The sequence below is a fragment of the Phyllobates terribilis genome, unplaced genomic scaffold (assembly GCF_046119375.1).
Source record: "Phyllobates terribilis strain yellow unplaced genomic scaffold, ASM4611937v1 Scaffold_10__3_contigs__length_209671492, whole genome shotgun sequence".
Classification (NCBI taxonomy): Eukaryota; Metazoa; Chordata; class Amphibia; order Anura; family Dendrobatidae; genus Phyllobates; species Phyllobates terribilis.
The window spans coordinates 49173417-49245505 of NW_027362770.1; the positions used below are offsets into that span (position 1 = coordinate 49173417).

General features: G+C 39.5%; 1 protein-coding gene across 4 annotated transcripts; it reads left to right on the top strand.

The window, feature by feature from the left end:
• The first annotated feature begins 8697 nt into the window (after positions 1-8697).
• On the top strand, positions 8698-30437 carry PITX1 (paired like homeodomain 1). 4 transcript variants are annotated; one of them, XM_073649542.1, is made up of 6 exons: positions 8702-8972; positions 11146-11201; positions 16026-16097; positions 20068-20214; positions 22481-22686; positions 28602-30437. In XM_073649542.1, the coding sequence occupies exons 2-6, from the start codon at positions 11156-11158 to the stop codon at positions 29148-29150; spliced, it is 1020 nt and encodes a 339-aa protein (XP_073505643.1). In that variant the 5' UTR covers positions 8702-8972; positions 11146-11155; the 3' UTR covers positions 29151-30437. The 4 variants fall into 4 exon arrangements, with proteins under 4 accessions (XP_073505646.1, XP_073505643.1, XP_073505644.1 ...); XM_073649543.1 differs by lacking the exon at positions 16026-16097 and having other exon boundaries at positions 8714-8972; XM_073649545.1 differs by lacking the exons at positions 16026-16097; positions 20068-20214 and having other exon boundaries at positions 8698-8972.
• Positions 30438-72089: the final 41652 nt, after the last annotated feature.

Here is a 72089-nt window from a genome sequence, read left to right on the forward strand (position 1 = left end):
ATCTACATGTTGGAGAAGACTTTGAATAGGCTGGAGGAGGGGATCATGTTCAAGAAGAACAGGAGGATGCGGAAGGGTTAAGAATGTCTCAAAGTTCCAGACTGTTGTCACAAAGGCAGATGCCAAGTGAGGGTGGATTACCGCGATCCAGCGAGGTTGTAGATACCAGACAAACTGTTAGTGAAGGTGCAAGAGCCGAGGAACAAATGGAGGAGGAAGAGGTGATGGGCGAGCAACAGTCATAAGATGAAGAGGATAATCATCCCCTCTCTTTTGATTGTGAATGGCTGGAGAGCATGGAGGAAACAAGCATCAGTGTTACGCAGCCATCAATACAGCATGGCTTTGGACCTCTCAGAAGAGCACAGCATATCAGTGCCTTCTTGATGTACTATCTGCAACATGATCCCCGTATAGTTATGATTTGAAATAATGATGACTATTGAGTTGCCACTCTGTTAGATCCACGTTATTAGAGTAAATTTTGCCAGATGCTTCCCGCCCTGGAAAGGGACCCGCTAATGCTGGATTATCGAAACAAGCTTTTATGCAACCTTAAGAGAGGTGTAGACCACCTAACTTTCATCAAGATGAACAAGTCATGGATCTCCAAGGAATTTTGCACCCCAATCGCAGACTGTACAGACTAGGCATTGTTGTAGTTTTTAGTGTGCTGCATTGATCTCGCGGAATTTCAATCTGTGATATCTTTAGTGTGGCTTCTGCGCCTGCAGTTGCTGCTGCAGATGTTAACATTAATTTTTGGAAATATGATTGTGCTTCCATCTACTATTTCTACTGTAGTGAAATTAATGCCACTTCGCTGATGTCTGCCTCTAATTTTTGGAAATGTGAAGAATCCTGATTAGGTCTCCATCTGCTGTGTTGGCTGTGGTGGAGGTTTTGGTCTCCATTACACTACTTCTACTCTAGTGAAATTGATGCCACTTCGGTGGTGTTAGGCCCTAATTTAGGGAAATGTGAACACTCCTGGTTAGGTCTCCATCTCCTGGGTTGGCTGTAGTGGAAGAGGTTTTGGTCTCCGTTACAATAGTTATACTCTACTGAAATAATTCTTTTGGTGCAGATATTGTTCTCACAGGGGTACACATGATAAAATAGAAATTGTTTTTTTCTACCATGGTATATAAAGCAGGCTATATTTCATCTTTTAATTCTTTAGTGCAGATACTGTTCTCCACAAAGGAGTACACAGACATGATAAACTCAAAATTGGTATATAAAGCAGGCAACATCTCAGCTTAAACTTCTTTGGGGCAGATATTGTTCTCCACACAGGGGTACACAGACATGATAAACTGAAAATTGGTAAATAAATCAGGCGACATCTCAGCTTAAAATTATTTGTGGCAGATATTGTTCTCCACACAGGGGTACACAGATATGATAAACTTAAAATTTGTTTTCTTACTACCGTGGTATATAAATCAGGCTACATCTCAGCTTAAAATTCTATGGGGCAAATACTGTTCTCCATACAAGGGAAAAAAGAAAAGGTTGGGTTCGAGCAGCTTCCTGACCCTCGACTGTACTATGCTGTCAGGGCAAGAAGAGGAGGAGAGTGACTCTCAGGGTGAGGAATGGGATAACATATTGGATGATGATGAGGTTGTAGATCCCACTTTGTATGAACCCAAAGGCACGCAGCTGAGTTGCTCATCTGAGGGGGTGGAGGAGGAGGAAGATGCAGAGGTTAAATTGCGTCCTAAGGGGCAGACACGGAGTGATGCAACTGCGACAAGCACTGCATACTTAGCCACAACCATGGCATCGAGCACACCACATGTTTCTCAATCCACCGTAACATCTCTGTCTGCATCTCACTCACGGTCCAGCTGTTTGTCCGGTTCAGCGTACTCTGCCCTCTCTCAGCACTGCAGCCAGCCCTCAGTTCCGTAGCTGCGGTCATGAAAAATTTTGCTTCCTCCTACACATGACAAAGCTAAGAGATTGAATTCCACCATCTCCAATCTGTTGGCCACGGAAATGGTGGTATCAGGCCCTAATTTTTTGAAATTTGAACACTTGTGATTGGGTCTTCATCTGATGGGTTGGCAGTAGTGGAAGAGTTGTCGGTCCCCATTATACTAGTTCTACTCTAGTGAAATTAATTATTTGGTGCAGATATTGATGTCACAGGGGTACACATGATATAATAAAAATTGGTTTTCTTACTACCTTACTACCGTGGTATATAAAGGAGGCTACATTTCATCTTTTAATTCTTTGGTGCTGATATTGTTCTCTATACAGGGGTACCCATTAGTGATGAGCAAGCACTAAATGTGCTCAACTAAGTGGTTCAGCGGTTCCTCAAAATGTACCCAGATCTGCCAAAGATGTTTATGAAAGTACGCCTCGTGTGTGCCAATTTCAGAAAGTCAGCTACAGCTTCCACCACTCTGGCAGTGCTTAAGCAGTGCTTGCAGCTGGTGTACACTAACTGCTGTACAATGTGACCATACGTTGGATATCAACGTTGCAAATGTTGGGAAGGATATGTGAGCAGCAGAGGGCAGTTGTTGAATACCATTGTCAACACGCCCATTAGAATTCAGGTCAGCCTCTGCACTTAAGAGATGATGAGTGGGCATGAATGTCTGACATCTGCGCCGTCCTCCAAAATTTTGAGGACTCCACCAAGATTGTAAGCAGTGATGACGCCATAATTAGTATCACCGTCCCGCTTCTCTGTCTACTGAAATGCTCGCTACTCACAATTAAAGAGGGGGTTTTGCAGGTGGAGCAAGGAACTATACAGGGTGATGGTACACAGCCCAGCCTCATCTCAATGCGGACTGAGTGATAATGAGGAGAAGGAGGAGAACATGGACAATCATCCTCTTGGTGAGGACAGAGAAGTCTTGGCTGTCTTGGAAGTCTTGATACCCCTTTTTCAGTCTGTGGTAAAGCTAAATGAGTTTTGCTTAATGATGACCTTCAGTAGCCTAAACCGTGGCTTTGCTTATGCCTGTTATTTCTCAAAATGTATTGCAGATCAGGCCATTTCCCAACTCTGTAGTCCTGAAATTCAAGGAATATAGAAAGATCTTTGTGTGTGACTAAGCACCACCAAGAAGTGTGAGATGATGTTGGACGGGCTGCTATTGCTTATGGAATAAATTGCATTAGAGGACTTCCTGGGAGAAATGACAGCCGAAGTAGATACGGTTTCCCTCTATGCCAGTCCTTTCACCAAACTAAAGAATATGGCTGAGGTCAAATACAACTGTCACCGAGAAGCAGTGTCAGACTGTAGAACAATGGGCCCACCAGAGGATATGATTCTGAGGACCCACCTTTCTCCCCTGCTCAAGAACCCCATAGCAGCTGCAAGGTTTGCGCTATGAACTCTCCTGAAGGAGAAGCCAGGGTTCTCTGGTGGACCTGTCCAACCCTGCCGAGAAGCAGTCCTGGCTAAGAAAAGGCTGTATGACGGTTCCCAGACACTGTATGGCTGCTTTTTTACTGAGTAGAATATTGGAAAACACAGGGGAAACCACTGCAAACAGGGGGAGAACATACAAACTACTTGCAGATGTTGTCCTTGCTGGGATTTGAACCCAGGACCCCAGCACTGCAAGGCTGCAGTGCTAACCACTGAGCCACTATGCTGCCCTCTCTGTTCTCTCGGCTCTGATATCTAACATGCTGGAGAAACTTGCACCTACTGCCACTCAGTGTCTTCAGCTCCTTTGTGAGAAACTAATGTTTGGGCAGCCACTCAGTCTATCAAATAAAATTCCTGAGAAGTAAATTGTGGATGGCTTTGCTTCTGGTACTGGGTGCAGTGCCAATTCCATAGCGTGCCATAATTCACTGGAAATATTCCAGGCTGGTTGGATACAAGCTCATTCCCACAGAAAAGTACCAGCAGCAAGCTAAGGAGATGGTGACCTCTATCATCATAAGTGATAACTCATTATAGTTAGCTCATTGTCTAGGAGACCGACCACTGCTGCTGTCTACCTTGTGAACATTGTGTTGAAGCTTGTAAGGTGTCACATGTTTACTATGGCAGAGAGGAGCCAGAATACTGCAGCGTCTGATTCCTCCCACTCCTGCAGTCATTAGAAGCCTTTCGCCTTCATATTAATCAGAGCACGTTTCATTTAGCAGTGCAGGGGTTAATCTGCTCATTTGTGAGCTCCTGGAAGCTTACCTTCATTTAGGCAGATTTGTCCCGTGCATCCCTGAACCCAACACATCAGACTGTTGCCTACCGTGGAAATCTTGAAAAGGAAGCTGAAAATCCACTTCTGCTAACTAGCGTACAATCTGCAGCAACCCTCGCTCCAGCATAACGTTGCAATACCAGCTGTACCCTGACCTACTGTATCCTCACCCATCCCTTGTAGATTGTTTGTGCGTCCTCACAGGCAGGGTCCTCTCTCCTCTTGTACCAGTTGGTGACCCCTTTACACATGTAAAGCGCCACAGAATAAATATCGCTGTAATAATAATAATAATTATAGTACTTGTACTCTGGGTCAATTGATGGCACTTTCCTGGTGTCTACCCCTAATTTGATGTGTTTTGGCAGCTTTTGGGCCTGTTTGAAAGTGTTGTGTATGCGTTTATTTTTGCCCTCCATTGAATCCAATGGAGTTCGATAATGTTTGATGAATATTCAACAAATTAATTGGCGAATATTGCAAATTTGACGATTGTAATCCAAACCGAACATTGAAACATTCGCTCATCTCTACTTGTCATCTTTTAACATTTGCCCTCTTTGCCCAGGAGACCATCCACATCTGATAGTCTGCAGAAGTGGCTGGTAATCTTGGCAATAAGCAGAAAACAATTACATTAAAGGGAATCTGTCACCACATGTGACCTATCTAATCTATTAATATGGGCATACAGGTTATAGACTGCTGAGGAGAGTGATACCTGTCTGCCTCATATCAGATGCCTTGTTGCTGTTAAATCATCTTTTTATCACTTTATGTAAATTACCTCTTCCAGGCTCTGGGGAGGACGCTGCCTGGAAGATAACTCTTACCCATTTTTGTGAGGAGACAGGCCCTTTAAGGGATTTTACAATTTTCTTTAAAGCGTAACTAAGCTTTTTATTTTTTTTAGAATTATGGCCAGCATGAAAACTTATGAAAAAAACTAACATTTAATTATTTTTTAAGGTGCAACACCTGAAAATAGCATTAAATGTACATTCTGTATCCCCATCTATTTCTGATCAAGCACCACATTTCAGTGTGGGTTACAAAAGTTGGACACCTAACAATCACACATGGGATATATCTTTAATCACTATACCATATATTTCCTTAACGGAAGAACACTTTTTTAACAAAATTGTCTACAAGAAGTAAATAGAGCACTAAATAAATTTTACATAATTTGCAGAAGATCATTGATGATTAGAGGGATTCAGTCTGCAGCTTCAGTAATTCTTTAATGTATTTGAGTAATCCTTTAGCCATTGATATCTAGATTACATCTGGTGCATAAAACACATTCACCTGCCAGACTGAATGTAACCATTCCTATCTATCTATCTATCTATCTATCTATCTATCTATCTATCTATCTATCTAATATCTATCTATCACTCTATCTATTATCTATCTATCTACCTATCTACTGTATGTATCTGTATATCCATCTCTACTGTATCTATCTATCTATATATCTAAGCCTCCTGTTTTACATTATCATTTAAAGCAATGATAATGTAATTTCCATACTGGAATCCTATGAATTGAATTTATCAGTTTCTGCTGCTCCATCCAATCTTATTGTCCATTTGAACAATTTAAAGGGGTTGTCCCTGATTGTTGACGGTCCTACTGCTTGGACACCCAATGGTCATGAGAACCAGATTGCTCAGCTGCTGTTTCATTTAAATAAGGGACTTTGGACCTACATTTTAAAGATGTCATCTGAGTGCAGTCCAATGGTTTCCAGGGATTCATTGACTTGCATGGCAGAACACTATCCGAATATTGGATCCAACTCAGACATGCTGTGATATTTTTCCTTGGACATGTGACATGGTCCCAGGCTCCAAGTGCGATCTGATGTTTTGTCAGATTGCACTAAGACCGAAAATATGACAATGTGCATAAGCCGTATGAATAGCTGGTAAAAACCTGGTTTAAAACCTTTCCTATGTACACTGCTATCACAATTATACAAACAAATTTTAATTTTGTTTTCAGGGTATAAACAAAATGCACACTTCCCAAATGCTACAATTATTATTGTAGAATAAAACATTTATTCTCAGTAAAACCCTTTTCTATATAAAACAATCCATTATCTAGGTGAAGAAAGTTAAACCCAGCCCAAAAGCCAGTGGAGTAAATGCAGTAAAGATGAATGTATTTTCCTCTTCCGTCTGTCATTGTGTTATCTGCTTGATATTTTCCATATTTTATTTGAGTTATGATAGGGGAAACTGGTGGTTTAGTTAAGTGCATTAAACTGTTGGGAATAATCTTTTGCAGATCACCATTAAATCCTTTGCTTGAGGTCTTCCATCTCTTTAAGTGTCTTTTAGGAAGAGTTTAGGAGACAAGTAGTAGCTCATGGGTGCCAATAAACAGCCATGTACCCTGGCTGCTTTCATCACAATCATCCTGCGCAGAAGAGTGGGAAATCCACACTGCAGATGCTGAGTCCTTCTTTACAGGGACATGTGCTGCACGTTACTAAATCTAATGGACACTACAATATCATATATTAGATATTACTTTATTATTGTTTTTGTTTTTAGCTTTTAAATGTATTTGTTGTGGTTACAAAACATTTAGATTGGGGCAATCAAAATTCCAAAAGAACATCAAACTAAAGACCCAAACAAAAGAGAGAAATGTGTTAGGTGAGCTATCTAATGTGTATGGAGGCCTCCCACCTCTTCTCCAACATATAGTGTCAAAAGAACAAGGGATCAGGTATGTTGATTTTCAATTTCTAATCCTTTTATTTCCAAGGGAAAGAAGCTGTTGCCAGAGGTCTCAACATTGAAAACACATGCACGTTCAACTAAGCTGAGTGTGAATGTGTATGAGAGTTATAAAGAATAGTTTTAAGTTAAACATTAGTTATTGAAGGTGTATAGGCATCTTTAGACCAGTGATTTGGTGGAAGACAAAGATAGATAGATAGATAGATAGATAGATAGATAGATAGATAGATAGATAAAACTGAGAAAAAAGTAGGCAGTATCCAATTAAAGTGTACCAAAAAAGTGACAGTACTTTCCTGACCCATCTTAATGCGGCATTCTGGGCCCGTGGCTCCAGAAAAAGATAGAACTCCACTGTTCTTTTCTGGAGACAAAATGTTGTATTGAGATGGGTGAATAAAGTACCTCATTTTTTGTGCACTATAATTGTAGGGTAGCATTCTTTTTCTCTATTTTATTGAGTAGATCTTGTACCCAGGGGCTTGACTTAACATTCAATAGTGCAAATTAGATGTGTTGGCATCATAGCTGAAACAGAAATCGACATTTATAGATGAGTTAGATAATATACCTGATACATATGTATATATATATATTTATATATATATATATGTATATATATATATATGTATATATATATATATATATATATATATGTATATGTATAAATATATATATACACACACATACATATACACACTACAATATTTATTTATTCAAATATATATATATATGTATACATATATATATTTTTTTATTTTTATCTGTGTGGATTGAGAGATAGATAGATAATAGATAGATAGACAGATAGATAAATAGACAGATAGATAGATAGAGATATAGATAGATAGATAGACAGATAGATAAATAGATAGATAGAGATATAGATAGATAGATAGATAAATAGATAGATAGATAGAGATATAGATAGATAGATAGAGATATAGATAGATAGATAGAGATATAGATAGATAGATAGATAAGATAGATAGATAGATAGATAGATAGATAGAGATATAGATAGATAGATAGATAGATAGAGATATAGATAGATAGAGATATAGATAGATAGATAGATAGATAAATAGATAGATAGAGATATAGATAGATAGATAGATAGATAGATAGATAGAGATATAGATAGATAGATATATAGATAGAGATATAGATAGATAGATAGATAAATAGATAATAGATAGATAGATAGAGATATAGATAGATAGATAGATAAATAGATAGAGATATAGATAGATAGATAGATATATAGATAGAGATATAGATAGATAGATAGATAGATAGATAGATAGATAGATAGATAGATAGATAGATAGAGCACTTAGTGTAGATCCCAGGACCCCACACAGGACCTCACTTTTCTCACATTCCTATTGGGAGGGCTGGTGTTTTTTGTTCCTTCTAGATATATAGATTAGAGAGGAGACGTGCAATTTATGTCTAGACATGTATATTAAAATTTCCAAAGTGAAACAATCTACAGACATATAGGTTACACATTTTGTATATATTGTACTGTAGCTGGTAATATTTTCAGCTTTAGGTTGAATGGTATAGAATAATGCGACGTTGGATTTCTCTCGTTATTTATTAAACAGGAAATGTGTTTTCCTCCATTAGTCAGGCATTATGTTGTGGTGTAGGATGTGTCCGCTGTATACAGTGTATAGGTCTGAGCAGACATGATGGGGATGTGATCCATCCACTACCTGCTTACAGCTGCAGAGGAAACAATGACATTACCTACAAGTGTGGGGCAAGTTTCATCAGACTGCTGGGACTCCTCTCCTGTCTCTCAGTTTCCTCACACACTGCCTCATTCTCCTCAGTGCACAGACACAACCCCAGTGACGTCACCCAGATCTCTCCAGATCTCCTCCAGAGGACCCAAAAGAGCTGGAAGTGTCTCCCAGATCTGCTGCCTCCAGTCACAGCCAGGAATCACTGGGGATCTAGCCGGGCAGATTGCACTGCTGTGCTGGCAGCAGGGATCACTGGGCTGGTAAGTCACTCAGCTTCTATTTCTCTACATTCAGGAAGTTTCATCTCCTTCAAGAATTTACTCTGTGCTCAGATTAAACCCTTCCTCTTCAATGCTGATTAGAAATAACAATAATTAATATCATCTTATTATCTCCTTTCGGTTAAGATAATGCTGCATCGTGTTATCTCTATAATAAGCTGATTTTCTGGGAATTAGTATTTGGAAATCGGTACACTGAGATCTGCAAATTATTATTATTATATCAAGATAACATTTTCTATTATTATATATTATTATATATAAATAATATTTTCTATTATTATGATTATTATAATTATTATTGTTGTTGATAATAATAATATTATTATTATTGTTGTTGTTTTTATTGCTAACAGCAGTATTTTGTTTTATCACTGCTGGCTATCAGAAAACATTGCTTGAATAGTGTTTTTTTTTCCCCATAAATTAGTTTTATTAGATATTTTCCTACAAACATCTGTTTGCCCATTAATGTTTCCTGGTTGCTTCCCCCTTTCTTGCCTCTGATTAGCCCCCAATTTTCGGAGGCCCCTTGCTTCTAGCATTCTCTGTTGTGCACAGTTGACAGCTAAAATTGCTTGGGTTATCCTTAACCACTTAAAATGTGTGTCATTATTTAGATAGTCATCCGGATTAAATGTGACCTCCTAATACAGATGCCCATTTTAATAGGCTCAATGCCTATTCTATATTTATACCATCAGGCCTCTATTGATATCCTGATTTGTTCATTACAATTTCTAATTTAAAGTATCTTAGAATAAGGGGTTAGAATTTAGAAGAAGTTGTAATTTCCCCAAATAGTCAGGACTTTCTAAAGATAGATATTGTGAGTAGCTAGAGATAGATTGACAGATTCCCATTATCTGCATTGTAAATAGGGCAATGAGCCTCTCTAAATACACATTTTCTAGACAAGGTCTTCTATTTTTCCAGGGCTGATTTCTTAGCACAGCCTTGAAGTCAAGTCCTTGACATCTTTATACCTTGTATAAATTCTTTAGTGCCCCTGCACTTCGTCAAACCTGACAAATATGTTAGAAAATATAATTCCAATGGGGCTTTAGCTCACTTCACAAATTTAAGGATTTAAGCAAAAAAACAGTTTGTTCTTGGACTGGATCTCACCATATAGGTAGCCTTGCAGTATTTATGGATGTTATTATTATACAATATCAAGACTTCCTTACAAAATTCAATGCCATGCAAAACATGAGTGATCTGACAAGACACACATTTTATAATGCCTAATAAATGTAATACTTACAAGAGCCAAGGAAAAGATTTCTCCTTAAAAGGCGCCTTCTGTTTGGTTTAATAATGTTCATTATTATGGCAGTAAAAAGCTGAAGATTACATAAGAAAAAGTCTACTTTATGAATTAATATTGCTAAAAAGAGCACTGTTCGCTGTAATAGTACCTGGGAATATGGCTTGTTTAGAGGCAATATCAGGGCTTGACTTAACAGATCAGTATCTCTTAAAGAAGGAAACCACAAAGTGTTAATGGAATAATTACAAGAGCTCCTTCATTATTTTCTCCTGATAATAATGAATAGCGGTGAAGCAAAAGTTATAATCCGTCACTATTACGTATCCAAATGAGAGTATTAGCCATAAAGAATTATACAGGTCACCCTCCCCCATCTTCCTCCTTAACACTTCCCTGAAGAAAAAAAAAAAGGAAAATCTATTGAACAATGTTTTGTATGTAGAGGAACTTCATGCAAATGAATCCAGGCTACTGTACAATTAGTCCCTGATTAAAGCCTCATTTGTGTAACTCTGGACGTTATGTAGAATTATGGTTTTACAACGTGTTACTATTTTTCCCTGTTTTTATTGTTTTAATTAAAAAAAAAAAAAAATAAGGGTACTCTTATTCTGCACAATAATTACATGAATACCGAGAGGGAGACCACATGTTACTTTACACTTTATTAAATTAAATCTAAACGATTGACAAGTTGGTGGTTGATTTGGGAATGAAATCAAATGACATCTAAATTTCACAATTATTGCATGAACAGTAAGAAGAATTGGGTCTCTAATTCATACACAATGCTTTAAATCCACATTTGTTACATTGACATTTCAGGAGAATAAAACCAGAACGAAAAATAATAACATTTGTCATTTATTTTATTTACAGAGCTACTGCCATGGAGCTTAGCCTTTCTAAGAACGCCCCCTCCTATGTTGACTTAGGTAAGGTAAAGAGTTTGTTTGTTTTTTGTGTTAAGTTTCTCTATTGTTATTCACATACAAATAAAAACAAAATTCATCACAAAATAATAATAACAATGTTACTAATTATAATAATAAAAAATAATATAAATAATATTGCAAAATAAGAAAATAATAGTATTCCTGGTATTAATATTGGTAACATGCATAACAACAGTAACAACGATGGTAATAAATTAAACGTGAAAAATTAAATTACAAGTAAATTAGTTAAATTACAAGTAAACTAAATCATTTCAATTCAGTAAAATCAATAATAATAATAATAATAATATATTCAATCAATAAATAATATATTCAAGTTTTTTTTTACATAAACATATAGGTCCTCTGATAGATAAGTAGATAGATAGATAGATTATAGATAGAGAAATAAGTAGATAGATAGATAGATAGATATTGATAGCTAGATATAAGGATTGATAGATATATGGATAGATATATACAGATATATGGATAGATATAGATAGATAGATAGATGGATAGGTATAGATAGATAGATATATGGATAGATATATATATAGATATATGGATAGGTATAGATAGATATATGGATAGATATATATATATATATATATAGATATATGGATAGGTATAGATAGATATATGGATAGATATATATATATATATATAGATATATGGATAGGTATAGATAGATATAGATAGATAGAAGAATAGATAGAAGGATAGATAGATAGATTATAGAGATAGATAGATAGATAGATAGATAGATAGATGGATAGATAGATGGATAGATAGATAGATAGATAGATAGACCATAATATTAGACTGACTTTTTAGACTTTTTTGACTTATATAATTTTGTTTCCCATTTTTAACTGATGTATAAAAATATTCTATATATATATATTTCTTAATTTACAAATTGAAGCATAGTTTGTTTGGGTTTTTAAAAAAAGATGCTGGCTACTGATGCAAATGTATGTATTGTTGTGCCAGCAATGCATTTACAAAGCAAAATGTGGTTTTGGCTTTATGTTAAATTCTACATATATGCACAAAAATATAATAAAGTATTATTAGGAATACATTATTATTTTATTGTGCATTGTATTTAATGCCGTTAAATACGATGCCTAAATTTCCATAAGTACTTGAGGAACTCTGTGTAATTCCCAATCTGTAGGTCACAGTGGCCTCTCTGCTGTGATATAGGAGCTTTAGCCAGACACAAAGACCTTGTATAATGTGAGCTTTATGCTCAGCCTAAAATTACAGTTCATTTTGGTTATTAGGGATTGGTCATGTCATCAATTGGTTATTTTATGGGTTTGGTAGGTCATGGAAATGTCCTTATTGTATAACTTGCATATCTTGTGTATGTTTGGCAGCAAAACTAGTTGATGATATCATTAACCCAGTACATGAAATTAACACAGAAGAGGGTGTCTACTGGCCAAGTAGCAGCAAAATGTCAACAGCTTGTTAGACATAGGCACAGACAGACAGATAGATAGAAAACAGGAGAAAATCATATTTAATATACTTAATCATGATAATATAATCAATATAATTATTGGCATCTACTGCCCTTAGAATATATCGTTTAATGTACAGTAAAAGTAATATTATACTTAACATCTGTAAGAAAGCAACATAAGCTTTAGTTCTTTTAACAAGATTTGTTACGTCTAGAGGTTTCCTTCATTGAATATTGTAGAGTAGGAGATACAGGTAGAACGAAATGCAAAACTCTCATGGGTTCTACTAAAATGTGAGACACCCCTTTATTTCTCTCCCTATTTATTTTTCTATATAGCAGATAAACACCCAGTCTGCTAGACAGATAGATGATAGATAGGTAAATAGGTAAGAGATAGATGATAGGTAGATAGATAGATAGATGATACATTGATAGATAAATAGGTAAAAGAGAATAGATAGATGATAGGTACATAGATAGATATAAAGATAGATAGATCGATAGAATATAGGTACATAGATAGATGATACATTGATAGATAAATAGGTAATAGATAATAGATAGATGATAGGTAGATAGATGATAAATAGGTAATAGATAATGGATAGATAGATAGATAGATAGATAGATAGATAGATAGAAGATAGGTACATAGATGGATAGATGATAGATATAGATAATACATTTGTAACTAGGTATCAATATACTTTGTATGGAAGCAAACGTGTGTGTGTGTGCTTTGTTGTGTACTTATGCTATTGTAATGTATCTATTGCTTAGATTCTGCTGGTTACATTGCCTTACACTGACTGTGCTCCAAAGCCTTCTCTCCGTGTATACACACTTTGTGTTGTGGCTCTTGGTATTAATTTCAATATCATTGTCTGAGAATAGCACAGCCTCTACCACAACCTAATTAGAAATATACTATAGCCAACTTCTAGATTTAACAACAATGGTGTATTTCTTTTTAGATGTGCAATATATATACATATAATATAATATTATATATATATATATATATATATATATATATATATATATATATATATATACAGCACACCTCAAATAAATACAGATGTTATATATACACATGTATATATATATATATATATATATATATATATATATATGCACACACACATACTTGCATTTGTGTGTGTTTTGTATTGCACATATGGATGTCTTCTTGGTTTATTCCATATGTATTTCCATATATTGATTAATGAAAAGTCAAAAGTACTATAGGAATAATACTTCTATTGGCTAACTAGAAAATGTACAAATAAATAAAAAAGGTTCAATATATCAAACAAAAATCTTCATTAAATATCATCTATTTACAATTTGATAGATTTTTAACCTACTATTAAGAACCAGTCTCTCCTCAAGGCTAATTATTTCTAATTACAAGAAATACAAGCCACCCTATAAGTTATTAATCTGCCTTGTTCGGATGTTCAGAATGATTGTGTATTTTTGTAAGAGATTATTCCTTTAATTTACAAAAAATACCTTGTTACATGTTACAAATTGTTAAATAAAAAGTATCTGAAAATAATAACAATCTATACAATTTATGCCCTCTGGAAACAGTGCTACCAACTTTTAGTTGTAATAAATATTGTAAAATCATCCTAATATTGGGAATATTTTTGATTTTAACCTACATATATCATAGAAAAAGTGTAATTGTATATACAAAGTGTAATTGTTAAAGTGTATATTGTATTCTAGACTTTAATATGATCAAATCTGATATTGAGTTTTAGAATAAAAAAAAAACTACTGTTAATATGTCACCTAAATCTAATTATTTTCTTAAACGTACAGGCAAGTCTATAGGTTATAAACCAGCCATGCATATCTATTTAATTATTGCTATTTTATATTTTTAAGGCATAGGTGAGTCAATGCAATTATTGAAAATGCACATTTCAATAATTTCCCATAATTTTTCTGTATTAATTGTCACTTCTGATGGCTTATATATTTATAAATTAATATATATTTTTTATCAACTACTATTCATTATTAAATTAGCAGCATTTGCTTGTGTATACATTATTCTTCTCATATAAGTTGCTTATGTTATATATTTATATTTACACCTGGGATTTCAGTAACAATGTAGTGAACTAAGCAGTTATAGAAAAATCACAAAATTAAATATATAAATATTTTAAAAAAAATAATAATACATGTGTGTATATTATTTAATACAGTAACCATTAGACGCTAAATTTATCAATGTTTTTAAATTAATGTATGAATTTAAAGAATGAGTATTATTTTTGGAAATAACAAAACAAAATGTTTATTAAAAATAAGGAAAAATTTTAACCTGTTTTATTTTTATTTATTCTTTGTATAGCAAACGAATGTCTTAGAAATGTGTAATAAACATGAGTGCTTATAATTATATACATGAAATAAATAGTAAAATATTTATATATATATGCATCAATAAATTGTTTGAAATGATAGAAATATGGGTTTATTACTAATTGTCTTTATTTTCATTAAAAAATGTATGCAGTTTCAGGTTTTTTTTGTAAATTGTATAAGGGGGAGACAATATATGATATAGTCATGATGAATGAACATTAGGAATTGGTGGGATTTTTAATTTTTTAAGAGGAACATTTAAAACTATAAATTAAATGCAATGTTATTCGTTTTATAAGAAATCCTACATGTGGTAATATACATCTTTTTATTTGCATTTTGTTTTGAAATCCTGATAATATGATTAAAATAATTTAATTAATAAGTTTAAATGTTGCAAAACGTTGTGAAAAACTATTTTGGCATTTTTCTATATGCCCATCAACAAAAGCATATATTAATAGAATAATATTGTCTTTAATAGCTACTATTTATATATAATCAGGGAGTGGGTTAGATTAACAATTCTAAAAATGAGCAAATCTGATCAAATGAATTCCATTTATGTATAGATAAATACATGGATAGATATAGATACATAGATATCAATGAATAATGGTTTGATTGTATCTAGAGCTCTGGTTCTCCCTCTAGTGGTCTTCCACTTCATGTCAATTCCTAAATTTAACATCCCAAATATTAGTATTAACGATATGTCTGATTTAGTACTTTATATCTACCTAAAAAATGTCTTTAAAATACATAACTAAGTTGAGATGGCCACCTTACTTTATACAACTTTGCTCTCGCCTTTAGTTTTATTTGTGATCAATATCAGATGTTGTAAACATATAGTGAGGATTTATCCCACCCTGACGCACATATCTGATTGTCCCTATGGCATTAAGAGGATTTGCCTAATTGATTTGAGTCTATACACACATTTCATATAGCTCCAGGGAGCAGCCCACAGCAGACAAGAGCATTTAGGAAGATTACCTGCTGGCTGAACACTGCACTTCTAGGTGGGTTTTGCTACAGCAACCCTAGTTAAACAGGTCCCTCCAGGACTTTATTAGTTAATTGATTGTGATTGCTTTAACAATATAAATACATTTGGTATAGTAATACAGTTGTGGGTAATTATGGAGCATTAATGTAGTAAATTAAAATGGTAAAGAAGAAAAGATGATTTATAGAAAAATAGATCGAATAAATATTATATAGGTAACATTTGTATATATGTAACATGGCTTTAATATAGACAAAGTATGTAGAAAAATGAGTCAGCTCTCCAAGAGTTAACAAATCTTTGTTCACTCATGCTCAGAGTACAATGGTCCAATTCCTTCAGCCTTTTGAAGCCTATAGAGTTTATGTAGTTCTTATTACAATAAGATAGATAATAGAAATAGAAACTAGATATTACATAGATAGATAGATAGATAGATAATAGAAATATATATTAGATAGATAGAGATATTAGAAAGATAGATAAATAGGTAGAATGAAAGATATTGGAATAACACTATAAAAACAAAAGCGGGTGCAAGGTCTCCCAAACAACTATCCTGTTGTCACATGAATGAAATAAGAAAAGCAGGCAGCAGTCCCAAAATTATGGGTGAAAAAAAGAAGACTTTATTAGCCCATCTGGTGTGGCAACATTTCGGTGGTGAACAACCTTTCTCAAGCCATAGATAGATAGATAGATATCAGATTAATAGATATATGGATAGATAAATGATAGATAGATATCAGATAGATAATAGATATATAGATGATAGTTAGAAAGATCAGATATCAGATAGATAGATGATAGATTCTAGATAGATAGATGATAGATAAATAGATGATATATAGATAATAGATAGATAGCTACTACACAGATGATAGATAGATATATATATCAGATAGATAATAGATAGATGATAGATAAATAGATGATATATAGATAATAGATAGATAGCTACTACACAGATGATAGATAGATATATATATCAGATAGATAATAGATAGATGATAGATAAATAGATGATATATAGATAATAGATAGATAGCTACTTCACAGATGATAGATATATATATCAGATTGATAATAGATAGATAGATGATAGATAGATAATAGATAGATATTAGATTGATAAATATATTGATAGATGTTAGATAGATGTATTGATAGATAGATAGATATATTGATAGATAATATATATAGATAGATGTTAGATAGATAGATATATAGATAGATCGATAGATAAATAGATAGATAGATAGATAGATAGATAGATAGATAGATAGATAGATAAATAGAGGCAAGAAAAGGCAGGCAGCAGTCCAAAAAAAAGTTTGTGAAAAAGATGTGGACTTTATTAGCCCATATGGTGTGGCAACATTTCGGCTTTGGCTTGACAAAGGTTGGTCAAAACCAAAACGCTGCCACACCATATGGGCTAATAAAGCCCACATCTTTTTCACAAACTTTTTTTTTGGAGGGCTGCCTGCCTTTTTTTTGCCTATATTACTACTACAAACGGATATTTGTATGGGGGGGGCCTTGCACCCGGATTTAAAATATATAGTGCTGTTCCAATTTTGCTACTAGATACATAGATAGATATATTGATAGATAGATAATAGATAGTTTTCATTCATGTACAGTTTTATTATCTATTATCTCCTCTGATTCTTCTATCTTATTCTTATAGATGACATGCAGATGGTTGTTTGCGGCTTTAGTAATACAGATTCTTGCTCTGTTTTAATATTATATATCCGTCTTTTAGCTATGGTTGTTTATTGCTATAATATCATACATATATCTGCTTTTGTTCTTTCCAATTGTAATATAGACAGGTATATTTGCTGCTCTTTAGAGTTATATAACTAGATGCAGTTGCTAATTGCCTTAGCGGTAAAGAATTTTTCTTATTTTTCCTAAAGTTGCACAGTTGATCATTGCTTTAGTAATACAGATGGATGGAACGGTTCATTTAAAGTAGATGTTTTTAGACATGTTATTTTGTCTATGTAAAGAAAATGAGAAGAACAACTTTTTTTGTGTGTCTCAAGGTCTCTACAGAATAGAAAACCTAGACAGTGTCTAGGCAAACACGTGTAATCTTATCACATTCTCTTATCAAGCCTGGTCCACAGACTGCAGGTCCTTACCACTCACTCTACATGTGTTTATCTTACCATTCAATAGCCCTAACCTGCTGTGCTTTGTGTTGTATGAAGTGGCAAGCTACACAATATGACTGTGAGTGTGTGTGCTCTGTGCGGCCAACAATATGTAGGTGTAAACTACACAGCCTTGAAGTAGCACAAGCAATGGACATGTTTCTGTGCTCTGGCTTTATGTTATATTTATATGAAAATATTTGTGAAACATACAAAAATGTAAGTTTTTAGAGAATATAAACCTGGAAAATGGCTTTTCTTATAGATCCAATGACATAAGTGAATGTTCTTTTGTGTAGAGATATGCTACAGAATGTGTGGCTCCTAAATATGCTGCACCCAGTTTCGATGTTCTTTGAACAGAATTAGATAGATCGATAGAGAGATGCTGTACACTGTGTCAATTACTTAACTTCTACAGATACATTTTCAAGGTCAGTGGAACCGCAAATGACAGCAAGACTCACTGAGACTTTCTATCCTTCTTAATCTTGTTGGATAGTGTAGGTTTATCCCCTAAACATGCCTATATACTGTATATATATATATATATATATATATATATATAATATATATATATAATGCAGATGTCTGGCCTTAATAATACCAAAGTATAAATAGTATAAACATAACACATATAAGATAATTTATGGGAGAGAGACAAAACAGAAAAAGACTAGTGGTAATATAGTAGAATTCCACAGAATATATAGCAGAATAGTCATAAAGACATAAAAACATCTTTGTAAAAAAATAATATAACAATATGATCATATCAGTCAGTATATATATATATATATATATATGTGTATAAATATAAACATATATATATGCATGTGTATATATATATATATATATATATATATATATATATATATATGCGCACACACTAACATAATTGCTCCATACACATAAATGTGTCCACAAAATATATTTCTTTTTTATTTTTTTTGTCCTTTTCCTCTGTTTTGTAAGACTCTGACTAATGAAGTACTATATGCCGTCTCACCCCAATCTGCAGTCCAGTTAAGGAGCAGCTTTCAAACTCCCCAAAGGTCCTTGGAGCTGCTCTTTAAGGTATCCAGCTTTTACTGGCAAAGCCTACAATGAATAGTTGAATGGTATGCTGAATGGTATGAAAGTATATATTTGCTTTAGAGTCTATCAATATTTGAAGTAAGGCAAGGTATTCAGGGCTATACAAAACCATATAAATCACCTAAGTTGTAAAGTTCAAGGGATATCGTAGCCATAAAAAGGTGCAGGTCTGAACTAATGAAAAACAAAAGCTAATTATTCTTTGCACATTTATTCTCAACGTTATCCCCTGATAGTGGGAAGTAAGGTTATTTAGAGGGATTGGTGTCTCTTTAAGAAGGGCCTTGCCAGTAAAGCTTAGATACCTTAGAGAGAAGCTCTAGAGATCTATGGGGAGTTTGCAGGCTGCTTCTCAGCTAGACTGTAGGTTGGGCTGAAGACTGCACATAGTAATTTATTAGTAAGACAGGGAGGTATTAAGCTCAGTTGGGCGGTGCTCCAGTATACTGCAGCCACTTCTACTAGGGCAGGTCCTTTAATCTCTTTAGCTAAAAACTATCAAGCCAGCAGCTTGTACTTCCTAACACTCTAATGTATTTTTGCTTGGGAAACTACATACATTATACTGCCTAAAAAGAAGGAGAAGGAACTTTATCCAAGTCAGTTTTTATGGGTCTCCAACCTTTACAAGGACAGAACCTGGATGTGACTTGGTTTGTATAGGATCTTGTGGAATACCAGTTTTCATGAGCAGTATTGTTATGGATTCTTTTAAAGGGGGTATGAATCTGGAGAGGTTGCCTGAAAGTTTGAGACCCCAGCCGTCTCATGACATGGCCTCCAACTTCCATTTGCAAAGATCAGCTGAAACTAGAGATCCAATTGAGAATTCAGCCAGTGAATCATCTGATACTGAACTCGCAGGTAATGATATTAATTAATAAGGTACTTTATGAAATCCTATCCATACGACTTACGCCTTACTATTGCCAAAGACGTGCCATATCATATGTAGTTCACTATAATTATTGTGCATTAGGATGTAATTAATAATAATCATCACAATATATTGCTTTACCGCCATATTAGCCTACAGAAAGACAATGTTTACGGTAGTGAATTAATGTATAATAATATAATTAGACAGAAGATAAATGCAGATAGATAGATGACAGATAGATAGATATGGAGATAGATAGATATATGGATAGATAGATAATAGATAGATAGATAATTGATATATTATGGATGGATAGATAGATAGATAGATAGATAGATAGATAGATAGATAGATAGATAGATAGATAATAGATATATGATGGATGGATAGATAGATAGATAGATAGATAGATAGACAGATAGATAATGCTTCGCTTGCTTCTTTACAAGGTCATTATTATAACTTACTATCTTTTTTTGGCTGTGTAACTTAAGATCTAAATTCCCGGAGCAGTTTTTGTTTGGACAGATTATTTTCAGTATTGTCATGTTTATGAGCTTTTATAGCTAAAGAAAATAAATATTTTGTAGTCTCCTTGCAATAACTCTCGATTGGGAGGAATCTCTGGACATCTGTTGGTTTAGATTATTTAAGGACAGGCCTTATACTGCTACCCAGAGGAAGAAAGATGACACATAATCTTCTGAAAATAATTATTACTGAGAATTATTAATCTATAACGAAGTAGGTATGCTTGTACGCTTTCAGTCAATTTAGATTGATTCATCTTATTTAATAGAATGAATAGAATTTAATTTAGAAAGAGAATAGATAGTAGATAGACAAATATATGATAGATAGAAAGATAGATAGATAGATAGATAGATAGATAGATAGATAGATAAAAAAGACCACTTGACAATACCGTGTTGTGAGGTCGAAACATTGCACCATTTGGTGCTAGATTAAAGTCCACAATTTTTCCTTGAACTGGAGTGCTGCCTGATTTTTTCCATTTAGATAGATAGATAGATAGATAGATAGATAGATAGACAGATATCCCCATACTCTTTGGTGGAACTGGTTACGTAGTTATTGCACGTATACAGACAATATATATGTGTAGTTGCCGCCTGTTTCGATTCCGCATTATAATGCCGGGTCAGTCCTGTGCAATAATAATAACTTGTGTGCTTTGTGTTCCTCCTGACAGGCCTTTTCCCCTCTTCAGACACGTAAAAATTAGACAGGTCAGTTTAGGTAACCTCACAGAAATATCACAAATTCCCAGAGGGTTTTTCGCTCTGTGGCCTATTGAAAGCAGCTACTGAAGGGCCCTTGTAATCCAGGGAACATCAATATCTGTTCCTTTATTACAACTGAGGTAAAGGTATTGTTACAAAAGATTAACTGAATACAGAGGCAAAATTATTAGTAGACTATTCTTAATATTGACGGATGCCTCGTTCAAATATTTTTCTTCTATTTTTACACAGTGATAAAATAATAAACAACAAAATAAAAGGCAAAGAAAAATAACAATGTTCTAGCATATTTTATTTTATTTACACAGGGTGTTTTTTTATTAATAAGATTACTGATTATTATTATAATCAGTTATTATTGTTTTGTAGAAATGGCTACATTTTATTCAAGTACGGCAATCAGGATTTTTATTATTAATAAGAGTCGCACCAATAATTGTTATCGGCTGCAGTAGTATAAAAGCGTTTTTACAACATTATGATTTATTAATATCAACACTATGAATATTGTATTTATAGTAGGAGCAAAAGAATTACAGTGTAACATTTTTTTTCAATCCTTTCAAATTAGCATTTTACAGAAAAGAACACACGTACGTTACACTGAAAGGAAAGTCTTTTAAAATAACATGTTTGATTGTATATTTGAAATGCCGCATTCTTCAGTCAGCACAACACTGGTTTTATTCCTCTTGTATTGTGTGTCAGCTTTTGCTCATTCTATGCTAAAAAATATATAAATACAATATTATTATATCAGATAGTTTAAGCTAGCCTTCAATTTTTTTTTGTGGTCACTAAATATTCTAAGATTTAAATTTTTTATTATTATATTTAAATTCTTTTAATATGATTCAATATGGTTTTATTGCATATAACTGTCAAAATCAAAAATAATAATTGTTGTCTATGCATTTATTTAATTTTACACAACCAAACCCCATTATTGTAGTGTTATCAATCTGCGTCTCTGAACTCTTCACAGAAAAAGACAGAAGTGGAGAGCCAAAAAGTGAGGATGGCAATGTGGATGACCCGTCTAAGAAGAAAAAGCAGAGGAGACAGAGAACTCATTTCACCAGCCAACAACTACAGGAGCTGGAGGCCACCTTCCAGAGAAACCGCTACCCTGATATGAGTATGAGAGAGGAGATAGCAGTGTGGACAAACCTGACAGAAGCCAGAGTCAGGGTAAGGGCAATCAGGAGTGTGTGTGTATGTGTGCGTGTGTGTGTGTTAGTGTGTATGTGTGCGTGTGTGTGTATGTATGTGTGCGTGTGTGTGTGTATGTATGTGTGTGTGTGTGTGTGTATGTGTGTTCGTGTGTGTGTATGTGTGCGTGTGTGTATGTGTATGTGTGTATGTGTGCGTGTGTGTGTGTGTATGCAGCAATGCACAACCCCACTATGCTTTATTAAGATTGATACATAAATATTAGAAAGATAGATTAATAGATAGAATGATTGATAGATAAATAATATATAGATATTACATATTATATTATATAGATGATAGATAGATAGATAGATAGATAGATAGATAGATAGAGAGATAGATAGATAGATAGATAGAGAGATAGATATTGGATAGATAAATAGAGATATAGATATTAGATAGATAATAGAGAGAGATAGATAGATAGATAGATAGAGATAGATAGAGAGATAGATAGAGAGATAGATAGAGAGATAGATATTGGATAGATAATAGAGATATAGATATTAGATAGATAATAGAGATAGATAGATAGATAGATAGATAGATAATGGAGATAGATAGATAGATATTGGATAGATAATAAAGATATAGATATTAGATAGATATAGATAGAGAGAGAGATAGATAGAGAGATAGATAGATAGATAGATAGATAGATAGATAGATAGATAGATAGATAGATAATGGAGATAGATAGATATTGGGTAGATAATAGAGATATAGATATTAGATAGATATAGATAGATAGATAGATAGATAGATAGAGAGAGAGATAGAGAGATAGATAGATAGATAGATAGAGAGATAGATATTGGATAGATAATAGAGATATAGATATTAGATAGATAATAGAGAGAGATAGATAGATAGATAGATAGATAGATAGAGAGATAGATAGATAGATAATGGAGATAGATAGATATTGGGTAGATAATAGAGATATAGATATTAGATAGATATAGATAGAGAGATAGAGAGATAGATAGAGAGATAGAGAGATAGATAGAGAGATAGATATTGGATAGATAATAGAGATATAGATATTAGATAGATAATAGAGAGAGATAGATAGATAGATAGATAGATAGATAATGGAGATAGATAGATATTGGATAGATAATAGAGATATAGATATTAGATAGATATAGATAGATAGATAGAGATATAGATAGATATAGATAGATAGATTTACTACCGGTCAAGATACAGTGAGGAGCAGAGAGGGAAGTGGGGACCCGCAGTGGAAAATTCATAACTGTGAAATCTGATCTGTTTCCTTTCCTCACTGTTTTCTGCAGACTTTCACAGCTCAGTTAGTTACATTGTAGAAATGCTCCATTTTTTTCTGCTTTTATTGAGCATTTTGACAAGACAGAGTAGTCATCTATGATAGTGAAGATAACCATAGGGCTAGTATTTATGCTGAATCTAAACCAGCAATAACTGGTTAAATGTGAAATAATGACTCACCAAGTATGACGCTCATGATTTTAGCTTTTAGGGTAAATTAATTAAGCCGCATAATGTACGGATTCATACATCCACCTCCAATGATGTAAAGTGGAATCTAATCTTACAGTTCCATGAACTCAGGGATGCAAATAAAGGATTACTGCAGTGCTCATTATTAGCAACCATTTTTTTTTTTATTTTAAACGTATATTATTTTGTATTATTATTAATATTTTAATTTCAGGAAAAAAAAAAAAAAACATATATAGATGTCTATGCAAACACTATTAAATACTTCTGGTCCTTATTTCATGTTTTAAACCACAACTTTATGCTTTCACTAAGTTTAAATGAGTAAGTAAAAATGTAGAAAGGGGAAATATTTAATATTGGTACCAGCTTGGTCACCTAATTAATAGAATTACTACTTCTCTATTACTTTTACATATACATGTATATATATATGTAAACTAAATAAAACACAGGAAGTAAAAAGTATATTTGTTAAGAATGTTTGATATGGAATATATATATGTGTGTGTGTATATATATATATATATATATGTATATATATACATATATATATATTCATATACATATAGATCTCTATGTATATTTATGTATAAACATATATATATATATATATATATATATATATATATATATATATTCCATATCAAACATACTTAGCAAATATACTTTTTGCTTCCTGTGTTTTATTTAGTTTACATAAATATTACATTTGTGTTTTGGGGTATTGTTATTATGTACTCTTGTACTTGAAACTAATAATAACAGTAATGGTAATATAATAATTGATCACCCAATGAGTAACTACCCCGATGCTTTTGTGCCTATAATATCCCCATTAATGCAGCTATCTCACACTCATACATTCTCATTTTCTTAAATCCAATATAATTTTGCACAGAGACACATTAAAAAAAGCACTGGCCCCTAACAAAGACGAGATGGAAAACTAAAACCTCAAGGCAAAGTTAGATTGAAAGGTTCATTTCATATGGCCCCTAATAAAAGAATGAAGAAACGGAAATGATTTTCATGTAAAAACTAACCGTTAAATGGTGCTGCATGAGGTCAATCAGTTGTTTTTCTGCACAGCTCAGGAGGCTATTTTACATAAGGCACAGGATACATGTATGTGAAGTCTCAGGAAATGTGATAGTTCTCGATGTTATGTGTTTCTGGATTTACCAGGGGCTCTTTGTGATTCCCTGTGAACACGCAACGCTGCAGGTTATGCAGTGGAAACTTCAATAAGCTGCTGCCATGTTAGGACACTTGAGTCCTATTTATTTTTGCTGACTACAGAGATGATGCATTAGCAAACTAGTATGAGAGATTAACAGCAGATACTAGAGGTTGATCTCTGTATAATGAGGCTCTCAATCCTGTTTTTCTGTATACATGTACATATACACACACACATACATATATATATATATATATATATATATATATATATATGCACAAATATATATATATATCTGTATTGTTTTGAATCACAGCTGCATAAGTTGATTTCAGTTTACTTTTTTTTTTCAGTCTCTTTTTTTTCAGTTCCTGCTTCTTTTTTTTATCCTTTTCTATGGGAACTAAGGCACTCTAAACGAATATATCTTCAAATCCGTATGCTTTCCAAGCAAGTTACCCAGATCAGAAAAAAAAAAAATTGGAAAATTCTAAAAAGAAATACAGAAAATAGCAGAAACCTCGAGTAACATTAAACCCCAATATAGTCAAACACATTGCCCCTTATTTGCAAAAATAAATACTAAAAACTTATGGAAATGAATTTAACTAGTCATTATTCTTTTGATTTTGCTTGCATATTTTTTGATATTTAGAAATGTATTAACTTTTTGTGTTGCTTCCTTCCACAACTCTATATTTGTGTATACATAAAAACCTTCCGCTAGTATGTAAATTACTATTGATGCTGCAAGCAAAGGGCGTTTGTACTTTACATATAAAAAGGTTTCTTTGTACAAAAAAAAAAATTAAACTAAACAATTTGTTTTGGAGAAAAATGCAACAGAGAAAAAAACACATTACTGAAGGATTTAGAATTCTAGTAATTTATTAGATTATTTTTGTACAATTTTTGATTTACTTTGCTGTGTAGGTTTATTGCTTTTTAAAAGAGCAATTAATAAAAAGAAACATTCTAAAGAGATTATGTCCTTGTGTGTCCACCTAAATGTATACTTCATATAACACAGGGCTGGAAAAAGAAAATATAACTAAATGAAAATTTAGATTTTTTTTTATATAAACCAAGCAGAAAAATCTTAAAATCTCTTTAACATGACACAGTTCTGCATATACACTGATTAGAAAAAAATAAAGATAGCTAGATAGATAGATTTTAGATAAATAGATAGAATTAAATTGTATTTCCAGAGAGAATTTATAACAGGGGCTGTTTATGTATGGATGACTTTAGATTATAATTACTGGAATAAAATGATATATTAATAATATTCAACAAAATCCTAAATACTCCTCAAATTATTGAATAATTCAGATTTGCCTTCTGAATGAATTATTTTTAGAAAACGAAAATGATGTCATATGATCTAATACAATTCTAAGTATACACCAAATAGATGCCTTTCTAAATGAAATATTTATTCTAATATTATAATATATTAAAATATACATCCGATTAGATTAAAATATATGTAATATTATAAAAAATTAAATAACATAAATAAAAGAAATAATGCATACATCCAGTAATAAGTTTTCATGCTAAATATATTTTCATTTAGCCTATATTTGTGTCGATCTACTCCATTACTTTGTTGTAAAGTGTTATATACTTCACAGACAGCTTAGTTTATATATATATATATATATATATATATATATATATATATATATATATATGATAGCTATAATAATGATATGATTTTATACAGCCCAGTATGTAATGGCAAAGAATGAAATGAATTAGGTTTATCCTCCTAATGATTTTCTTTCCCTTTAAAGGGTCTTTTGCTTTTAGTTACGGAAACTACATATGATGAATGGCTCTGTCTGCTGTGTTTCTGCTGCAAATACCCTTTTAATTAGGAATGCTTTTTGTAAAGTCGTTATTTGTTCCTTGAGTGTTTTCTGTAAAAGTAAAGCAAAGCCAAGGCTATGGGGGCAGATGCAACTGCGACTGGTCAGGGTAGTAAATCCTAATGAGTTCTACCTGTATACACAGCATATCCAAAGGGCAGTGGGAAGATTGTGCTTCAGCATTACTAATCCAATCCTTGCTTTTATGATCTGTAAGCAGGGATTTTTATTATGCACACTATATTATTAGAGGGAAGCCATTGATAAAACATTTACCATGGCCAATTAATATAATATGGAAACCAGGGGCTGCTAGAATTAGAGGGGCAAATTAAATGCAGGGACAATGCGGAACAGAGGCATATAAAGAATCTAATTATTAAAATGTGAAATCACCAGAATCTGATTTGTTGTATCAACATAATATATTGAAGGTGACAAGTAATAAGTTATCTACGTACCATAAAAATCCTTGCATACCTAAGTATCTTATCTGACGGGACATAAAAAATAATCTAATGATGGGTATGAAATGCTCAGTCTTGTAGATCTACAAGAACTGTAAAGGGCCAGTTGGTTTAAAGAGCAACAAAAGAACAATTCGTTCAGTTAATGCAAACATTATCCATTCAGCAAACTATCCATTCAAGCCTGATTGCTCTAGTCATATGGTAAATGGTATCACTGTAGACTTTATTGTCACAGAGAATGGTCTCTCAATTCCTTTGTCAGGATAAACAACATGTATGGTGTATTCTGACCTGAACTTGATACTATTATTTTGTAGGATATGAGTACATATTAGAATATTATATCGATTCCCACATAAAGTGATTAGTTGACAAACAGAAAGCAACAATTTCTTGATAATTCCACTATAGGGAAGAACAAGAGAGTCTTTCAGTTGTTGCTATTAAAATGTTAGACATACTTTAATTAGATTGAATCCAGATTAAATAATAAAGGTAGATATACTAATTTCCTTTACCATGAATACCACGCTCTAGGTTCTTCGAGGAGCCTATTAATCTATTATAAGGACCACTATGATTGACTGATTAATATTCTCTTCTATTGATCTAAGAGGTCCAGGGCACCAGACATCTAGAAAGCCTACTTCATTATTGTCCCAACACAAACGGCTGTAAGGAAATTGCTAAATGCTTCCCATTTAGGTTTGAACTGTTTATCTTCTTTGGTCGCTTGACCCTCAGAGTTTGTTCTTGTATTATTATTGAGGTCAGCCAAGTGTAGGTGTTGTCAGAGGTCTACTCTAGATGATTGTGGGTGACCTTTCTATGGTTCAGCCACACTTATGGCTTAACCATTTTTTTCTTACTTTGCAGGTCTGGTTCAAAAACCGCAGAGCTAAGTGGAGGAAAAGGGAACGTAACCAGCAGATGGACCTATGTAAGAATGGCTATGTGCCTCAGTTCAGCGGCCTCATGCAGCCCTATGATGACATGTATGCAGGATACCCCTACAACAACTGGGCTACTAAAAGTCTGACTCCTGCTCCACTGTCTACCAAAAGCTTCACCTTTTTCAACTCAATGAGTCCTTTGTCTTCTCAGTCCATGTTCTCTGGGCCAAGTTCTATCTCTTCAATGAGTATGCCAGCCAGTATGGGGCACTCTGCTGTACCTGGTATGCCAAATTCAAGCCTGAATAATATCAATAATCTTAACAATATCAGTGGGTCCTCGCTCAACTCAGCTATGTCTTCAACAGCATGTCCATATGGACCTCCTGGTTCCCCATACACCGTTTACAGGGACACTTGTAATTCCAGTCTGGCTAGCCTTAGACTTAAATCCAAACAACACTCAACTTTTGGATATAGCAGCTTACAAAGTCCAGGATCTAGCTTGAATGCTTGTCAATACAACAGCTGATGGAGTGAGCATCAAACCATTATGCCCTGTGGACTTTTGACTTTAATAAAGGACCAGAAACGTTTTGCAAGAGACACAAAAAACTAACACACATGGATGAGTTGCAATCTTCTCTCTGGATTATGCGGGTTGTATGTACTTGAACTTGCACAGGATTTTCCAGTGTCCACTTTATAGAGAGATTTAGTGGAGGTAAAGTTTTCATATCTAAATTTTTGGTAGTCATCAAAGATGGGGGAGATGGATTGTGGGCTACACTGAGATTGGTGATCGTTTACCACTGCAAATTATTTATTTGCAGAGCAAGAGTCTAGGGGGAGAGGCGGGAGAGAGGGAATATTAAACTATTAGGTATTAAAATAATAAGGGTTAACCACTTAAAAAGGTTATATGTAAATATATAAATATATATCTGCAGCTACATTGTGTTAAATGATTGTGTGCCACAGTTTAATAAACTGGTTCAAGTGCATGGATCTCAATGGTTGTCCAGATAAAATAATCATTTATTGGTTTATTTGTTCCTCCTGTATAATGAAAATACCCAATATCCCCCATAATCGTCCCAGTGATCAAGTTAAATACACAGCATTGCCTCCACTACTTTTCCCACCCCAGCTGTATTTATCATATGCTTTGATCAGTTGATCAATCTTATTTATCTGCACTCTCTTTTAGCTTCCCATGTATCTTTTAAATATGCTATGTAGATTAAATGGAATAAACCAAGGTACCTAATAGTGTGACAATGTAACAAGTTAGCCTTCAAAGTCAGATGGCGCACCAGTCATAAAAAGTATTCTGTTAGTGTGAAACAAGGCAAAATATTCTGGTGTAACATTAATAGTGGTTTGTTGTTCTAAATCTGATTTTTTTTAATTGTATGCCAAAAAATAATCAACATTTTAGCCGGACATTTGTCAATGTTTTTTATCTAAGGAAACTCCGTATAAAATGCACAGTGTCCCTCATTCTCTCCCCTGCTCCCCTCCTGCTCCTCAGTGTATTGTACACCTGTGGTAATCGTAATGTGGATGTGTGGATGTTTAATAATGATGTCGTGCTGGATAAGAGAATGCAGTGTCATTTTTTTATAACTTATGTTTTTGATTTTTTTTTGTGAATACTTTTTTCTTTGTCTTTTTTTTTTTTCAAAATTAAGAGCATGGGAATAAAACAGATTTAAGCAAAAGCTTTTTGGTGTTTTTTGCGAGTTAAATTCTGTTATTTATTATAATGTAATTATGATACAACTTTTGCAAAATGAAATAAATGTATCATCAGCCATTTGTTTCTATTCTTTATGATATATATTATGTAGATTAATGCTTAATATAGTCTACACTATGGGATGGATTTAAAATAAATATATATATATACTCATACACACAATTATATACACATATATATTATATGTACGTGTGTGTATTTATATATAAATATATATGTATATATAAGTACATGTATATATATATATATATATATATATATATGTGTGTGTGTGTGTGTATATATATATATATATATATATATATATATATATATACATGCATGTATATGTTTATATGACTGCAGGAAAAGTTTAGTACATCAATCGTGCTAGGTCCTGTAGTTATCTAAAAAAAAGCTAATGATGGGTTTACTGTTTTACGCAGCCTTAAAAAAAACTTTGCAAGAATATTGTATTATGAACACCTTTCCTTTAAAAAAAGCATCAATATGTATAGTTATTTTTCATATATATATATATATTTTATAACTTTAGTCATATACATGTTATGTCAATAACTTGCCATGAGTGGTGTCTATATGATGTACCGAAGTATTATAATAATCCCAATTACTTTGGTTTAGAACAATCATAATCATATTATAGTTTATACCCCTTTTTGAGAATTAATGTTACTCTTATTATGTCACATTTCACTAAAAGCCAATAGATGACGCTATAAGCTCTCGGTAGCAAAATGTGAGCATGCTGCTAAAGTACGCAGTTATCGCGCTGATAGCTGACTGCAGCTCTATCACTACTTTTACACATTATGTTTATTGTCTTATTACTTCAAAGTTTCTTTTGTAGAGTTTACAATTTTTTGCTTTTATAATGTTATTTAATATGAGATGAGAGGTTAGGTGTTTTTAGTAGTTTTTAGTAGTAGTAGTAGAAGCATTTTGACTGTAGACTTTTTGAATTACTGATGATAGCAAAATAATGAATATTTTCTAACTAACAACTAAAGACGTTCATACTTTATACAATTCTTTAGTTGATGAAGTCTTCCTGATCAATGTATCTAAGTCTTCAGCTCTGTATTTGCCAGAAGCAGCAGCTGTAGTCCCCGCAGCCCTGACAAGGACTGCCGACAAAGCTGATCGGGGGGGGCAGCCACAAGACGCACGCTGGGACAAGTTTAACAGATATGGCTTTGTCAAGCCAGAGTAGAAAGCTCTTATATTTGCTAGTCAATATTATTTAGTTTTTTTTTCTGTGCTTAGGAAAGGTGCCAAAAAGATAATTTCTGTTCTTTTATGATAAAAAAGAAAGGATAGAAGAAAAGAAAGAGAGAGAGAAAAAGAAAGAAAAATACAATGAAAGAAGAAACACAAATATACAAGAAATAAAAAATTAATTTGGTACAATATATAAGATAGAGGAAATAATTATTATATAGATAATGGAAATAGATAGATATTATATAGATAATGTAAATAGATATTTTATAGATAATGGAAATAGATATTATATAGATAATGAAAATAGATATTATATAGATAATGGAAATAGATATTATATAGATAATGGAAATAGATAGATATTGGATAGATAATAGAAAAAAGAAATGATTACATGTGTGCTAAGTAAGTATTTCAGGGGCATTTGTTTGTATTTCCTCCATTAAATAGCTGTACAGTTTCATTAAATTATGAGGATAGACGTAGCCCCCTCCTCCCTTCTTCCTCGGCAATGCATGCCACACATGAGGAAGAAATACCAGTTATCCAGGTTTGCTCTGTGAGTTCACACACAATAAAAGGTTTGTCAAAATGAAATGGTTAAGTGATTTTAAAAGCAATTGTTTAGTCCTGTGTGTTTGACTTTGTCTGTATTCAATATGGTGTTTATAGAGAGGCCCGAAATCCCTGTGAATCCCTATAAAAACGTAGCTGAAATGCAGACTATACTTTGAAGAATTACCACTATGTTTCAGTGGCAAACACCCGAGAGTCAGGGCAAAAATACACCACCCCCACATTTAATAATTCTTATCAAAGCTTATGCCGTCAGCTTCTGACCTGCCTTAATATTAGTCCAAAATATTCCAAAATGCAGCTGAGCTGAAACCCCAGAGACAATAGATAGAATTGACAACAGTTTAAAAAAAAAATAAACAGTACAAAAAAACAATTATGGCTCAAATCTAAAATATAAATAATTAATATTCAATAATAAATTCTAAATGTGCTTGCTCAGCTTCCCAGGCCATTCAACTGACTTATATAGTTTCTCCTAATATTTATTTTAATTACTAAATATAAAGGTGATCTATAATATTCATAGTTGTCAGTAAACGAGGGGAAAAATAAAACATTGACAGCTAACAGTTCCCTAGGACAGTACTGTACTTAGCATTTAAAGGGCAGAGAAATACCAGTTCCAGTTCCTTGGACCCAATGTAAAATCTATAACAGGACCCCCATGTACCCTCTATACTAATGACATCAATTCATGTTGCCGAGGGTCCTCTACTGGGACAAGGGCTTGAGTGCAACTGAAATTAGAATTGCCATGTTAATAGCCCTACAGTTCAGAGTGAAGAAACTTAAAAAAACTTAAGAAAAATACCATTTTTTTTAAAGAAAGCTAAGCCCTTTTTTAAAAAAAAATGCATTGAAAAAGAAAGAAAGAAAAAATAAATTCAAGGACTTTATGGCTACGTTTACACAGATCAGATCAAATGTGGTTTTCAGCTTGGATTTTGCACCAAAATTCAACAACAATCCAGCTCCTATACATGTCTAGAAGGATTGCACAAATTTGTTAACAAAAATTGGGAAACTTCTGCCCAAAAAAAAAAAATTAGTGAAAATAATTAGTTTGTTACTTATTCCAGGGGATTCAATAGAGATTAAATGTTGGATTAGCCCAATGTGGATAGTTGCATTGAATGGGGCTGAGCCTTGTGCAAGTTCACAGCCGTTCAAAGTGAAAGTCTACAGCACCTTCCACTGCAGAAATGTGAAGGGTCAGCTTGAATTTCAGCTGCGGAAATTATGGGTCAGATTTATCTACTATGCGTGAAAATACCCTTTCAATTATCTTTCATGGTGACATACTTTGTACATGGACCAATAATAATTCATTGCATCCATACTCCATAAATGAGGTGGTAAACAAAGGAAATAAAACATTGTAAGATGAAATGCATTTTGGGTGGCTTTGTGCAATGATTTTACGATCTCCATAGCATATAAAGATGTTTACATACAATACAAAAAAAATGATTGTAAATTAAATGCATTGCAATTCCAAAAAAATAACATCAAACTTTGAAAGATCATAACATGTAAATGTAGGACTAATACTGTCTGCTAGGGCATCATTTTGGTAGATTCCGTTGCCGTTCCTGCATTTCATTAGTATTGTCAATCAGTAATGCTATACTTTAGTTGCACAACATCCTTTTCCTTTCCTGACATAAATGGGTTGAGTGGGCTTCTCATGAAATTCTGCAGTCTACTCTACGGTGCTGGTGGCGAGACCAAGCAGTCATTTGACCACAAGTATGCTATTTGCATACTTACAGCCACATTCCAACTAGACATGCATTCAATACCAGTACTAGTTGGGAGTGTGGCAGGGAGTATGCTTATAGCACACTTGCGGTCAAATGATTGCTCGGTCTCGCCACAAACACTGGAGAATCCTCACTGCGCACAGCGTGCGCGATGTGAGGATTCACAAGTCTGCAGTCACATAAAGTAATTGCAGACTTTCATGAAAAATCAGGACAACCTCTTTAAGCCTGCCATACACTTTAGATAGCTGTGGGCAGAATGAAGGCCTGGCCAATCATTCGGACATTTATATACAAGAGCGCTTGATGATCTGGGGTCCCCATACACTTTAGAGTGTTGTATGAACCTGTCGGTATTGTCAGGTGCGGCTGACATCGGTCTAATGTACAGGGAATGGGCTATATCCAACAATAGATAGAATGACTGATAGGGTTCTCATATGGAACTTCCTAGCTGATGACAATGAAGGAGGGAACAGCATGGAAACATGGTGGAGGTAAGTTTGCTCTGCTTTATTATGGGGTTGGTGAACTGGGCATAACAATGCTTCTGGCACTACTTTGTGGCTGACACTTTGCCACTTCTATGAGTAATGTTTACCAGGAGTGGTTTAGAAGGTTTGGCTTGAGAAAGTAAGGCTGTGGCTTCTATAAGAAACACTTGTCTTGACTCACTATTTTGGCAGGAGGGGTGCTATTTTACTTTCTGTCTCAGCAGAAAGACTAAAATCACTGTGCATGTAAACTGATTATAGACAGATCGACTATACAGAGTTACTGGCCGGAAGACCAAAAAATGTCACCCTACCCTCTTCCACTCATCATACCTGCAATGTGGAAAATGTATTTTAGAGGAATGATTTCCATAAGATTTCTACCCTATGTGTAGTGCACCTTTAAGCATTTCCATAGGTGCACACATCTACAGAATATAATAAACATAAATGCTTAGTCTAAGTATAAAAGAGATCGTCACACATACACACAATTCTACACACGTAACTCGATAAACTGGTGAGAGACAGATACAAGTGGTTTTATACATGTGTACCAATGTCAGTACGTTTGTATAGTAAGAAAGAAAACGGCCACTGTTCTGCACAGATTGGAAAAAAATACTCAGCAAAAATTACGTGTTAACAGGTTGTTTTTCAACTTACATCTTAAATTTTTCTTTTCTGTCAGCATATCAAGTCTTACTCACAGTCCTCAATGAAAGTGTTGACAGACTGAGAAGCGTCAGTGGGAATGGCGCTTGCATAATAGCACTTAATTATATCCTAAATAAAACACATTGGGATGCTTGCGATATTAAATAACTGTCAGAATACAGCTTTTGCTTGTGTTGTTTCATATAAATCATTCTTTATGTTGCCTGGTTTCTGAAACATTTATTAAAAATTCAGAGAAAAATCTACCTAAGAACTGAGCAAAAATACTAGTATGCCCAATTCAGTGTCCGTGTTTTCGATTCATAAAATGCATTCTTATGGTCTCCACTAACATTGCTTGTTTTCACATTGCTTTTGTTTTTCATCTTCGAGAACTTTTTTTTTACATCAATGCATGCATATAGGATTAAAAATATTTTTTCCAGTTGGATATCGATAAAACGTTTGCACCATTTGTCTCCTATAGCCTCTATGCTGCACTATCTACTGCTGGCTGCAGAATGATTTAACTGAGAATTCGGCAGCAAGCTCGTTCTGACAGACTTACAAGAAAATTTGGAATTCTTTGATCTGTCTTTTTCTGAGCTCCTTTCAGCATATTGATAGATCCAGACTACGTTAAAGTTGATTGCTCAACGAAACAAAGAGTCTGTAAAAGCCAAACGTTGCAAAATTTGTAATGAAACCCAATAGAAAAAATGTTTCTTGGCCCCAAATACGTGCATTGAAAAAAAAAAGATCCTCAAAAGTGAATAAACCCTTTAACACATTAATGACCACTGATTCGCTTTTTTGTGATAGTCATTAAGGGGTCTTAATCCTCAGTGATGCTTTTTAAGGGCGCTAAGGATTAAGTGATTGGTGCCCCCCAACAGACCAAAACGTAGTTGAGTAAAGCTGCATTTATTGCTGACACCCTGCTGCATTGCCATGATAAACACCCTGAATGCTGTTGTCAATCACAACTGTGGCATCTAGATGGTTAACAGAGGGAAAGTACTCCCTCTCTAACCCTATCAGAATCCTGTGATCACTGGCGGGTCCCTATAAGTGCCATAGCAACCTGAAGCAAAATAATGACATTGGAGTATGGTGGCCTGTTAGGCTCTGCCATAAGCAGGGTCTAACAGGCTGTCAGCGTGAAATTGACTTGTTTCATGCACTGCAATACAGGAGTACTATAGTGTATTAGACAAGTGATGAAACTGAAAAATATTCAAGTCCCATAGTAGTACCAAATAAAAATGTAAAAAAGTTCAATAATATGTATAAAAATAAAAAATAAAAAACACACAAAAGATGCAAGAAGAAAATCAAGAAAAACAGTAGCCACTAGTATTGAGCGAGTAAGTTTCATTAACCCTTTCGGCAAGCACGCTCGGGTGCTTGCCTAGTATTTTGGAGTGCTTGGCATTTCTTTTACTGTCGCCACGTTAGACAGCTGTGACACGTGCAGAGATTGCTACAAGCTCCGTCTAAACCCCCCAAAAATGTGATTCAGACGAAAGCCATGGCGGAATCATTCATCATAATAAGGAAGATGGAGTCACTTTAGCTTTGTCTAGCCTCTAATCTGGTGATGTATGTCCTTCAAGGTGTTCTTTTAGTGTACAAAAGTGTGGTCGACCACAGTTGTCAGGGCAATCAGGAAGAGCAAGGACGAAGTGCCAGAATTGGAGCATCTCATGTGATGTTCCAGTTCTGGAGTGGCTACGGGCTGGTATTTTTAGGCTGGGAAGGGACCAATAACCATGGACCTTCCCAGCCTGATATTACAGACCATGCGTGTGCCGTCTGATTTTTACGCACACATCTCAAAGGAAACCCGACATTTCATCAGCCAAGTACAGTACATTTACAGCCCGAACCAAGAGAATAGAATGGATAGATAGGATAGATAGAAATATGTCAGTGAGATATATAATCAGTGCTTTCGATGTGTAGTTGTCTGTACTTATATTTAGATAATAAATAAATAAATGAAAAAAATGGTGTGGGGTCCCCCTTATTTTTACTAACCAGCTCTGAGCTGGTGTTATTATTCTGGGAAGGGGCCAATATCTATGGAGCTTCCAATCCTATTAATAACACCTCATTGCTGTCTGCGTAGCCTTTACTAGTTATTAAAAAGGGGGGACCCAAAGAAAATGATGTGGGGTCCCACCTATTTTTAATAACCAGCAAAGACTAAGCAGACAGCTATATATAGGCTGATATTAATAGGCTGGGAAAGGGTCATGGATATTGGCTCTTTCCCAGACTAATAACACCAGCATTCAGCCGCCCCAGAAGTGGAACATCCATTATATGTGCCAGTTCTGGCGCTTAGCCTCACCTCTTCCTGATTGCCATGATGCGGTGCCAATCGGGAGAATAATTTTGGGGCTGATATCAGCTGTGTAATGTTTGCTGACATGAAGCCCAGGGGTTAGTAATAGAGAGGCCTTCGAACAAATCTGGCAAATGCCAGATGGGTCAGTCTGGCCCTAGAGGTTGGGAGGTACTGTACGCCCTTTAGTGACTGCGCTCTATGTGTCATGATAGGACTTGTGCTATGGGGCCCCGAGATTTATATGTATGCCCTTGCATTATTACAATAAAAAGGCACTGAGGGTCATTATTATATGGAGGCACACTGGAGGAACATTATAGTCCTCTTCCTCTCTGAAAAGACAAATTGCATTATAGGGAAAGCACAGAAGGCATTATTGTTATTATTAGAAATAAATTTGTATTATTATAAGGAAGTATAGCATCATTATTATCATAAAGGGTCAAGGGGAATTATTATTACAAGGTGGCTCAGGGGGACGCTATTAATATAGGATGCTATATAACTGTAAAGAGGCACAGGGGAGCATTCCTACAATGAAGAAGTACAGAGAGAACTGTGTAGGAGCACATAAGAGGGTACTGTTATTATATGGGGTGCAGAAACAGTGTACTATTACCGTGCAGGACACAGAAGGTGGTACCGCTACTACCTTGGATACTGGTTATAGCATTATATGGTTTGTGTGAAGGAGGGGGAATATAAGGAGGGTGCTGGGAAGCAGTAAGTCAAGGATGTGTCTGTGTTACATTTTGCAGGGATGAGTTATGGATGGAAGAATTTGTCATGTTAGTCTGGGCTGAATGAAAAAGAAAAGGTAAAATGAACGACTACAATCATAGAAAACCTCACTAGTGTACTCTATACACATATATGGTCTGCAGAGCACTGGTGTACAACTGATATTACCATTATAAGGTCACTGTATGGTGGTAATATCAGTCCTAGTGCAGTGGTTTTGGTTAATGATCAGTATGTCAGTATTATCACTTCTGTATATGTGTCATGCAAGGTGTGGGAAAGACAGAGTGCAACACGAAGGGAAGAGGGGAAAGGAGCCAGATGCTAGGGTAAGGGTGAGTGGAGACCTCCTAGGCTTATCTGATATCACCCTGACTTCCTTATCGTCCCTATATTGGATCCTCACCAATTGCCGCACAGGAACCTAAGCCCTGTATTTCCCTAGCGCTAGGCCCTTGACAGGGAAGGGGGGGGTGAGCACTAGTAAGTCCCCACTAGCAACTAAAGACAACAAGGGAGACACACACGGGGGAAAAGTAACTTAGCTTGAGCCGACGTCAGAGAGATTACACCAAACGTCCTCCTAGCACCAAAAAGGAAGTAAGCAGACTGCATAAGCTCCAAGCCTTCACAAGGAAATATGTCAATATCTCCGGCACCACCCTGCTGCAAACAGAAAGTATTTAAACACCCAGGCCTGGGTGTCAATTAGCAGGAGGGATGTAGCTGATGGGTCCTAGAGTGAGACAGATTCAAGAAGGTGTCTGTTATACCAAATGAAGAGATCTTTTGCAACCAACTGCAGGGAGACTGTCTGTCACATCTGACACCCACGTGATAATATGCTGGTAATATTTGGTTGTAGTCTGGTGGAACTTGTCTGTTAGACATTTCCAGGAGTATTTTTTTACGTTGCAGATTCTTTGCAGCATTTCTGCACCTATTAGGTAAATTAGATTGTTCAGTTTTTTTTCATGTTTTTGACGCTGCATATTTTTCTCTATTTTTGATATCCAATGTTTTGAATAAAGCTGCTTTGTTTTTTAAACTGCCTGGTATGTGGCTTTGTCAAAACTTTTTATTGATACAGTCATGTGCAGATTTCATGCATTTTTACTTATATATTTTTTGCATCTAATGCAATCCCATAGTGAAAATATGTACATAAAACGTGGCGTACAAGCAAGACGAATTATCATGTCGTGTATTTCAAACACGCACCATAGGTCAGTTTCCACTACATAAAAAATAAAATCAGAGTGAGCATGAGATTTCTATGAATCTAATCCACTTGTTGGAAGTGTAAGAAGCGGCGTTTTTTGTGCAGTTAAAATACGCAACATCAAAAAGTCACCAAAAACTCATTGTAGGTAAATAACCTAATATTGTAATATTAATATTAAATCCTTTTTGGTGGCATTATTGGAAATAGAGGTAATAGTACATCTTAACTTCCTCTAAGAAGTGTAATATTAATAATAGAGACCCCAGTCTAGGGAATGGGGGGTGGGGTGAAAGCATGGATCTGTGTGCTTTGAAATGGCAGGGCTGAATTTTAGTCCTGGTGAATCCTAGGTGCTGTCTATGGAAGATATTCATCAGTTACAAGCTGACTTGGGCAAACTGATTTTTTGGGCATCAACTTAGTAGATGAGGTTCATTGCGGATAAATGTAAAGTTAATTATCTGAGCACTAATAACCAGTGGGCACCATATGTTCTATGGGGAGTATTACTAGGCGAGTCTCTTGTAGAGAAGGATCTGAGTGTATTTGTAGATCACGAGTAAATAACAGGATACAACGTCAATCAGTGGCTTCTAAGGTCAGCAGGTCACCAGGATATTGTCATGTATTAAAAGAGATATGGACTCGCAGGACAGGAGCATAATATTTATTAAGATTTATAAAGTATTAGTGCAATCTCACCTGGAATATGTAGTTCAGTTCTGGGCATCTTTTCATAGATATGATTCTCTGAAGTTCAAAAAACCACATAGAAGAGCTATAAAGCTGATGCAGTTATGAAAGATAGGAAAGATTTAAATTATTTTATATTATTTAGTCTTGAGAAGAGATGTATAAGAGGTGACATGATTAGTTTGTACAAGTACATAAATAGCCCATAAATAGCCCATTATGGGATTGGTCAAGAGCTGTTTCATGTAAATCCCCCTCAAAAGACCAGAAACCACTCCCTCCACCTGTAGAAAAAAAGTTCAATCTCTATTGGAGCCAAGGCTTCTTTACCATAAGAACTATTTATCTGTGGAACATCCAACCTCAGGAGCTGGTCACAGTGTTTTTTTTAGGAGAAAATAACATACAGTAAATACTTACATATGGTCATCCTGGTAATTGACGCTTAGGACCAAGAGAGGAAAACTTGCTTTTTAGGGCAAACTGGACCATGTATTATGGATGTAAATATATCCTATCTACAGTACATATACATTTGTCTCCTTTTTTCAACGGTACTAACTATGTAACTATGTAAAACAATTTTTTAATTGGATGGGGTCAGCTCACCACACTGCAGGTCTTCTAAGTGGAGTCTGGGACACTGTGCAAGGAAATGGGCTGGGCAAGAGCCGCCAGGAAGCTTGTAAGGAAGGAAGGAAAAAAATCCAGCATAGTAAATCAATCCCAAAAATTGTCCATTTTTTTTTTTTTAAATAAAACTTAATATTTATTCCATTGTATAAAATCTCCATAGAGGTCCAAAAACAAAGAAGGTAGACATGGAGGGGATCACAGATAGAAAAAGACCGACATGTTTCAGCCAAATGCCTTACTCATGGTCTCAAGAGTTTTGCATTTTGTCGAAACATGTCGATCTTTTTCTATCTGTGATCCCTTCCATGTCTACCTTCTTTGCTTTTGGACCTCTATGGAGATTTTATACAGTGGAATAAATGTTAAGTTTTATTTAAAAAAAAAATTTTGGCCAATTTTTGGGATTGATTTACTACGCTGGATTTTTTTCCTTCCTTTCTATGTAAAACAATAAAACTGTTTTCATAAGTTATAAAAATAAGGTATTTTATGTCATAAGTAAGCTGTATGATAGATGGGATTCGACAGCTCTCAATGTGCCCGTGTTATACTATCATACTACTATCACAATATTTGACTGTTTACATAATTCAATGAAATTCCTTATTTGATGTATTTCAGTCAGTTTTGTAATCATTCAAAAGATTTTTTTTACAAATGTTAGATAAGCATTAATATAATTTTTGAATGATTTCCACCTAGCTACTCTTTGTTATATCATATAGTTGAGCATTCTCTCATAACACTCACCATAGCTAGGTCCAGAGAAGTCGGCATTTACTTGGATTTTCTCTTAGGATATTTTGTGATTTTCTAGATGAGCGGTTAATGCACCAGTGGATTGATTTTGGCAGGGAAGATACAACATTATTATGTATTCCAGTACTCTAATATATATATATATATATATATATATATATATATATATATATATATATATATATACATATATACAGTACAGACCAAAAGTTTGGACACACCTTCTCATTTAAAGATTTTTCTGTATTTTCATGACTATAAGAATTGTACTTTCACACTGAAGACATCAAAACTATGAATTAACACATGTGGAATTATATACTTAACAAAAAAAAGTGTGAAACAACTGAAAATATGTCTTATATTCTAGGTTCTTCAAAGTAGCCACCTTTTGCTTTGATGACTGCTTTGCACACTCTCTTGATGAGCTTCAAGAGGTAGTCACTGGAAATGGTCTTCCAACAATCCTGAAGGAGTTCCCAGAGATGCTTAGCACTTGTTGGCCCTTTTGCCTTCTCTCTGTGGTCCAGCTCACCCCAAACCATCTCGATTGGGTTCAGGTCTGGTGACTGTGGAGGCCAGGTCATCTGGCGTAGCATCCCATCACTCTCCTTCTTGGTCAAATAGCCCTTACACAGCCTGAAGGTGTGTTTGGGGTCATTGTCCTGTTGAAAAATAAATGATGGTCCAGCTAAACGCAAACCGAATGGAATAGCATAGCGCTGCAAGATGCTGTGGTAGCCATGCTGGTTCATTATGCCTTCAATTTTGAATAAATCTCCAACAGTGTCCCCAGCAAAGCACCCCCACACCATCACACCTCCTCCTCCATGCTTCATGGTGGGAACCAGGCATGTAGAGTCCATCCGTTCACCTTTTCTGCGTCGCACAAAGACACAGTGGTTGGAACTAAAGATCTCAAATTTGGACTCATCAGACCAAAGCACAGATTTCCACTGGTCTAATGTCCATTCTTTGTGTTCTTTAGCCCAAACAAGTCTCTTCTGCTTGTTGCCTGTCCTTAGCAGTAGTTTCCTAGCAGCTATTTTACCATGAAGGCCTGCTGCACAAAGTCTCCTCTTAACAGTTGTTGAAGAGATGAGTCTGCCGCTAGAACTCTGTGCGGCATTGACCTGGTCTCTAATCTGAGCTGCTGTTAACCTGCGATTTCTGAGGCTGGTGACTCGGATAAACTTATCCTCAGAAGCAGAGGTGACTCTTGGTCTTCTTTCCTGGGGCGGTCCTCATGTGAGCCAGTTTCTTTGTAGCGCTTGATGGTTTTTGCAACTGCACTTGGGGACACTTTCAAAGTTTGCCCAATTTTTCGGACTGACTGACCTTCATTTCTTAAAGTAATGATGGCCACTCGTTTTTCTTTACTTATCTGCTTTTTTCTTGCCATAATACAAATTCTAACAGTCTATTCAGTAGGACTATCAGCTGTGTATCCACCCGACTTCTGCACAACACAAATGATGGTCCCAACCCCATTAATAAGGCAAGAAATCCCACTTATTAAACCTGACAGGGCACACCAGTGAAGTAAAAACCATTTCCGATGACTACCTCTTGAAGCTCATCAAGAGAATGCCAAGAGTGTTCAAAGCAGTCATCAAAGAAAAAGGTGGCTACTTTGAAGAACCTAGAATATAAGACATATTTTCAGTTGTTTCACACTTTTTTGTTAAGTATATAATTCCACATGTGCTAATTCATAGTTTTGATGCCTTCAATGTGAATGTACAATTTTCATAGTCATGAAAATACAGAAAAATCTTTAAATGAGAAGGTGTGTCCAAACTTTTGGTCTGTACTGTATATATATATAAATTTATACATATATACATACATAAAAACCCTCATTATTTTAACCCCTCCAGGATCTTTTGATGTAACTTTACGTTATGGCTGGATAGAGGTTCATGACCTATGATGTAAACTTACATCATGGTGATCGTGCGTGCACAGGAGCAATGCCAGAGGGATTTCCACCGGGAGCTCAGCATAAGTAATAGCTGAGACCGGGCTGTCACTGCCAGGGGTGGTGCCCGCACCGCCCCTTGCCAATTAACCCCCTAAATGCAGCAATTGATATTATTTGCAACATTTGAAACGTTAGGAAAGGGAGGGGGCTCCCTCTCCACTCCGATCAGCACCTCCTGCAACGTCATTGCGAGAGCCCAATCATTGCCTTGGCAACTCAAGGTCATCGTGATGACCTTTGGGTCTGCCAGCTACAGCAAGCCTGTTAGACCATGCTGGGAGCATGGTCTAAGAGGTTTCTGTCAGCGCAGCACTGACAGGTATAATGCATTGCAATGCATTATGCAAGCGGTCAGAGTAATGAAAGCTAAAGTCCCATAGAGGGACTTTACATTTTAAAAATATTTTAAAAAAATCACAAACTAAAAAAAATGAAAAAAATATTATACCAATAAATACATACTGTATATTTCTGTAAAACAAAAATAAACAAAAAAGTACACTTATCTGGAATTGCCGCATCCAGAACGAACAGAACTATAAAACTGTCATACTAGTTAGCCCCTTCAGTGAACACCATAAAAAAATAAAAATAAAACACGAAGCAAAAAAAATGCTTTCTCATCATACTGCCAAACAAAAAGGAGAATAATACGCGAATAAAATGGTCCCGGTCCTCCCAAGACCTCCTTCTCTACTCCACACTTATTCGTTCCTCACGCAATTGCCTCCAAGATTTCTCCCGAATATCCCCTGTCCTATGAAATTCTGTGCCTCAACACGTCCGATTATCCACCACACCTGAATCCTTCAGACGGAACCTGAAAACCCATCTCTTCAAACAAGCTTACAGCCTGCCATGACCTTGCTTGCTGCCACCTCAACCAACAACACCGGAGCTACTGCAACCCCTCAACCTACTGTCTCCACCCCATTCCTGTAGAATGTAAACCCGCAAGGGCAGGGTCCTCTTCCCTCTGTACCAGTCTATCATTGTTAGTTTGTTTACTGTAAGTGACATCTGTATTTGGAATGTAACCCCTCCTTACGTACAGCGCCATGGAATCAATGGCTCTATATAAATTAATAATAATAATAATGATTAAAATGTCGAATGAAAATAAAATTGGTATAGCTGAAAACATCATCTTATCCCGCAAAAAACAAAACCGCCCTGTCAGCGGAGAAATAAAAAAGTTATAGCTCTCAGAATAAAGAGATGCAAAAATAATTATTTATCTAAAAAAATGTTTTTTTGTGTAAAAGTGGCAAACTTAAAAAAATGATATAAATGTGTTATCACTGTAATCGTACTGAACTGAAGAATAAAGCTGCCTTATTAATTTTACCACATGGAGAATGGCATAAAAAAAACTCCTAAGTTGCTGGCCTTTGTTCATTCTGTCTCCCAAAAATCATAATAGAAAGCGATCAAAAAAAGTTATGTGCCTGAAAATGGCACCAATGAAAATGTCAACTCGTTGCCGAAAAAACAAGCCCTTACATGACTCTGTCAGCAGAAATATAGAAAAATTATAGCTTTCAAAATATGGTGAAGGAAAAACTTTTTTTTTTTTTTTTTTTTAAAAGAGTCTCTTTAGTATGTGATAGCAGCCAAGCACAAAAAAATAGACAAATATGGTATTGCTGAAATCACACTGGCCCGAAGAATAAAGTCATCTAATCAATTATACTGCACAAGAAACGGCGTAAGAAATAAATAAAATCAATTTTTGACCTACTATTGATCGTGTCACATTTAGCCTGCGCTCTACGCTGAGCACTTACAATGGGCTTTCTGTGTAAATATATAAAATACGTGATTCAGTTGGAACCTTTGGCTGAAGATTCCCTGTAATGAGGCAGATGTAGACACTGTGGACACCGTCTGGCCTGTGATCCGATGATGTCAGCCTTTTTAGGAGTGCAGAAAAGCGTGGTCGGCCACAGTTTTGTATACTTCTGAAAAGAAGGGCACCACTGAACAGAAGCCAGATGGAGTCCAGAGTAAGACTGCTGCCTCACTTTAGTGAATAAATCCCTCGGGGGTTTCAACTCAATCATATAACTTGGAGATTAAAATGGAAACCTTAGTGCTCAGAGTAGAGCGCAGAATAAATGTGATCCAAAATGGTATGTAAAATGTTCCCAATAAAAGCTTCAACTCAATCCACAAAAAAGCCAGTCCCCACTCAGGACCATCATCTGTTAACCCCTGTACAGCCTGTGGCGTATTAGTACGCACTAGGCTGTCACCCCCTATTCAGCGCATGCTCCGACGGTGAGCCCACACTGAACCGGGCACATGTCTGTTGATTATTACAGCTGACATGTGCTCGCAACAGCCGCGGGTGGAATCGCGATCCACCCATGGATGTTAACATGTTAAATGCCGCTGTCAATCTCGAACAGCGGAATTTAACATTGCCGCGCTGGAAGCGCATCACTTACCCTGCTCATCGGTGACCCCATCACGTGATCAGGGCTCACTGATGGGTGGGCATGACAACCCTGGGTCTGCAGCAGACCCCAGTGGTTGTCATGTCCTGATCGCTATGAGCACCACCTAGTGGTCGGCGCTCATAGCACAGGACCATTTCTGCTACATAGAGGTGATGAGCAGATCAGAGGCGATCAGACAAGTGCTGCTTCTAGTCTCCTATGGAGACTATAGAAGCATGCAAAAAGTGAAAAAAAATGTTTTGAAAAATATAAAAAAAATTAAAAAATATAAAAGTTTAAATTACCCCCCTTTCACCCCATTCAAAATAAAATAATAAAAAAAAAAAACAGATACACATATTTGGTATCGCCAAGTTCAGAATCGCCCGATCTATCAATATGAAAAAAGAATTTATCTGATCGGTAAACGGCGTTGCGAAGGGGTTAAAGGAAATATAGGGGACTTCAATTTTACTGGTAGCACAAAGGCTCTGGAAAAAAGCTAGGGATCCTCACCCCCCAAAGAAATCCGACAAAATCTGCACTCCCAAATCCAAATGTCCCCCTCCTTTCTGAGCCCCACAGTGTGCCTAGACCACAGTTAACATTCACATTTGGCATTTCTTTAACGATGAGAGCCCAATTAATTTATGGGGTCCATGTATCCAGCAGCACAAGCTGGGCACTACAAAGTACTTAGCACTACAATGTACGGGCACTAGAATGGCAGATTTGCAAGTTTCACTCAGCAACATTCATTGCTGAATGTTTTTGGAAAACACCCATGGAGTAAAAATTTTCACTACACCTATAGATAAATTCCCAGAGTGATGGATTTGCAAAGCACTTAGGGGCTTTGTATATGGAGTCTGCAAATTATTCTACGAAATTTATTATCCAGGAATCAAATAGCGCACATATGGGGTATTGCCTCATCCAGTAGAAATTGTGGGACAAATTTTGGTGCCATTTTTCCCCATTTACCCATGTGAAAATATAAAATCTGTGGCTAAAACAAAATAGATGTTGTAAAATGTAATTATTTTTTCTTCACTGCCCCATGGTATAAAATTCTGTGACACACCCGTGGGGTCAATATGATCACTGCACCCCTAGATGAATTCATTGAGAGGTGACATTTGTAAAAGGGGGTCACTTATTCTGCTCTTCTGGCACCTCAGAGGCGCTGCCAATGTGACATGGCACCCGCAAACCATAACAACGATATCTGTACTATAATATGGCACTTCTTTTCTTCTGAGTTTTGCACTGTGCCTGAAAAGTAGTTCCTGATTACATGTAGGGTATTGGTGCACTCAGGGAAAATTGCACAACAAACTGAGAGGTTCATTTTTTCCTATTAGCCCTTACAAAAATTAAAAACTTGGGGCTAAAACAACATTGTAGTGGAAAAAATGTAATTACTTTCTTCACCGCCCAATGGTATAAATTTCTGTGAGGCACATGTGGTGTCAACACGCTCACTGCTCTGCTAAGAAAATTAATTGGGGGGGTATAGTTTGTAAAATGGGCACTTATGGAGGGATCCTGCTGTACTGGTAACTTTGTGGATCTGCAAATGTGACATTGCACCCTTAACTTTTGAGCTTTGCATTGTGTCTCAAAATTATTTTTTGATCACATATGAGGTATTGTTGTACTTAAGAGGAATTGCATAACAAATTGTACTGTTCATTTTGTCCTATTATCCCTTTTGAAAGCTGAAAACTTGACACCAAAGCAACATTTTAGTGGAAAAAAAATGATAATTTTCCATTGACTCAGTCCAATTTTATACAATTCTGTGAATCACCTGTGGGTTAAAAATGCTCATTACAATTTTATAAATTCCTCAAGAGGTGTAGTTTTCAAAATAGGGTCACTTTTTTTTTTTTTTTTCTGTTTTGACATGTCAGGGGCTTTTTAAATTTGACACTGCATCCGCAATCTATTCCAGTCAAAATTACACTACAGAATTCAATTGGCACTCCTTCCCTTCTGATCCATGCTATGTGCCCAAACAGTAGATTTCCACCACATATGGGTTATCGGTGTACTCGGAAGAAATCATGCAACAAATTGGTCCATTTCACACTTGAGAAAAATAAAAAATTGTGCTAAAACCTTTTGGCGGGAAAAATTTATTTTTTCATTTTCACAGGTCAACATTATAAAATTCTGTAAGGCACCTGTGGGTTCAAGGAGCTCACCACACCTCTAAATAGGGTGTAGTTTTCAAAATGGGGTCACTTGTGGAGGGGTTTTCACTTTTTAGGCACATCAGGGGCTCTCCAAACGCGACATGGCGTCCACTATCTATTCCAGCCAATTTTACGTTCCAAAAGTCAATGTCACTTCAAAGTCAAAGTCACTTCAAATGTGATGTGGTCTCTAAAAATATATATTTTTTTAAATTTTGTTGAAATTGCTGATAAACTTTTAACCCTTCTAACTTTCCAACAAAATAATATGTTTAAAAAATTATGCTGATGTAAAGTAGACATGTGGAAATGTTATTTATTAACTATTTTGTGTGGTATAACTATCTGGTTTAAGGGCATAAAAATTCAAAGTTTGAAAATTGCAAATACTTAATTTTTTTTCAAATTTTTGATATTTTCATAATTAAACACAAACGATGTTGAACTAAATTTACCACTAACATGAAGTATAATGTGTCACGAAAAACAGTTTCAAAATCCTTGGAATATGTTGAAGCGTTCCAGAGTTATTACCTCATAAAATAACACTGGTCAGTATTGAAAAAATTGGCCTGATCAGAAAGATGAAAACAGGCTGGTGAAGGGGTTAAAATATCCTTTGTGGCATAGCTTTCTATTTCTTATTTTGCTTATAATATTGTGCAAAATATATATTAAAGACTGATATTCAATTTATTTAAATAAGGCATTTGCAAACACGTATAGCTTCTCAAAAGGGTGCTAGTTATTACATGTAATAATCAGGGTGGGGCTCTACTTGTAAATATCGCTTTGGGTTGTAATACTGTGGAGTATGTGGAGAGACAAATATATTGCTGAAATAAATATTTATAAATGATTTTTTTATTAGCTAAACCTGTGTAAATGTATATGTATTGGGTGTGTTAATATACTCACAAATCTTCTCTGGTTCTCTTCTCACTCACGTGACTTCTATTCTGACCAGCCAGATCACACCAGTGTCTTTGTGTGAGCTGAAAGTCTTTTTCACAATAGAAGCTTAATGAGCCTAGTTCCGATGTTCCTCAGACTTACATTGTAAAAGCAACTTCAAGCTCTCAAATAACCAGCAGTGTGATCCAGCAAGTCGGAATTTCAGTCGTGTGACTCAAAAGTGGACTGGAGCAGCGCTGGAAATCAGGGAAGATGGCGATCAGTGAGTACATTAAAGAGATTGTGCACTACTTTTACATTGATGACCTTTCCTTAGAATAGGTCATCAATGTCTGATTGGCCATGGTCTGACACCCAGCACCTCCGCCAATCAGGTGCTATCACTGCTGGCCGGAAGTACTCACTTTCATCAGCTGCTCCATTTTCTGCTAGTGGCTGAGGCTTGGTATTGCACATCCGCCTCCTATTCAAAGCCAGCTTTGCATGAGAGCACTTCCAGCCAGCAGCTACCGCCGCCATTGATAGCAGCTGATCAGCAGGGGTGCCGGGGGTGTTGGATCTCGGCTAATCAGACAATGTTGAAGTAGTGAACAACCTCTTTGTCTTTAACACCCTTACACCACATTACACTGCTGGTGGACAAAGACTGAAAAGGGCTACGGTGCAAGAACTGTATATGGGTCAATTGCAATCCAATAGCTCAATATAATGCACAATCCCATCTGCTTAGGAGGTAGCAGTGGGCTTGTTTACCGCTTGTGTCCCTGTGAGGCCACACAGGTTGCACCAATGGTATGTCTGCCCCTGCATTACACATAAATTTACACAGATATAGCTAATAAAAAAAATATTTGGAGTGCTTCTTCAAAGAAAATGCTATTTTACTATCAATATTCATAATATCTGATGTACTGATCTAATCTGCCTTATGTCTATCATAGAGCACAATAGAAAAAATAAAGCGTAATATAAAAGTGTATCAGTGTCAATTTTAAAAATAGAGAATAGCTCAACATGTTCATGGTCATGTATCTATTATTCCGAAGTAAATGTGGTGCTCTGTTGTGCTTGTTTTATCATGATTACACTACCTTGTGGTAGGTAATTCATAAGTTGTATCACTCCTAATTTAAAGAACTATTTCCTATATCAGCAACAGAACCACCTTTCCTACATAAGTAGAAATGTCTGCAATGTGAACATTGTTTCCCGATCATGTGCAGTGTAAGCATATCAGAGGATCAGTCTACTAATAAGCAAAATGTTTGATCAATGGCTGATTGAATAGTTATAAAACTCATTGTTGACTCTGCGCCTCTTGAAAAGAAAGGATGTGCTGCAGACAAAGATGGGACAAGGGGCAGGGAGGGTAGGCACCCGCCTAGGGTGCTACCTCTCACCCCCTTGGGGGCAGTTAAAAAAAATCACTGGCAGTTCTGTGCCAGTGGCCTCCCAGTACCTTCCTCCCGCCACCGGCATTCAGCACATTGACGGCTAGGGTGCAGGCACATGTGAGCACTATCATTGAGGTATTAACACTGCTCACCACTCTCTGGCTGCACTCAGCCAGCGTTCCCTCACTGCAATTAATTGTGTTCACATCTTTAAGAACTTTCAGACGCAAATACAATTGATGCGAGTGTGGGGACAGGAACAGAAGAACACTAATTAGCTCCCTGCTCCGCTGGTAACCCCAGTATGACACAGGCTACTTTTGGCCTGCACCCTGTTGGAAGACGGTGGCGGTGCCAAACAGAGGATGCCAGGAGGTGCCATAACATCACAGCGTTGTGCCATCCATCGTTCACTGCTAATCATGATACAAGAGGAGACGGAGGCTGTGGTGGACAGGAAGCCTGGATTAGGTTATTTAAGTTTTTTATAATTATTATTTGGCCACTAAATGGGTGTCGGTGATGGTTATTATACTGGAGACTGTAGGGAGGTGATACTGAAGGCTGATCATATTATATGTAGGGCTGTGAAAGACATCATATTATATAAGATGTGGGGGAAAATATACTGGGGGCTGTAGTGATATTATATTGTATGGGAGGATGTGGGGGGCATAATACTGGGAGCTGTGGTGACTATACTGTATAGGATGATGTCTGGGCCATTATATTGCAATAGGGACTGTGGAGTTAATCATAGGGGGATGTGTAGGGCATTATATTATTTATTGGGACTGTGGTGGACATCATACTGAATGGGGGGCTGTGGGGGACATCATACTATAAGAGAGGCTGTGATGACCATACCGTATGTGAGGCAGTGTGGATATCATGCTGTGTGGGGGTCTGTGATGGCCAATATACTGCATATGGGGGACTGTGGTGACCATAGTATATAAGTGGCTGCAGTGACCATCATATTGTGAAAGGGGACAGCGTAAGAAGGAGGCAAAGTTTGGAGAGGGCAGCATGGTGGTTAGTATCAGGGCATAGTCTGAAGAGGGGACACAGTATGAATAAGAAGAAGGGAAAAGTGTGGAGATATAGAGAGCATAAGGGAAAACAGTGGCAGGGGACAGCCATGGTATAGGCCATGGTTCATAAGGGCGGATAGTGTGGTAATTATAGCTCATTAGGGCAGAATGTGTGACAGGAGTAGCTCATAAGAGCAGACATTGTGGAGGCCCTATACAATAAGAGGATCATTTAGGGCATAGTATGGACAGATATTCTTAGTCAAAAGCATTATAATAATAGTTTTATTTTCAGGGTCACTGTGTCGGGTTGTGCTGCAAAAAAATGGAGAAGAGAGAAGTCTGCAGAGACAAGCTGTGGATGTGAAAAGTCCTCATTGTGTTTGGCCAAGAAGGAGAACAACTCCAATCAGAAATGATGCACATATAAAGTACCTGGGTGAAAAAGTTTATTTCTGCTACAGCTTATGTCTTATAAATACTGTGGTTCCTGTATGGTCTACAGTCTTAAGATAACTGATAACAACAACTTCCAGTATCTCCTTATCAGAACCATCATTACTACTTGGATATGTCAACAGAGCCACAATCAGTACAGGAATACTGCACAAGAACCAAAATCAGCTTTGTTGCAAGATGTATTTGTCACATGATGGATGCAAACACCCTCAAACATATCCCTTTATCTATCATGGGGTCTGTTTGGTTTCCACTAGGGCAGTCGTCAAATGCTGTACACTTAATTGAAACCAAACCGATTATCATTATGGTCAGTACCTGGGCAGTCAGAGATCAGTGGTTCCCAGTGGAGAAAAGTTTGTATAGCAGAGTTGTTTTCCTTTTCCAGACTCACTGGATAAGTCTCTCTCTTCTGAAGAGTGTAAGCTCTTATGGTCAGTAAGGTTCTTTCTCTCATCTGTAAAATGGAAGCTCTTGTGGTCAGCAGGGTCCTTTCTCCTGTAAAGTGCAAGCTGTTATGGTCAACAAAGTACTCTCTCTTTCCTCTCTCCCACATGTATTTTCTGGGAAATTGCAAGCTTTCCATCATTGAGATTCACACAACTTTATTTGCCGCAAATCACATTTTTTGGAAAAATTTGTTGAAGTTGGCTCAAACAATCCGCTCATTTCTAGTAACATTAATGAATTCATGTCTTCACTAATTGCAGAGTGCTGTAGAATAGTGTTTATATATTCCCTTGGGGAAAATAAATATTTGATTTACTGATGATTTTGCAAGTTTTCCCACCTACAGAGAATGGAGAGGTCTGTAATTTTTATTGTACAGTAGGTACACAGGTAGAGACAGAATCTTAAAAAAATCCATCCAGAAAATCACATTGTATGTTTTTTACATAATTAATTAGCATTTTATTGCATGAAATAAATATTTGATACAATTCAAAAACAGAACTTAATATTTGGTGCAGAAACCTTTGTTTGCAATTACAGAGGTCAGACGTTTAATGTAGTTTTCGACCAAGTTTGCACACACTGCAGCAGAGATTTTGGCACACTCCTCCATACAAATCTTCTACAGATCTTTCAGGTTTCAGAACTGTCACTGGGCAACAGTGAGTTTCAGATCCCTCCAAAGATTTTCTATTAGGTTCAGGTCTTGAGACTGGCTAGTCCACTCCAGGACCTTCTTATGGAGCCACTCCTTAATTGCCATGGCTGTGTGTTTCAGGTCATTGTCATGCTGGAAGACCCAGCCACGACCCATCTTCAATGCTTTTACTGAGGGAAGGAGGTTGTTGTCCAAAATCTCACGATACATGACCTTATGCATCCACCCTTTAATACGGTGCAGTCGTCCTGTCCCCCTTGCAGAAAAGCACCCTCAAAGTATGATGTTTCCCCCCCATGCTTCATCATTGGGACGGTGTTCTTGGGGATGTACTCATTCTTCTTCTTCCTCCAAACACGGCGAGTGGAGTTGAAACCAAAAAGTTCTATTTTGGTCCATCTGACCACATGACTGTTATGATCTGCAATAAGTACTAAGGAAAGAAGGGGGAAGGCTATCCCTACTGTAAGACTAAGCTGAATCCCTACGATGCAGTGGGCTGCCTGTTCCTTGTGAACAGACCCGCCTTAGTCGTCGGCTAGTCTGAACGAAGACCTATAGCATAAAGGGAAGGGGAATCCAAAAGAACTAAGGACTTGAACAAAAATGGGACACCACCTGAACAGAGAAAGTTGTTGCAGAACACAAAAAGATTAACTGACAAAAAGATACTAGAGGTCCCAGAAGGACCAAGTGAACTGACAGAGATAGGCACAGAAGCACCTGGCTAGCAAAACAGTCAAACAACACTGAAGTCCAGCACAGCCAAAAGGGTGGAGCTTGAATATAAAGGCAGATGGTCACTTGACCGCAAAACACAAGATGGAAAAACAAACAGGAGGGTTCTAAAAGTACCCCCTCTTTTATGAGGATCCTCTGGATCCTCCAGGACCAGGCCTATCCAGAAACCTCTTGTGGAAAGCTCTAACAAGCCTAGGAGCAGAGACATCATCCACCCTTACCCAGGAGTTATCTTCGGGACCAAAACCCTTCCAGGAGACAAGATACTGTAATCTCCCTCTATGTCATCTAGAATTCAAGATACAAAAAATTTCATATTCGCCATCTTCCACCACAGGAGGAACTGTGACAGTGGCATCCCTATCTGATACATCAGCCTTTTTCAACAAGGAAACATGAAACACAGGATTAATCTTCCAGGAAGCAGGGACATCCAACCTAACCGCAGACGGGTTAACAACCTGAACCACTTTAAATGGACCCACAAACTTAGGACCCAGTTTTTTAAAGGGAATCCTCAACCGCAAGTTCCTTGAAGACAACCAAACCATGTCACCCACAGTAAACAAAACCTCCTTACGTTTCCTGTCAAAATACTTCTTGGACTTCTTGTTAGCCTCTTGAAGGTTGCAATGTACATTAGTCCAAACTCTCTTCAAATCACCGGAAAAATTCTCCTCCTCCGGCACCGTCGACCCCAATTTGGAGAACGAACCAAAAGATGGATGTCTCCAAGTACAACAAAAAAGGAGAATACCCAGCTGAGGAGGATGTATGATTGTTAAGAGCAAATTCTGTGAGAGGCAGAAACTCAGACCACACCTCTTGATTGTCCGCCACGAAACAACGCAAAACCTGTTCTACATCCTGATTCTTTCTTTCAGTCTGTCCATTAGACTCAGGATGATACCCAGACGAAAATGACAAATGGACTCCCAACCTGTCACAAAAAGCACGCCAAAAGCGAGCCACAAATTGAGGTCCTCTATCAGAAACAATATCCGTGGGAACGCCATGAAGCTTGACAATCTCCTTAACAAACGCCTTAGCAAGTGTCTTGGTGCAGGGCAACTTAATGAATGGAACCAAATGACACATCTTACTAAAACGGTCCACGACCACCCAGATGACAGTAAAACCCTCAGGCACAGGCAGATAAGTAATAAAATCCGTTGTGAGATGCGTCCAAGGAGCACTAGGAACCTCCAGAGGGCAAAGCAACCCCGCAGCAGGAGTATGTGAAGCCTTTGACCTAGTACACACAGTAAATTGACGCACCCACTTTTTTCTGCCATCCAGGCCACCAAAAACTGCGACTGATAAGTCTCTTAGTCTCAGAAATTCCTGGATGACCTGTCAACCGAGACTCATGACACTCCACAAACAAATCTCTCCTAAAGGTTCTAGGCACGAATAACCTCCTATAGGGAGTGTTGGATGGAGCATCATCTTGAGCTTTCAGAATCCCATTCTCCAAAACAGAGTCTAATGCCGCCACCACAACTCCTTTCAGTAAAATGCTCTACTCCTCCTCGGCACCGACCATAGGAGAGAAGCTGCGAGATAAAGCATCGGCTTTAAAATGCTTAGTACCAGGGATATAGGTAACAGAAAAATGAAACTGAGAAAAAAAAAGTGCCCACCTAGCTTGACGGGCATTCAAGCACTTGGCAGCATCCAGATAGATCAAATTCTTATGATCTGTGAAAACCTGAATAGGAAATCAAGCGCCTTCCAAAAAATGACTCCAATGTTCAAACGCGAGTTTAATAGCCAACAACTCCCGATTTCCAACATCATAATTCAGTTCGGTTTCCGAAAATTTTTTCGAAAAGAAGGCACAAGGATGTACTCCATCCCTGTTCTCCTGAGACAAAACTGCTCCGACCCCCACCGATGTTGAATCGACCTCGACCAAAAAAGGCTTGGTCTCATCAGGCTGCATAAGGATAGGGGCAGAACTGAACCTCTCTTTGAGATACTTAAACGCTTCAATGGCCTCAGTAGTCCACTGGGCCGTATTACCACCTTTCCTGGGGAGATCGGATAGAGGCTTAACAATTACAGAAAATTTTTTAATGAATTTCCTGTAATAATTGGCAAAACCCCAAAATCTCTGTATAGATTTCAAACCAATAGGCCTAGGCCATTCCTGCACCGCCTGAACCTTCACAGGGTCCATCTCAAAGCCGTCACTGGAGACAATGTAGCCCAAGAAACTAATTTTCTGCACAGCGAACTCACATTTCTCCAGCTTAGCAAAGAGTGAATTATCACTCAATAACTGCAAAACTTCACGAACACTCTGCCATTGGGACTTCAGATCTGGCGAATAAATCAAAATGTCATCTAAATACACAACCACATTCTTACCAAAGGTCTCAGGATGTCATTAATAAGGTTCTGAAAAAATGCAGGTGCATTGGTACGACCAAAAGGCATCACCAGATTCTCAAAATGACCTACCGGAGTGTTTAAAGCAGTTTTCCATTCATCACACTCCTTCACTCATAACAAATTGTATGCCCCCTGGAGATCAATCTTAGCGAACCACTTGGCCCCCACTAATTGGTTAAACAAGTCAGGAATTAACGGCAATGGGTAGGAATTGCGTACGGTAATCTTATTAATTTCACGAAAATCCAGACATGGATGTAAGCCCCCGTCCTTTTTTTTAACAAAGAAAAATCCAACTGCCACAGGCGACTTAGAAGGTCTAATGTGACCAGCAGCCAGGCTAGTCTCTATGTACTCCTCCAAGGCCTTTTTTTCAGGGATAGTCAGAGTAAACAAGCGACTCTTGGGAAGAACAAACTCAATGGCGCAATCATAATCCCTATGAGGAGATAAAACTTGTGACTCCTCCTCTGAAAAAACCCTCCAAAAATCTTGAATAGGTAGAAGTAATTCCCATTTTTTTCACAGCCGCAATGCGACCATTACAACATTTATCATAGCACTTCGGACGCCAAGACTTTATCATATTAGTAGACCAGTCCAGCAAAGGATTGTGCAGTTTTAACCAAGGCAATCCTAGAACGACTGGAGAGGGTAAATTATTTAATACAACCAAGTCCAAAATTTCTTGTTGAAGTCCATTGATAGTGAGGGGAAATGCAGCAACCTTGTGAGTAATACATTTCAAGGGAGTGTTATTAGTTGCAATCACAGAAATAGGTGATGAAAAAGGTTTGGATTTCAATTTAAGTTTTTCCAAAAACCCTTTATCAATCACATTAAGTGTTGAACCACAATCCACAAATACCTGAAATTCAATCAAATTTTCCTGCAAAGTAGTACTCCCTGAAAGAAATACTCCTGCAGAGCGTAAACAAGCTATACAGGCGTAACTGACCTTTTTTTTTTCTTTACTTAAACAACGCTCAAAATACTTAATCAAATGGTCAGCTTTACCTCAATAAAGACACAATCCCTCAGCGAACCTCCGGTCTCTTTCCTGAGAGCGGAGCGACATCGCCTCAACCTCCATAGGTTCTCCGCCATTTGAGCAGATTTTCTGGGGACTAGGACCTGACATTACAGGAGTCTTTACCTCATTCTGCCTAGATCTCAGCCTCCTATCCACACAAACAGCTCATTGCATGGCATTCTGCAGAGTCTCAGGTGCGGAGAATGCAATTAGCAAATCCTTAACCCTTTCACTCAGACCAGCAAGAAATAGACATTTCAAAGCAGGATCTTTCCATTTGACTTCTGAAGACCATCTTCTAAAGTGTGTGCCATAATTTTCTACATCACCTGACCCCTGATTCAAACGCCTGAGTTCTGCCTTAGCAATGAGATTCGATCAGGATCGTCATATAATAGACCCATAGCAGAAAAAAATTCTTCTGCCATCCTTAAGCATGGATAATTAGGTTGGAGAGAAGAGGCCCAACCTTGTGGTTCATTGCGCAAAAGTGACATAATAAAACCAATGCGCTGTGATTCATTCCCAGAGGACCTTGGTCTCAAACGAAAATATAACAAACAAGCATTTTTAAAGGAAAAAAAGTCTTGCTGTTTACCATAAAAAACATCAGGCAGTCCTACCTTGGGTTCCACAAAATGCGCTCCAGAACAGCTACTCACATGTTGCTGGAGCTCGACCACCTCCAGAGACAATCCCTGCAAGCGTTGAGCCAAATCCTGGATGGAAGCCACACTGATCCCCAAATTTCTTTCTTTTTAGTTTTTTTGGGCTGGACTTACTGTTATAATCTGCAACAAGTGCTAAGGAAAGAAATGGGAAGGCTATCCCTACAGTAAGACTAAGCTGAATCCCTATGATGTAGCGGTCTGCCTGTTCCTTGTGAGCAGACCCGCCTTAGTCCTCGGCTAGCATGAACGAAGACCTAAAGCATAAAGGAAAGGGGTCCCTAAAAGAACTAAGGACTGGAACAAAAATGGGACACCACCTGAACAGAGAAAGTTGTTGCAGTACACAAAAAGATTAACTGACAAAAAGGTACTAGAGGTCCCTGAAGGACCAAGTGAACTGACAGAGATAGGCACAGAAGCACCTGGCTAGCAAAACAGTCAAACAACACTGAAGTCCAGCACAGCTAAAAGGGCGGAGCTGGAATATGAAGGCATATGGTCACGTGACCGCAAAACACAAGATGAAAAAAAAACAAACAGGAGGGTTCTAACAATGACCTTCTCCCATGTATCCTCTGTATCATCCAGATGGTCATTGGAAAATGTTAAACGGGACTGGACATGTTCTGACGTGAGCAGTAGGTCCTTGCGTACCCTGCAGGATTTTAATCCATGATGGCATATTGTGTTGTAGCACCCCGAGGACTCGGCTGCTACAGGGGTATTGCACCTCGAACCAGATGTGTGGTATTCCACTCCCGGGTAAGGATGGAGCGTGGAACAGAGCTCAGATAGCTGCATGCACTACACTCATCCCATTTCCGGGGGACAGAACAACGGTACTCCCACTAGGTAGATGTGCAGGTACGACAGCGTCTGTCCCTGGCTGGAGCGGGAGGGGGGGAGGAACATCCCAGTAGTGTAGGAGCAGATAGGGGAGGGACTCTGGGCATAGGAAGGAGCCCATTGGGTGCTAGTCACCTGGGCTCGGGTGTCAGAGGGAGTATAAAAGGTGGGCACCATCTTGAGACAGGGAGTTGAGTTGAGCCTGAGGAGAAGCTGAGGGAGAGTTCAGCCAGAGAGGGCTGACAGGGAGCTGTGGCTCCGGCTGGGCCCAGCTCCAGGGCCAGGCCTGAAGCACTGAGAAGGAGGCAGAAAGGCCCAGAGACGCAAGGAGAGAGGGAACCCTGAGATCCCACAGGAGAACGAAAAGGGTGAAGGGTTGGCAGAGAAGGGTACTGGATCCCAAACTGGTGGAGGCTAATCATCCTCAGCCAGGAACCGGAGGTCATGGTCAAGCTTTGGCACGACCCTCACCACATCCACCAGGAAGGCACACCACGCATAGGGCCAGGGAAGCCAGGAAAGGTTTCACCACCAAGAGGCCCGAGGGAGCCGGACATAGGTGGGTCCCTAGTGAGAACGGCCAGTAGGAAGAAAGAGAGGGGAGCTCTGGACCACGCTCTGGAACTACCTGGGAGTTGGCCGAGTCCCTGACCTGGTGGACGCAGCATGACTCGGGTGGTCCTTATTGTGCACAAGCGACCGGATAAAGAACAGTGAGTAAAGCTTTTGAACCTGCACTTCAAGCCTCCGTGTTTCGTGGTCACACCTGCACCTTCAGTACTGGGACACCCGCACCATCACTCCCCTCATCCAATTCACATCTGCTGCCCTGGGGCCATACCCCTCCCGTTGGGGGTTATACCATCTACGCTGCACAACCACATCACCGGCCTCAGCGGTCTGCCCTGCAGCGGCGGCTCCATAGCCGCATTCAACGGGTGGCGTAGTCGAACATTCTAACATCTACTGCTAAATACTGCCACTCAGTTTGACTCCCTGGGCACGGACCGGGTCACCGCCACGAGACTACTACCCCCAACAGGCCCGGCTCCGGGTAGTCCCCACGTGCGCAACGCTACACCAAGTAGGCCCAGGGGTGCGTCAACTTTTGGCGTAGTCGGCAGGATTACGTGCCCGCAACCGACGGGTACTGCGTGCCTGAAGAAAAGTTTATATGTACCGTAAGAAGAAGTCTCCCGCCAATTCCAGAGGGTCCCCGTCATTGGACGCCATCTCGGGTCGTTTCCCGCCGTTTGCCCGCCATCTGCAGCCTTTTCCCGCCATCCGCAGAGTTTCCCGCCATTAGGAGACGATTCCTGCCATCTGAAACAATTTCCCGCCCTGGCAGAGCGGACGCCATTATGGGCGTGCCAGAGGGTGGCAAGAGACGACCTCCCATCGTGGGCCTGGTCCCAGAAGAGCGCCAAAAACAAAGACCGCCCCCACCAGCAGAGACTGCAATGATAGAAATGTCCATCAGCGTGGGGGGACTGCCCCTGGGACTCACAATCACCAAGTTGCCCCGGGACCACCCTCAGTATGGGCGGATCCAGAACAAAAGAGAGAGGATGGGTGCAGCCTGGAGGAGTCTGGAGAGATCGCACCCGGAGATGGAGGGAGAGTCAGGCAGCACCGACCCTGTGGTCAGGAGCCTGTTGCAGATTGCCACCCCAGAAGGCCTGGTGGAGATCCTGGCACAGCTTCCCAGGGAAAGGGAGCATGCACGGACCGCGCTGGAGGTGTTGGCCCGGAGAATGGCCCGGGTGCAGCAAGAAACACTGGCCGAGTGGAGCAGGGAGATGGCCCAACAGGCTGGAACCCGCCAGCAGAGGACGCCACCCGCAACGAGGAGCATGCCTGCCCCTGAAGATGGTGCAGGAAGGACGAAGGCCGGAGACGACGCCGTGGAGGGAGCCAAAGAGATGGAAGCAGGTAAAGGGGACGTCACCACCCCGTGCCCCGTGGCTGAAAGCCTGTCCCAGCTCCCCGTCGCAGAGCCTGAAGTTCTACTTACCGCGCCCGTTGCTGCACCGCCACTGCTCCCAGCTAGGCCTCAAGCGGCAGGAGCCGCAGCCACGCCCCCTTCCGCGCTACGCTCCTTGACTCCGAGTACGGCGAAGCAGGAGATACCACCGGCCTGGTCGCAGGACCGAGTACCCCCGGGCGCTGCTGTCTCTAAAGTGCCCTTCACCTTCAGAGTGCCACCGGCCTGGTCGCAAGGCCTGGTGAAAACGGGCGCCGATGCCCCCACCGCGCCCTCGACCTCCACAGTGCTGCCCCTGGGTGAAGATCTGTTTGCGCAGCACACTTGCCCGGATGGGCAGTCCTTCGTGTGGCCACCGGAGTACGTCAACCCCCGACTCCGGAAGGAGTGGCCCAAGGGTGAGCCTCTGATCCCGGCTCCGGCGCCCGCCAAAATCGTCCCGCTCCCGTTGGAGGAGGCTCAGTTCGCATGGGACCCCACCGGTAAAAATCTCATGGGGTTCACCCAGGAGACCCGGGCGGCCGCAGCCCAGCATGTGGAGTGCTGCCGACAACAACTGGAGGTCTTCAACAGAGAACGGCGAGAGAGGCGGGTCCGCGAGGAGCGGCTGCAGGTTCAAAGCGCGGAGCAGAAACGCCGGACCCGACGAAACCCCCGTGCGGCCCACGGTCCCCGCGCCACCGGGACTGTAATAAAGTTTCAACTGGAGCACGGTTGGGGCTTTATCCGGGATCACAGAACCCCCGGCGACGTCTTTGTCACCCGCAGGGATGTCGAGAGCCATCTGCCGGAGGGACACCGAGGACGTGACCTTTACCCGGGTGACGAGGTCACCTTCACCCGGCATCAGTGTGCCAGAGGACCGTATGCCCTTCACGTGCACCGGTTGACGGAGGAAGAGCTGCGGTATGAGGAAGATCAAGAGGACCCGGATGGGTTTGAAGACGACCCTCAGGAAGGAGCAGGAGGGCATCGTCACCAATAAGAGGTGAACAGAGCTGTATATAGTTACCCGTCGGGGTACCAGAACTGTTACAAGAACTGTTATGTGAATTGCTGCTAAGTGAAGTGTGGTCCCCGTTGGGACTAGTCAACTGTTACCTGTGTGTCCCTATCCCTAACCAGGCTGAGGACTGTGAGCAGCCATTCCTAATCCCCACTGGCCGAGGACTGAGAGCGGCCATACCCTGTAAATAGTTGCGCTTCCTAAAGCGCCCCCTACTGGTTTTATAAGGAACTGTTTTTCAACTAGTGACTGTTGCACTTTACCTGGTCACCACCCCGTGTCCCGTGGCCAGAAGATCAAGAATGTGTTTTATATGAGAATGTTTTATATGCAAGAGTTTTATATTGAAAGTTAATATGTTTTTTTTTTTGTGAGTGTACACTTTAAAAATTTTGTATGTTTTATTATGTTATGCTCTTTTCCAGCCCGAGGACGTGCTGTGGTTTACCAGGGGGGAATGTAGCACCCCGAGGACTCGGCTGCTACAGGGGTATTGCACCTCGAACCAGAGGTGTGGTATTCCACTCCCGGGTAAGGATGGAGCATGGAACAGAGCTCAGATAGCTGCATGCACTACACTCATCCCATTTCCGGGGGACAGAACAACGGTACTCCCACTAGGTAGATGTGCAGGTACGACAGCGTCTGTCCCTGGCTGGAGTGGGAGGGGGGAGGAACATCCCAGTAGTGTAGGAGCAGATAGGGGAGGGACTCTGGGCATAGGAAGGAGCCCATTGGGTGCTAGTCACCTGGGCTCGGGTGTCAGAGGGAGTATAAAAGGTGGGCACCATCTTGAGACAGGGAGTTGAGTTGAGCCTGAGGAGAAGCTGAGGGAGAGTTCAGCCAGAGAGGGCTGACAGGGAGCTGTGGCTCCGGCTGGGCCCAGCTCCAGGGCCAGGCCTGAAGCACTGAGAAGGAGGCAGAAAGGCCCAGAGACGCAAGGAGAGAGGGAACCCTGAGATCCCACAGGAGAACGAAAAGGGTGAAGGGTTGGCAGAGAAGGGTACTGGATCCCAAACTGGTGGAGGCTAATCATCCTCAGCCAGGAACCGGAGGTCGTGGTCAAGCTTTGGCACGACCCTCACCACATCCACCAGGAAGGCACACCACGCATAGGGCCAGGGAAGCCAGGAAAGGTTTCACCACCAAGAGGCCCGAGGGAGCCGGACATAGGTGGGTCCCTAGTGAGAACGGCCAGTAGGAAGAAAGAGAGGGGAGCTCTGGACCACGCTCTGGAACTACCTGGGAGTTGGCCGAGTCCCTGACCTGGTGGACGCAGCATGACTCGGGTGGTCCTTATTGTGCACAAGCGACCGGATAAAGAACAGTGAGTAAAGCTTTTGAAACTGCACTTCAAGCCTCCGTGTTTCGTGGTCACACCTGCACCTTCAGTACTGGGACACCCGCACCATCACTCCCCTCATCCAATTCACATCTGCTGCCCTGGGGCCATACCCCTCCCGTTGGGGGTTATACCATCTACGCTGCACAACCACATCACCGGCCTCAGCGGTCTGCCCTGCAGCGGCGGCTCCATAGCCGCATTCAACGGGTGGCGTAGTCGAACATTCTAACATCTACTGCTAAATACTGCCACTCAGTTTGACTCCCTGGGCACGGACCGGGTCACCGCCACGAGACTACTACCCCCAACAGGCCCGGCTCCGGGTAGTCCCCACGTGCGCAACGCTACACCAAGTAGGCCCAGGGGTGCGTCAACTTTTGGCGTAGTCGGCAGGATTACGTGCCCGCAACCGACGGGTACTGCGTGCCTGAAGAAAAGTTTATATGTACCGTAAGAAGAAGTCTCCCGCCAATTCCAGAGGGTCCCCGTCATTGGACGCCATCTCGGGTCGTTTCCCGCCGTTTGCCCGCCATCTGCAGCCTTTTCCCGCCATCCGCAGAGTTTCCCGCCATTAGGAGACGATTCCTGCCATCTGAAACAATTTCCCGCCCTGGCAGAGCGGACGCCATTATGGGCGTGCCAGAGGGTGGCAAGAGACGACCTCCCATCGTGGGCCTGGTCCCAGAAGAGCGCCAAAAACAAAGACCGCCCCCACCAGCAGAGACTGCAATGATAGAAATGTCCATCAGCGTGGGGGGACTGCCCCTGGGACTCACAATCACCAAGTTGCCCCGGGACCACCCTCAGTATGGGCGGATCCAGAACAAAAGAGAGAGGATGGGTGCAGCCTGGAGGAGTCTGGAGAGATCGCACCCGGAGATGGAGGGAGAGTCAGGCAGCACCGACCCTGTGGTCAGGAGCCTGTTGCAGATTGCCACCCCAGAAGGCCTGGTGGAGATCCTGGCACAGCTTCCCAGGGAAAGGGAGCATGCACGGACCGCGCTGGAGGTGTTGGCCCGGAGAATGGCCCGGGTGCAGCAAGAAACACTGGCCGAGTGGAGCAGGGAGATGGCCCAACAGGCTGGAACCCGCCAGCAGAGGACGCCACCCGCAACGAGGAGCATGCCTGCCCCTGAAGATGGTGCAGGAAGGACGAAGGCCGGAGACGACGCCGTGGAGGGAGCCAAAGAGATGGAAGCAGGTAAAGGGGACGTCACCACCCCGTGCCCCGTGGCTGAAAGCCTGTCCCAGCTCCCCATCGCAGAGCCTGAAGTTCTACTTACTGCGCCCGTTGCTGCACCGCCACTGCTCCCAGCTAGGCCTCAAGCGGCAGGAGCCGCAGCCACGCCCCCTTCCGCGCTACGCTCCTTGACTCCGAGTACGGCGAAGCAGGAGATACCACCGGCCTGGTCGCAGGACCGAGTACCCCCGGGCGCTGCTGTCTCTAAAGTGCCCTTCACCTTCAGAGTGCCACCGGCCTGGTCGCAAGGCCTGGTGAAAACGGGCGCCGATGCCCCCACCGCGCCCTCGACCTCCACAGTGCTGCCCCTGGGTGAAGATCTGTTTGCGCAGCACACTTGCCCGGATGGGCAGTCCTTCGTGTGGCCACCGGAGTACGTCAACCCCCGACTCCGGAAGGAGTGGCCCAAGTGTGAGCCTCTGATCCCGGCTCCGGCGCCCGCCAAAATCGTCCCGCTCCCGTTGGAGGAGGCTCAGTTCGCATGGGACCCCACCGGTAAAAATCTCATGGGGTTCACCCAGGAGACCCGGGCGGCCGCAGCCCAGCATGTGGAGTGCTGCCGACAACAACTGGAGGTCTTCAACAGAGAACGGCGAGAGAGGCGGGTCCGCGAGGAGCGGCTGCAGGTTCAAAGCGCGGAGCAGAAACGCCGGACCCGACGAAACCCCCGTGCGGCCCACGGTCCCCGCGCCACCGGGACTGTAAGAAAGTTTCAACTGGAGCACGGTTGGGGCTTTATCCGGGATCACAGAACCCCCGGCGACGTCTTTGTCACCCGCAGGGATGTCGAGAGCCATCTGCCGGAGGGACACCGAGGACGTGACCTTTACCCGGGTGACGAGGTCACCTTCACCCGGCATCAGTGTGCCAGAGGACCGTATGCCCTTCACGTGCACCGGTTGACGGAGGAAGAGCTGCGGTATGAGGAAGATCAAGAGGACCCGGATGGGTTTGAAGCCGACCCTCAGGAAGGAGCAGGAGGGCATCGTCACCAATAAGAGGTGAACAGAGCTGTATATAGTTACCCGTCGGGGTACCAGAACTGTTACAAGAACTGTTATGTGAATTGCTGCTAAGTGAAGTGTGGTCCCCGTTGGGACTAGTGAACTGTTACCTGTGTGTCCCTATCCCTAACCAGGCTGAGGACTGTGAGCAGCCATTCCTAATCCCCACTGGCCGAGGACTGAGAGCGGCCATACCCTGTAAATAGTTGCGCTTCCTAAAGCGCCCCCTACTGGTTTTATAAGGAACTGTTTTTCAACTAGTGACTGTTGCACTTTACCTGGTCACCACCCCGTGTCCCGTGGCCAGAAGATCAAGAATGTGTTTTATATGAGAATGTTTTATATGCAAGAGTTTTATATTGAAAGTTAATATGTTTTTTTTTTTGTGAGTGTACACTTTAAAAATTTTGTATGTTTTATTATGTTATGCTCTTTTCCAGCCCGAGGACGTGCTGTGGTTTACCAGGGGGGAATGTAGCACCCCGAGGACTCGGCTGCTACAGGGGTATTGCACCTCGAACCAGAGGTGTGGTATTCCACTCCCGGGTAAGGATGGAGCGTGGAACAGAGCTCAGATAGCTGCATGCACTACACTCATCCCATTTCCGGGGGACAGAACAACGGTACTCCCACTAGGTAGATGTGCAGGTACGACAGCGTCTGTCCCTGGCTGGAGTGGGAGGGGGGGAGGAACATCCCAGTAGTGTAGGAGCAGATAGGGGAGGGACTCTGGGCATAGGAAGGAGCCCATTGGGTGCTAGTCACCTGGGCTCGGGTGTCAGAGGGAGTATAAAAGGTGGGCACCATCTTGAGACAGGGAGTTGAGTTGAGCCTGAGGAGAAGCTGAGGGAGAGTTCAGCCAGAGAGGGCTGACAGGGAGCTGTGGCTCCGGCTGGGCCCAGCTCCAGGGCCAGGCCTGAAGCACTGAGAAGGAGGCAGAAAGGCCCAGAGACGCAAGGAGAGAGGGAACCCTGAGATCCCACAGGAGAACGAAAACGGTGAAGGGTTGGCAGAGAAGGGTACCGGATCCCAAACTGGTGGAGGCTAATCATCCTCAGCCAGGAACCGGAGGTCGTGGTCAAGCTTTGGCACGACCCTCACCACATCCACCAGGAAGGCACACCACGCATAGGGCCAGGGAAGCCAGGAAAGGTTTCACCACCAAGAGGCCCGAGGGAGCCGGACATAGGTGGGTCCCTAGTGAGAACGGCCAGTAGGAAGAAAGAGAGGGGAGCTCTGGACCACGCTCTGGAACTACCTGGGAGTTGGCCGAGTCTCTGACCTGGTGGACGCAGCATGACTCGGGTGGTCCTTATTGTGCACAAGCGACCGGATAAAGAACAGTGAGTAAAGCTTTTGAAACTGCACTTCAAGCCTCCGTGTTTCGTGGTCACACCTGCACCTTCAGTACTGGGACACCCGCACCATCACTCCCCTCATCCAATTCACATCTGCTGCCCTGGGGCCATACCCCTCCCGTTGGGGGTTATACCATCTACGCTGCACAACCACATCACCGGCCTCAGCGGTCTGCCCTGCAGCGGCGGCTCCATAGCCGCATTCAACGGGTGGCGTAGTCGAACATTCTAACATCTACTGCTAAATACTGCCACTCAGTTTGACTCCCTGGGCACGGACCGGGTCACCGCCACGAGACTACTACCCCTATCTGATCCGGCTCCGGGTAAGCCCCCGTGCGCGCGATGCCTCACGACATAGCAGGCCCAGGGGCGCGTCAGTGTTACTAATGGTAATGTGTGGTCCCAGCTCTATTCAGGTCATTGACCATGTACTCCCATGTAGTTCTTGGCTGATTACAGACCTTTCTCAGATTCATCCTTACCCAAAGAGGCGAGATCTTGCAAGGAGCCGCAGACCGAGGAAGATTGAAAATCATCTTGCGCTTCTTCCATTTTCTAATAATTGTGCCAAGAGTTGTTGCTTTCTCACCAAGCTGCTTGCCTATTGTACTGTAGGCCACCCCTGCCTTGTGTAGGGCAACAATTTTGTCCCTGGTGTCCTTAGACAGCTTTTTGGTCCTGGCTATGGTGGAGAGATTGGAGTGTGATTGATTGTGTGGACAGGTGTCTTTTATACAGGTAACGAGTTCAAACAGGTGCAATAAATACAGGTAATGAGTGCAGAGTAGGAGGGCTTCTTAAAGAAAAACTAACAGGTCTGTGAGAGCCAGAATTCTGCTGGTTGACAGATGATCAAATACTTATTTCTTGTAATAAAATGCAATTGAATTATTTAAAAATCATATAATGTGATTTTCTAGTTTATGTTTTTAGATTCTGTCTCTCACAGTTGAAGTGTACCTATGATAAAATTTACAGATCTCTCCATTGTTTGTAGGTGGGAAAACTTGCAAAATCGGCAGTGTATCAAATGCTTATTTTCCCCACTGTATTTCTGTATAATGGCCGCGGAACACATGAACCTGCACATTAATACGATCGAAGAGCACCCTTATACACCAATCATCTTGCAGCTTATTTCTGTTGCTTAAGGCCCTCTGCTTTGTTCGCATGTATCCCAGGAACAATGAGCTAAGTGGACCTCTAGTCCAAGTTAATGCATATCTCCACTATTGCAAGAAAACAACTATAGTGAAGGACTCTTCGGTATATTCATTCTTCTAAATCACTTTATTCGCGATTTCTGCCAATAACCTGCAGTACAGACCGTCCGAGGTCTGTGCTACAGGCTACACTAAACTAAGCAGCGTCCTTTCCCTACCGCTAGGCTACTGTCTTCGATGCGGGAGCGAGCATCATAGGATTTTTCTGGAAGCACTCCTGAACAGAGACAATAGCTAAGAGCGACAAGCAGGGCATTGCCTATATTAGTGTAGCCTGCAGCACATATTTTGGGTGGTCCGTTTTGCGGGTTCTCAACGAAAACTGCTAACATTGCAATTTAGAAAAAAAAAGTAAAGGCATACTGTAAGAACCTGGTATCAGGGCAAATACTGGTAAAAATGTGTGTGTGTCTCCTGTCCTTGGTAATTAAAATAAATTAATATTTTTTATTCCTGGAACTCTCAACATGCCCAAACAATTATATACATTTAGGACCTGCTGGGAGTAGCAGTTTTTTCCTCAGATTGCATTCCACAAAGCAAGTTCACATGTAGTGGCCACATTGCAACCACAAAGCAGCCAAGAAATGCACCGACACAAGCTTTCAACACAAAACGGCTCGGTTATCACTTTGATTGTTAATTGTCAAAAACGCCAATGAACAATGTGCATAGCCATTAGTAATGAATTTGAAAAGTGCGACATTGTGAGCAAACGGAGCCACCTTTCCAATATATAGAGAATTTATCTGTCGTGGGTACATAGCAGTTTGTTAAACTATTAGGGTCAGAATATCGTCTGAAAGAGAACACCCCCTTCAAGGGCTCCTCTACAGGACCGTATTTTTGGTCTGAATACTGCCTGTGAAAAAACCGGACAGCACCCAGACTAATGTTATTCAATGGGGCCGTGCAGATGAGCGATTATTTTCACGGACCGAATCTGCGTGTGGAAAAATAAATTGCAGCATGCGCTCGTTTCTTCTGTAAATCAGATGAGACTCACTCACTTAGGTCTATTGGTGCGCAAAAAAATCGGACGCCATGTGGAGCCACAGCACAGCATCTGTTTTTTACAGATACAATACAATTCTGTAATATAGGAAACTGTAAATGGTCCCGTAAATGATTAATAGCTGCTGCTGTGAAAAACCCATTGTATACGGATGACAAGTCAGAAAAAATCATCCCACTTTTCTGGCTGAAACTCTGATTTTTTATAAGCTTGTGTGAACCTGGCCTTACAGTGATCAGAGTGTGCCATTTTTTGTCTTGCTTCCCTGACGCACCTCCATAACAATAGCGACAACAACAAAAACACACATACATGTGCGTCTTGTGCATGCTTCAATGTCATTTCTAAACTAAGTCTTGCTCAAATGAGCTCTTAAATTGGATCATAGCACCAGAACCTTTCCTTATTGTGAGGGTGAAATTCATTCCTGGTTTTGGCTTACAAATTCTGAGGTAAAAAAAATCACCAAATTCTCAACGTGTGCACGTGGCCTTAAAAAGTATTTTGATGAGTATTTTGCATCAGTAATTTGTAGGCCAAAGTAGGAGTGAGCCTAAAACACGAGAGAAGTACAAATCCTCCTTACTACCTGAATGGGGACAGTTCCCCAGCATAAATGCAGTGGAAGGGGGAGCAGACATGGTGCTCACACTCATCCACATTGAGGGCTGAGGGGAGTGAATTGTGTGGAAACTCCTCTGCTGCCTGCTATGGTATACATGAAGAGACATGCTGGGCTTCATGCTGGGGCCATGTGCTGTCTGAGCCCTGTCAGGCTTCCTTTGTAAGGACAGCACAGTTCAGATCACCTCATCGCCCGTTGCCCCATTCTGGCCCCTGTTGGTGCGGCAGGCAGCCTCATACAGTTGCATTGAGAAGATGCTGATATTATAATTCATATGTAGAAATCCTTTGACCATATTGAGGCCAGACAGCACTTGTAGATAAAGCACAACAGATTGGAAATGATGTTTTCGGCATAATCGTAGTGCTGGAGACAGCGGGGATGTTTGGGGTGTGTGAAGCGAGCTTTCAATGGGTGTGATTAGGGTGGAGACTCTGCCACATCCCGGTCGCCTTGCTCATATCCTCAGTTCTCCTCTGATTTATTATAATTTTCCTGCCCAGCGTTCCTCCTCCTCTAACCCTATCCTGTCCGTTGCTTTGCTCTCCTCACATCCTTATTTTTCAGTCAGTGCACACTCACAGAACATGGCTCCTTTACCGACTCCTCCATTAGTGACCTTTCCCCAATTGTCTGACTGGCCATTGGGCACAACCACTTGTCACTCTTACATCTCCGCCGCCCCTCATAGGAAACAGATGGAACTGCATCGCACAGTGGGATCAGATCTACGTAGGGCTGGAGTCATACAGGCAGCTATTCCTGTCAGAGGTGAATCGAGCAGGAAGGAGCAGCATAAATCCCTTCTTCATACTTTCGCTTACCTGAATCCATTATTGGCAATGCCTCCAAAAACTGCATCAAAACCTGCAACAAAATCCTCCACAAAAACTACGCAGAGGATTTCATCTATCGCCTGCAGTGCAGCCTATGATGTACATTGACAAGCCAATTTTGGCTCCGCATTTCAGCCAATCAGTGCTCGGTCACTAGCTTGTATACAGGGGCCGACTGATTCTGACGGGAATTAAATGATCATTAATATGATTGTCCTGTCCCCTTCAGCATCATGTTGCATCTCTGCTTATAAGGATAATGATGATTTTAATGTCGGCATAAAGATCTGATCACCTGTCAAAACAGCATTTTGCTCATTCTATGCGTGATAGATCCATGGTAACTTGTCAGCCTCCGTCTGCATTGGAATAGTGAAAACGTCAATCAATAGAATAGACAGGCTGCAGGTAATCGTCATATTTGATCACCATTTCTATAGGCAAATGCAAGACACTCAACACAGACCCCCAGAGCATCCTCCAAATTACTTAGACCAAGAAGTAAGAATGCACTAGCAGCCAGTGTGGTGCCATTATATACAGCATTACTGCTGTGGTAAGTGATGGTACGCATGTTGCTGAGATAAAAATAGGGACAAGTACCCACAGGAGTCTATGTGCTGGAAAGGGCGATTTAACAGGTGAATGGTATTTTGTTATTTTAGCATATTTTTTAATGCTGGACAAGCATACATTTTCACTGCAACCAATCACTGAGCTCAGCAGCTCATGTCATCTACATAGACAAAGCTGCTGAGCTCACTGACTAGCTGCAGTGGTAATGTACACTGTAGCAGCGATGTTACCATCACAGCCAGTCAACAAAGACTGGACCAGCTGAGTATAGGCAGCAGTGGACCTGTTGAGGGTATCGGTGTGTTTATTGTTTAAAGGGGTTGTCCGGGACTTTAATATTGATGCCTGTCCCGCTGATGTGCCGTATCCGGCTGCGGCCCATATTCTGAGCACTTCCAGCTGACACCAGGAACAGCTGATCGGCGGGAGTGCTGGTTGTCACTTCCCAACCGATCATACATTGATGACTTACTCTAAGGATAGGCTTGCAATGTTAACATCCCAGACAACCCCTTTAATACATGTGCGAGCCTTTAGAATAAAAATGTATTCTCCTTTTCTGTATTTTGCCATTCTCTCTCTATTGAGCAGTGAGCGATGAGGTATTATTTTTTTATTTCCTATGTTTATTATGAGCATAATGAAGAGCATTCAATGCGCAGGGAGTAACTTCGCTGTGAACAAATTTTCCATATAAAATCTGCACAATTTGCTGAACTTGACTCTTGGCACTGCAGTTCCACTCATTTCTACTTTGGATTAATTTTATGAGTAAGGTAAGATACTTTTTAAATAAAGTGGTTTGCAGAATGTTGATTTATTACATTATCAAATGAGGTGAAGTTGTCTGAAAGTACAGTGATCATTTAACAGTGCAGCTGAATGGAGCATTTAATAACTCTTTCAAGTCAATCTTCATACATGAGTTGCCTAGAATGAGGGTACACTCACACTAGAGCAGTGTTCCCCAATTCGGGTCCTCAAGAACCACCAACAGATCATGTTTTCAGGATTTCCTTAGTATTGCACAGGTAATGGAACTATTGCCAGTGCAGGTGTATCACCTGAGCAATACTGAGGAAATCCTGAAAACATGACCTGTTGGTAGCTCTTGAGGACCCGAGTTGGGGAACACTGCACTTG

What these genes read in the sequence shown, in the direction of transcription:
- PITX1 (XM_073649542.1), top strand. Translation starts at nt 11,156, where the DNA reads ATGGAGCTTAGCCTTTCTAAGAACGCCCCCTCCTATGTTGACTTAG. An exon ending in ATCTGATACTGAACTCGCAG is followed by an intron (nt 20,215 to 22,480) that starts GTAATGATATTA and finishes AACTCTTCACAG; the next exon opens with AAAAAGACAGAAGTGGAGAG. An exon ending in TGACAGAAGCCAGAGTCAGG is followed by an intron (nt 22,687 to 28,601) that starts GTAAGGGCAATC and finishes CTTACTTTGCAG; the next exon opens with GTCTGGTTCAAAAACCGCAG.